This window comes from Papaver somniferum, chromosome 7 (genome assembly GCF_003573695.1).
Source record: "Papaver somniferum cultivar HN1 chromosome 7, ASM357369v1, whole genome shotgun sequence".
NCBI classification, from domain to species: domain Eukaryota; kingdom Viridiplantae; phylum Streptophyta; class Magnoliopsida; order Ranunculales; family Papaveraceae; genus Papaver; species Papaver somniferum.
Window position 1 is genome coordinate 49,322,656 of NC_039364.1, and position 72,089 is coordinate 49,394,744.

The following is a 72,089-nucleotide window of genomic DNA, read 5'->3' on the forward strand; positions in this document are numbered from 1 at the left end:
ACTAGTTTCAATCACTTTAAAAAGTCGCTTACTTTGACGAAAAATAGTTTGTGAATAACAACTGTACGATATCAACGTCCTCTAAGAATGTTTCAATGATTGAAATGAGAGTTTAGATAATATAACCATTGGAGGATATAAGCATTGCTGTGGAAACACATATATGTATAAGTCTTTATTCCTTGAGCCGAAGTTTGCGAACTTTGTTGATCAAGAGAACCGGAATGGTGGCATGAGCCAAGTCCGCAAACTGGCGGAAGTTCTTGACCCGAGAAATTCTACTAGAGTTTATGAACTCCGTCCGGGAACTTAAGTCTGCGAACCCAGTCCGCGACCTTGAGTAGGTTATATCTAAAAACGATGTTTGTGAACTTATTCTTATATAAACTAAGGAATGTGAATTGCAAACCGTGGCTATATAGTTCATGAACCGATTCGAGTGAATCAAATCGTTTTTGCTTCAATTATTTCTAGTGTAGTTACATAAGATTTCCTTGCAATTGAAAAACTCTCTAACTAGTTCATTTGAGTCACTTGAACTGGTTATGGTGAAGAAGAATATGGTTGATATGAAAGTGATCATATGGCTAACCATTTGGTTGACTATTGTTTAACCAACAAATGTACACGTTTGGGTATGGTTACACAAGCCTAGAAACGTGCATTTCATTTGTGTGTAACAAGCTAGTTTTCGATCTAACGGTTGAAAGATATTAGCTTCAATCTAATCAGGTTTTCATCTAACGGTGAATATTGAATGCTTTGTTACCAAGATAACATTGATTGCACACCCTGATTTGAAAGACTATATAAAGGAGAACTCTAGCAACTGGGAAACCTAATCCCCACACCTTTTGTGTGATACTAGTTGTGCTAAGCTAGAGTCGATTCTCCTTTAACCTTTGGTTTCTTCTTCTAAACCAGGTTAACGACTTAAAGACTTCATTGGGATTGTGAAGCCAGACCGATACTACTTTCTTGTAGTCGTGTGATCTGATCTTGTTGTTTCTATCGTACGAGTACAATTGTAATAATTGGCTTGAGATTGATATCTCCGATAGGCCAGATATAATAGAAATCACAAACACTTCTTCTCATCGTTTGTGATTCTGCAATATCTTTTTTCGCTATGTCGATTAAGATTATTGTGAGGTGATTGATAATACTAGGATGTTCTTCGGGAATATAAGTCCGGTTTATCAATTAGTTTTTATTCACCTTGATTTATCAAAAGACGGAACAAAACTCGTAGGTATATTCGTAGGAGACGGATTTATCTATTACCGTAGACTTTTCTGTGTGATACAGATTTATTTATTAAAGTCTTCGACTTTGGGTCGTAGCAACTCTTAGTTGTGGGTGAGATCAGCTACGGGAATCAAGTACGTAGCATCCTGCTGGGATCAAAGACGTAGGAGCATAACTGTACCTTAGATCAGTGTGAGATTGATTGGGATTCAACTACATTCCAGACCGAAGTTAATTTGGAGTAGGCTAGTGTCTGTAGCGGCTTAATACGGTGTGTGTTCAAACTGGACTAGGTCCCTGGGTGTTTCTGCATTTGCGGTTTCCTCGTTAACAAAATTCTGGTATCTGTGTTATTTCTTTTCCGCGTTATATTTTGTTATATAATTGAAATATCACAGTTTGTGCGTTGTTCAATCAATTAGAATATCCGACATTTTTGGTTGTTGATTTAAATTGATTGACACTTGGATATTGGTCTTTGGTACCATCCAAGTTATCTCTCTAGTATTTGATAAAGACTCGCAGATTTCTATTTTCTTGAGTATATATCAAATCGAGAGATTGAGATAAAAACTCTTTGATATACTTTTTATCTACATTGAGTCTGACTGTCTAGTTGATTCTCTAGAAAGTATATTGGAGTTTGTCCATATATATTCCTAAGCAAAATATTGGGTGTGGTTGTTGTACCCCCACTTTTTCACGGTGCCTATGGAAGTGCAGGCAAAAGAACGACTTAATCGGTATCGGGTGTGGCATGATGGAAGAGTGATGAATGATTATTTAGTTGAGGAAGTTGGTTACACTTAAAAAAAATTCAAACAAGGTCAAGGTATGAAACATGATTTGTTTTTGAAAAACGTTAGAAATATTGCTTCAAGTGGACGAAAAATGACATCAGTGATGCAACTGTTGTTATGGAGCATTCTATATATCAAATTGGTGTTGAAATGACGCGGATACCAAGTACACCACAAGCTTTTCGTATGAACCTATATAAGACACGCCTTGTGTAATCTAATTCAGACAAGTACTATCAAGGAGATTACTTTTCACTGGTTATATTGAATAGATGTTTAACCGAACCTGACTATTAGCATCAAAACCGAGTATTGGATTAACATACTTAGTGCGTTACCATAACTAAAACAATAATTATATGTGAAAGGTAAAATAAAAACACAAAACAAGGTTTTGTTAACGAGGAAACTGCAAATGCGGAAAAATCCCGGGACCTGGTCCAATTTTGAATACTCTCTGAATTAAGCTTTTATAAGACTACTACCAACTTCGTATAGTTGGTACCAAGTAAACCAACTCCAATTTACTCAGTTTCTTTAGTATTCCTACTACCAATCTGGTTTACGCACGTGAATGCTAAGATACAGTCAACTATCTTAGGTTGATTCACCCGTCGTGAAGACTTCTAGCACTCAACTCATTTGGATCGTATTCCATAACATTAAAAGACTAATTTGTATTTCATAACCACTCTACCAATCTCACAGATCAACAAGTTAATCAGAGATATTTGTTGAGTTATACAAAGGCTCTTCTTACAAAAGCGGGAGTCTAACAACCACACCCAATATTTCGTTTCGGCAATCTGTATGGACTAACTCCAATATACTTCCAAGAAAATCAACTAAACAGTCAGATTCAATGAAGGAAAGTACATCCAAGAGTTACATCCCTGTTTCTCAATGTAATCAGCAAATCAAACAGCTAGAAATCCGCGAGCCTGATTATTATGATAAACAACTTGAACGGACCAATGTTTAAGTGTCAATCAATTTATATCAACAACCAAAGGTTGGATTATCTAATTGATTGAACTACGCACAACCTGTGATATTTCAATTATATAGAAAATATAATGCGGAAAAGAAATAACACAAACACAAGAAATTTTTATTAACGAGGAAACCGCAAATGTAGAAAAACCCCGGGACCTAGTATAGATTTGAACACCTCACTGTATTAAACCGCTACAGACTCTAGCCTACCACAAGTTAACTTCGGGATGGAATGTAGTTGAGCCCTAACCAATCTCACACTGATTAAGGTACAGTCGCGTTCCTTACGCCTCTGAATCCCACCAGGACTCCACGCACTTGATTTCCTTAGCTAATCTCACCCACAACTAAGAGTTTCTACGACCCAAAGTCGAGGACTTGATAAACAAATCTGTCTCACACAGAAAAGTCTATTGGATAGATAAATCTGTCTTCCACAGAAATGCCAACGAGTTTTTGTTCCGTCTTGTTAGAGCATCGCTCGGTTGAACCCACTAGTGTTGGTATGTTAAGTTAGTTGTCAATTTTAGTTGTCAAAATGCATTCTTGATTTAGCTTACTAAAGATAGTTTCAGACTAGATTAGGTCTAAGAAGTTGAATCGAAGCTATCCTTAAAGGATGCAGATTGAAGACTACAAGAAGACATCAACAAGTACTTCATCAACAAAGGTATGTGATTGATTTTATTTGGATTCTTGTTCAATTCTACCTTTCTAATCTATCAAGATAAATGCTCACTCTATGGAACAATTCCTATGATGGTAAATGTACATTTATGTATATATACTTGAGGTTATTTGATTCATGACCTTGGTGACAATAACCTTTATCCTTATAAAGGATCTCATGATAGAGTTAATGATCTTACGAATTCAACGAGCCAAGAATCACTCAATTCCGAGTTATAACGATGAAGTTATGAGTGATCTATTAAAGTAACAATTATAAGTGTTGTTATAATTGTTACAGTTCGTTAGTAGGAAACAATCCATGGACTGTTTGTAACGGTTCACGGACTTGGGCCCAATTACGTGACTAAAAGACATTTTTGATCAAGTTGGTGATGTTTCCTTATCTAGGCAAGATGACTATTAATCCAAACATATTTGATTACCAAATTAAAGTGTTTGTGATAACTTTTAATTCCTGCCTAAGTTAAAATGTGATTTATTCACATAAATACAATATTTGCTAATTAATTAATTATTTAATTATTTTGGAAAGAGTTGTAACTTAGGAAAGACTCCCGTATTTAGGAGAGTCTTGAAAAAGGAGAATAGTCAAAACCCTAGCTTGGCTTTTAAGCTAACTTATTCATTATAAATAAAGTGTTCACGAGTCTACACGGTTTTCATCCCCTTTGGAAAATTGGTGTAAGATTCAAGGTTGTTTTCCATCTCTTTTGTTCTTCGTGAACAAGAGTGAGATAAAGGTCTTTGTATTGGGGTTCACAAAGCCGAGTTGGATTTAATCTTCGTGATTGATTATACAACTTGTAATCTAGGTTTTTCACCTCTTGTCTACTCCAAGGTTTTGTTTTCTGATATAAAACCATTCAAGAGTTGTTGATCATAAACCCTAGGTTTTGATAGATTTCAGTTTCCGATGGTATACCAACACTTGTTAGTCGAAATCGGAAGCTAGAAAGAAAACTTCGATTAAGGCATCTCGTAAAAATCCTTTTGAAGTTTTAAACAAGATATCTCTAGATTTATTCTAGTTGTTCTTGTTGTATAGTTATTAGATTTCTCTTCCTATTTTTGAAGAGTATAATAATCCCTAATCTACAAGTTTGTTTTGATATTACTTTTACTTAGTAATTGTTTTCTCAAAACAAACACAAGGTTTCCAAAACCTTGATTCACATCTAAAGGGAAATCAAACCGGTGTTTTGTGCAAACAAAATATCAAATCGTATCAATCATGTTGTTGTATCTTCTAAAGAGAGCCTTCGGTTCTGCTAGTAGATTTGCGTGAAGAATTCCTAAAGAGAATCGGTATTCTGCTAGGAGTTCTACAAGTCCTGAAGCAGGTATTACATCTAGTCCGAATAGGTAGTAGGAAATTGGTGTAACAGCTTTTAATCAGTGTGTGCTTATTCTGGACTAGGTCCCGGGGTTTTCTGCATTTGCGGTTTCCTCGTTAACAAAATTCCTGGTGTCTTTGTTATTTCTTTTGCGCATTATATTTGTTTATATAATTGAAATATCATAGGTTGTGCGTAAGTTCAATCAATTGTAAATCCGACCTTTGGTTTGTTGATTAAATTGATTGACACTTGGATATTGGTTTTTGATACCGTCCAAATTATTTCTTATATTCAATTGAGCTCGCAAATTCCTATTTATTTGATTGCAAATTGAATTGAGAAATTGAGATATAACTCTTTGATATACTTTTCTTAAGATTGAGTCTGACTGTCTAGTTGATTATCTTGAAAGTATATTGGAGTTAGTCCATTCAGATTGCCAAACGAATTATTGGGTGTGGTTGTTAGACCCCCGCTTTCTCAATTGGTATCAGAGCAGGCAAACACGATAAGAACTTATAAGTCTGTGTTTGAAGCAATCTGATTATTATGGACAAAAGTGCCATCTCTATATACGTACCGCCTGTCTTCGATGGCACGAACTATTTATGGTGGAAAATTGTTATGCGTTCTTTCATTCAAGCGCGAGATTTTAAATCATGGGTTCGTATTGTTAATGGCTATGATCCTCCATCAGTTACAGTAGATGGTGTAACTGTTGAAAAGGATATTGGTGATTATAATGATTTTGAGATTCTTGCTGCAAAGCAAAATTCTGAAGGATTAAATGCTATCATCCATGCCATTACCCCAGATCTTCAGCACCACATTACTACATGTAATAAGTCTAAAGATGCTTGGGATATCTTAGAAACCGTATTCGAAGGGAATGTCGCAGAGAAAGAAGCAAGGCTTCAAAATCTAGCTTCTGACTGGGAAAAATTCGCATGTCTGATGATGAAACCTTTGATGAGTTTAACCAAAGACTTTCTCAAATAGTTAACTCCTCATATTCATTAGGAAGAACTATTCCAGAGAAAGTTATTGTGTGTAAAATTTCTCAGGTCTTTACCATCAAGATACGAGTCTAAGAAACATGTCATTGAAGAAGCAAACGATATTTTTACACTCTCCAGAAATACTCTTGTTGGAAAGTTAAAGATCTTTGATAATGAACACGCATCTAGAAAAGAGGTGATTTCTCTAAAGCTGTTTTTAACAATTCTGAATCCTCTAAGGATAAATCTGGTTCGCCAGATACTAAGGATGTTACTCCACGACAATTTAGAAAACTCTTGAGAGATAGGAAAAAGAGTTTTTCTAAAGTTACAACATCTCCTAATGATGATGTACAATGCTATAACTGTCGTGGTTTCAGGCACCTTTCTTCAGTATGTCCTAGCTGGATCCGCAGACAATTGGCATATGCAGGTGCTTTGCCTACTCTTGATGATGGACCCGAATATTGTGAGCACCAAGAGTACGCAGGCGAGGTTGCAGTAGCTTCTGGAAAAATTCTCTCGGATACTGATTCTGATTCTGACGAAGAAGTGTTCCATGTAGATCCAGTTGCTAATAATCTTGTTAAGGAATGTCATCAGAAACTCTCGGAGGCTGAAAGCACCATTTTTAGTGAGAAAGTTAAATATGACAGACTTCGTATTCGGAATACAGACTTGCAAGACCAACTTGATTCTATTGCTGCAAGAGATTATCTCAACGAAATATGAATGCTTAAAGAAGAAATTTCCGGAAGTCGAGATCGGGAAATTACTCTTCAAGCAAAGCTAGATAACTTGGAGAACATTGAGATGAACTTATTATTTGATTCGGAACGAGAAGATCTCAAAGTTCAATGTGAATCATCCAAGAATGATCTAGTTATTGCACTTGAAAAGGTCAAAAGGTTGGAAGAAGAAAACTCGAGCTTAAAAGAGAGTTTGTCTAGAAATAGCAGCTCAGATAAATTATCCTCGATATTGGGAGCATGTAGAATTCATCGTGATACACGAGGATTGGGCTATGAAGGAATAAATGCTCCTAGTATTTGCAAAGAGGTAAAATTTGTCAAAGCTAAAGATTCTTCTCAACCAAAACCTTCCAAGGTTGATAAAAATAAAGTATCTCTACCAACTGCCGATGACGAAAAGAGGAAATTTTGTCAAGCTCCAAAGCAAGCACATACACATTCAGGTAATACTAAACATAACTTTTTCCATTCTACTAAACATTGTTTTTATTATGGAAAACCAGGTCACTTGCAAATGAATTGCAGATTTCTTAAACGAGATAGAACCATATCCGATTATGTTAAGATGACAAGATTTGATGTTCCAAACTGGAGAAAAACTGAGTCTCATAATATCAGTTCTTTCAGTATTCCCCCCAAAAAGTTTCATAATTACATTGGTAAGAAAAACAAATACGATGCTCCAAAAGTTACTCAGAAATAGATGTTAGAGCACTGCTCGGTCAAACTCGCATGCGTTGCTATCTCAAACTTGTTTGTCAATGTTAGTGATCAAAACTATAAGTCTTGATGTTCTAGTCTCTTATAACTAAGTCTCAGATTAGGATAGTAATTGTAGTTGAGCTCAAGGACTTCATGGCGATTCATCATACAAATAGAAGATCTACTCAAGGAACCGGTGGAACCTCTCGACAAAAAGGTATGTGGAGACTTGAACTTATCTATCACTCAAAATTCTATCTATTCTATCTCCTACTCTTTGAGACAAAAGTCGTATGCTATATATATAGACTAGATCATGCACATTTGGTATTTCGAGCGGAGTATACATCGCCTATCTATATCTCGAAATATGTGTTGGTAAGCTTTTCGCTTCGACCAAGTTTATCTTTACCTAGTGAAGAAAGTCATGAATGTTTCAATCACTTTGAAAATTGCTTTGACGACAAATAGTGTAACAACTATAAAACATCCTCTAAGAATGTTTCAATGATTGGAATGAGAGTTTAGATTACGTAACCAATGGATTCCTTGAACCGAAGTTTTTGAACTTTGTTGATCAAGAGAACCGGAAGTAAGGCAAGTGCCAAGTCCGCGAACTGCCAAAGTTCTCAAACCCGAGAATTTCTGCTGGAGTTGACAAACTACTTGCGTGAGCCAAGTCTGCGAACCCAGTCCGCGAACCGGCATAGTTCTCGAACCCGAGAATTTCTGCTGGAGTTTGTAAACTCTATCCGGTGTCTTAAGTCCGCGAACCTAGTCTGCGAACTTGAGAAGGTTATATATCTAAAGATGATTTCTGAACTTAATCTTAAAAGACTAAGGAATGCATTTGCAAATCATGGCTATTAAAGTTCATGAACCGATTCGAGTGAATCAAATCATCTTTGCTTCAATTGTGTCTTGTGTAGTTACATAAGATTTCCTTGCAATTGAACAACTCTTTTAACTAGTTCATTTTAGTGAAAATTGAACTAGTTATGGTGAAGAAGAACATGGTTGGTATGAAACGCTCATATGGTTAACCTCTTTGGGTAGACTATTGTTGAACCAAAAATGCACACGTTTGGGTGCGGTTAACAAACCTAGAAGCGTACAATCATTTGTGTATGACAAGCTAAGTTTTCGATCTAACGGTTGAGAAATATTAGCTTGAATCTAAATCAGGTTTTCATCTAACGGTGAATATTGATTGCTTTGTAGCTAAGGCAAAACCCTGATTTGAAAGGCTATATAAAGGAGACATCTAGTATTGTGCAAAACTAATCCCCACACCTTACATATGATACTAGTTTGCATGCTAGATTCGTTTCTCCTTTAACCTTAGGTTTTCTTCTTCTAAAACCAGGTTAACGAATTAAAGACTTCATTGGGATTGTGAAGCCAGACCGATACTACTTTTATCGTAGTTGTGTGATCTGATCTTGCATCTTCTATCGTAATAGTACAATCATATTGATTGGCTAGAGATCGTGAGAGTTCTCCGATAGGCAAGATAAAAAAAAGTAATCACAAACACCTTCGTCTCATTGTTTGTGATTCCGCAACATCTTGTTTCGCTACCAAACAATTAAGATTGTTGTGAGGTGATTGATTAATCTAGGCTGTTGTTCGGGAATATAAGACCGGATTATCAATTGGTTCATGTTCATCTTGATTATTATCAAAAGACGGAACAAAAACTTTTAGGGTTTTTGTGTGGGAGACAGATTGATCCTTTGGTAGACTTGTCTGTGTGAGACAGATTTGTTTATTGTTAAAGCCTGCGATTTTGGGTTGTAGCAACTCTTAATTGTGGGTGAGATCATCTAAGGGAATCAAGTGCGCAGTATCCTGCTGGGATCAGAGGCGTAGGGAGTACAACTATACCTTGGATCAGTGGAAGACTGATTGGGGTTCAACTATAGTCCAGTCCGAAGTTAGCTTGGAGTAGGATAGTGTCTGTAGCGGCTTAATACAGTGTGTATTCAATCTGGACTAGGTCCCGGGGTTTTTCTGCATTTTCGGTTTCCTCGTCAACAAAATTTCTGGTGTCTGTGTTATTTCTATTTCCGCATTATATTTGTTTATATAATTGAAATACAGGTTGTGTGTTTGAATCAATCAATTGGAAATACGACCTTTGGTTGTTGATTGATATTGATTGATCCTTGGACATTGGTCTTTGGTACCGTCCATGTTATTCCTTGTGTTTGATTAGAACTCGCAGGATATGCTTGATTAAATCAAATCAAGAGAGAGATATAAACTCGTTGATATACTTTTAATTGATTGAGTCTTGTTGATTCTCTTGAAAGTATATTCGAGTTTGTCCATACAGATTGGTAAGAGAAATATTGGGTGGTGTTGTTAGACCCCCGCCTTTTCAATTGATATCAGAGCAGGCAAACACGTTTAAGACCTCAAAAGTCTGTGTTTGTGGCGATCTGAGGATGGACAGTTTTATCTCTAATGACGCAACATCAGTTCAGAATTACTCTGATGGGTTTCAAAGTCCTGAAACTTCTAAGAAAACCTCTGTCTCGTGTCTTTTGTCTGAATCTGCATTCGATTGGGAAAAATCTCTTGATGAAAAATTGGATGATCTTTCAGATGATAGTGATTCAGAAGAAAGGCAAAGTGTTGATGTGGAAGTTGCTCAATATATCAAGCTATTTGATCAAGCTTTGAAAGAGAAGAAGTCAACATCTTGCTTGAGAAAATACATGGCTCCTCTTTGCCAAGAAAACAAAAAGTTGAGAAAACTCTTTAGAGGATATGATGGTGGGTATAGACTCCTAAAATCTATCGTTAAAGATCGTGATGAAGATTTACGCACAAAAAGGTCTGAATGTGATAATCTTCTCCGAAATCTCGGTTTGTTGAAAGAAAAACTTGTAGATGCTGATGCAAGATATGACTCTCAACAAAAACGTTTTAATGACAAAGAACTCAGTCTCCTTGTCAAAGAAAAATCCTTGGAAACTGATCTTGCTGCTGCTCTTGATAATGTAAAATCACTGTAAGAGAATCTGAGAAGGTTCAATTCGAGCTCTACAAAACTATCTTCTATGATTGGAGCATGTAAAGAACATCGTGATACACGTGGTCTGGGCTATAAAGGAATAAACGCTCCAAGGACTAATAAGATTAATTTTGTTAAATCTAGCGAAAATTCCTCATGTGAAAAATCACTCGCAACATGCAATAGATCTAAAGGCAAAAATTGTTCTCCCTCTAAATCGACTCGCATAAAGACAGGAAAATCCTTGAACCGCTATTACTGTGGAAACAAAGGACATCCTGAGCAGAAATGTCGTTTTCGGATTAATTAGGAATGAGAAACTTCACAACATTCTTACATGGGTGTCTAAAGAAGTTATTAAACTTGTCCCTCATTTTGTTGGGCCAAATAACAGGTTCTACAATCAAACAGGACACCGTAGTAAGTTCCTTCTTGATTGTGATGTTGGATCAAAAAAGGTCAACAAAGGTAGGAGGAAAAACAACAACAGAGCTACTGATTTCCTAAAAAACTCTGAAAAGAGAAAAAGGCATAGGAAAAGAAGGGTAAAATCCTTGTCTCGCCTTGAAGAATAATGTGGTTTCAAGACTCTTGATCCAGACTTCATGCATGTTAATAATCGGGTCACAGAACTTAAGATCAACATAAATAAACTCAAACGGGGCATCAAAAAGACTTGGATAGCAACTGGCTCAGGTATTTCGAATTCCTCTCTTGTTAAACCTTCTTCAACTATGATGTTTGGTTCTTCTCTAAATACCCTTGAAGGAGAGAAATACGAAGTCAATAATGATGGGTCAAGTTCTCATCTTAATGCACTATGACTGCATAGGGTTGCATCCATCTTTTAAACAAGAAGGATGCTCTTTGTTCTCAAGTTGCTTATCTTGAGAATGTTGGCATGAGTGGTTTGAGGTTGTGTTTCTTTTAAGAGTTATTTTTCTTCTTCTTCTTCTTCTCTCCGTTCATCCCTCTCACTGACGGTTGACCGCTTGTACACGTACTGGACCCACACGAACGCTATGGTTCCTAGGGTTTCTGAATGATTTATAAATATTGGGATCCATAAGGTTAAAATATTCAGTTGAATTCTTTTTGTACACAATGGATGAAAGCAACAAGGTTATTAAAGTCAAGCAGGACAAGATCAGTGAATTGAATGATGTCTCCATAACATGCTTCCATGTTGTTGATCATGAACACAAACTACCAGTTCAATTGTCTTCACAACTGGTAGGAAATCTTCTTCATGACTTTGAAGTTGTTCGTGAGCATTTCGGGATTGCAACAAGGAATCTTTGTGTTCTGAAAAATGAACTAAAGAAGGCAACGATGAACTCGTCCATGTTCAATCTCTCGTTGCTGACAGGGTTTAAGGTGTTTTAAATCAAGTTTCCAGTGTTAGTTTTGTTTCCTAGTATGTCTTCTTTTTGGTTTAGTTGGAAGAATAACTAGTGCTTTGAATAGCGATGATTGTGACTACACATAGCTATTGTTTTCATCTTCTTGTTTTTAGGTTTTTTGGTTTAAAATTCTAAAACTATTTGGAGGATGATGTTTTACAATATTTATGATTTGTTATGTTGCAATTTGTTATGTGATTTTGGTGTTTACGTCCGTGAACTATGTTGTCCCCTATTTTGTCAAAAGTAAAGTTGTTCACGATCGGTATTCATGTATTGGTTTAAGGATGAATAGATTTTTGACATTTACAAAATTTAAGCCTATATTGTCAATCTTTGACGGAAGATAGGTTAAAATCTTTTGTATCCAAGGATTATTGCTATTGTATATGCTTGTGCAAAAGAATGAATCCTTGTGTATTTGATGTGGTTTATAGATAGTGGTAAAAGTGGTTCGATTCTCAGACTTGCGAAGGATAAAATATAGACTTAAATTCTAAAACTAAAATAGAAAACTCACTAATAATTATTGGAAACACTGACAAAGTTGATATCAATATTAAAAGACAATTGAGGCTAAAATTCCACTATTTTTTCAAGTTCAAAGTGATTTAATCAAATCTTTATATTTATGCAATTTTCTCATTCAATTTGATTCTAAAACATTGCAACAAATAGATTTTCAAAATCAATAATTGTAAATATCAAGTATGAAGCATCAAAAGTCTATAAACTAAGCATACTTCATCAAAATAGATCACAATCACTCAAGTAAAAATCATATTCAATTATATCTCAAGGCAAATAATCATAATCATAATTGCAATAAATAGATGAAATAGAATATACCACTTCTTGTTGGAAAAATAGCTTACTATATCGCCTCAGCAATGGGGTTTAGCTCCTCATATTAATCACTTGCTCAAAATACATGTTTGTTGCTCAAAAGTTGATTGAATAGAAAAGAAGGTATGAAGCAGCGTGTTTGTAACAAATTTAATTGTTACAGAACCCACTGTTACAGAAAGCAGTGTTTCAAAGAAATACTAACAGTAATAGTTGTTGGAAAATTGTTACAGTTTGAAAGAAAAGGTGACGGTTCTCTGTTCTTCTTCTTCCTCTCGACTGTAACTCGGCTATTCTTCTCTGTGAATTTTTCTTAGCTCTGTTCTGTTTCTAAACTTCCCCAAAGTATACGTAACCCTTCTATGACCTGCAACCAACCTATATATAGGCAACAGACCCAAAAATAACTCGATCCAATCCCTCTCTTTCCTTCACAGCAAGTCTCGAATATTTCCTTTTCTGAATCTTCTCTACGCGTCTTACAAATTAAATCTGACGTCCAAGAATCTCCCAATGATGGAATTAAATATACAGAAGATCTTCTACCCTTATCTGCACGTAATCCCCATGTATAGAACCAAGAAAATTTCCGATAATAATGCTCCTCCTCTGTTTTGTTCAATCCAAGAATTCATCCCTATTCCTTCGTATTTGATAAACATACATCCCCTGTTATGCTCTAAGAAGTCCATCCCAACACGAATATGCAGTTGAATCACTCCAAATCAGATCCATAAAATCTCACAAGTCCCGTGAAACTCCAAGCCTTTGTTTTGTATAAACTCGATTTCTGACCCTGTTTTTTCGATTCTACAACTCATACCTTCCCTGTTTGACCAAAAAAGGGTAATCCCAATCCACAACAAACACGAATTCAGCCTAAAACTCGATCAGAATCTCGCCAGAATGTTCCGCTGCAAAACTGAATTTGAATTCAGTTTTTCCCGCCAAAAATCTGGAGAAGAGAAAGGTCGCCCCCTATCCAGAGTAGGGGTGCCGATAACAGGTGCCTTTGGGGTGTCCTGAGGGTTCCCCTTAGTAATTCGGGGTACCCCTTATCCATAGTGAGAGTCCTTTTTTAATAGCAAGTGTCCTCCGAGTGCGCTTTTCGACAACTTTTCGAGCCGATTTTTCCAAAAATGTTTATTGGACAAAAATGCCTACACACACATAAAACACCATAATAAGTACAAAAATGAGCACTATCAATATATAGAATCGAGACAAATTAGACACAAAAATGTGTCTATCAGTATTCCACGGTATTGATCTTCATTGATCCATATTTTTGTATTACCGTGAGGCTCCGTGATGTGTCTTATGTTGAGCACGATACAACTAAGTTGATTATTTTTGATTAGCTTGGTTGGTTGTTCCGTAAGGTATGTTATGTTAAGCATTTAGAACTAAATTAATCATCTTCTTGGTTATTTAGTTATTACTCCACAAGTTCTCTGTGTTGATTATATGAACGATTAAGCCAATCACTCTCTTGTATGGTTATCTTAGTCGTTGCTCCATAAGTTTACTTATGTTGAGCACAATGAATTAAATTGATCACTCTTATGGTTAATTTGGTTATGTATTCCGATTAAATTATTCATGGGTTTACTTGTGTATAATTTGATTGAGTTTTGGATATAAAAATCATTCTCATGGTTTTGGTGTCCAATAAAAATCCTTCGTTTCTCTTGAAAATAAGGTCGCTCGTTGTTGTTCTTTCGGGAATGACATCAAATGGGGGAGAGTTCTTTTGAACTTGTGCTTAATGGTAATATCTTGCGGGGTGTGCGGCTGTGGAATTTTAGAGGGGTTATCTTGTATCTTAAAACTCCTTGATGTATGCATTTAGCTTCGGCTTTATGATTACATCTAAATTAAGTTGGTATGTATTTTTCTTTTAGTCTATGAAATGTCTCTTGTGGAAATTTCATTATGATCCCGTTCTTGTACCTTTGCAAATTTAATTGACAAAAAGGGGGAGAAATATTGTAGTTCACACTACAAATACATATGGTTTTTGGATCATTGTGTAAGGGGGGGTGGTTTCCATGATCGAGATGGAGTATTGACTAAGGGGGAGTGATACATATCACCATAGTATTATTGTTAAAGTCGTGATACAATTGGACTTTGATGTTACATAATAATACTATGACACTGTATAAATAATGATCGAGAATCTCGATTTCTCTCATTGTTATAGCTACAGATCTTCAACAACGGTGATGCTAAACTTACAACCTTTGGGATCATTGGAGTACTTGGAAGGACGAATATTTTAGGGAACGTTGAAGATTATGGAATAGGAGCCACTAAAGTTTATCTTTTTTGCATTCCATGTGTATTAATAGTTTTGTCACTAAAATTGACAAAGGGGGAGATTGTTAGAGCATAGCTCGGTCGACCTCGCATGCGTTACTATCTCAAGCATGTTTGTCAATGTTAGTGATCAAAACTATAAGTCTTGATTTCTAGCCTACATAGCTAAGTCTCGGACTAGGATAGAAAAGTGTAGTTGGGCTCAAGGACTTCACGGCGATTCATCATACAACGACGAAGATCTACTCAAGAAACTGTGGAACTTCATCAACAAAAAGGTATGTGGAGACTTGAACTTATCTATCACTCAAAAGTCTATCTCTTTTATCTCCTATTTCTTATGAGACAAAAGTCGTATGCTATATAGACTGGATCATACACATTTGATATTTCGAGCCGAGTATATCTCGCCTATCTATATCTCGAAATCATGTGTTGGTAAATCGTTTCGCTTTGATCAAGTTTATCTTCACCTAGTGACGAAAGTCATGAAAAGTTTCAATTACTTTGAGAATTGCTCTGATGCGAAACGATCTGTGAATAACGGCTATATAACGTCCTCTGAGAATGTCTCAATGATTGGAATGAGAGTTTAGATTACATAACCATGTATTCCTTAATCCGAAGTTTTCGAACTTTGTTGATTGAGAGAAACCGGAGGAATTGGCTTTGCCAAGTCCGCGAACTCGGTCCACGAACTAACGGAAGCTCTTGTACCGAGAATTTTTGCTGGGATTTTCCAAAAACTCGTTTGCGTGTAAGTCCGCGAACTCAGTCCGCGAACTGGCGAAAGTATCTTTGCCGAGATTTTCTGCTGAGTTTGGAAAACTCCATCGGTTGTCTTAAGTCCGCGAACTTGTTTGTGAGATTAAGAGGTTATGATCTAAAGATGTGCTCTGAACATGAAACTTAAATTACTAAGAAATGCTTTATGCAAACCGTGGATATAAAGTTCATGAGCTGATTCAATCGAGTCGAATCATCTTCGTTTCAATTGTGTCTTGTGTAGTTGCATAAGATCTCATAGCAATTGAACAACTCTTTAACTAGTTCATTTGAGTCAATTGAACTAGTTATGGTGAATAAGAACAAGGTTAATATGAAATGCTCATATGGTTAACCTTTTGGGTTACTATGTTGAACCAACATACACGTACACGTTTGGGCATGGTTTTCACAAACCCAGTAAACGTCTACCCAAGTGTGTGTGACAAGCTAAGTTTTCGATTAACGGTTGAGAAATATTAGCTTGAATATAAATCAGGTTTTCATCTAACGATGAATATGGATTACTTTGTAACTAAGGAAAAACCCTGATTTGAAGGCTATATAAAGGAGACATCTAGCATTTTGCAAAACTAGTCCCCACACGTCTGTGTGATACTAGTGCGCTCGCTATATAATTGCATCTTAAGGGGTGTGCGGCTGTGGAATTTTAGAGGGGTTATCTTGTATCTTTAAACTCCTTGATGAATGATGTTAGCTTCGGCTATATGATTGCATCTAAATAAGATGATGTGTGTTTCTTTCTCTCAGTCATGAAATGTCTCTTACGGAAATTTCATTATGATCCCGTTCTTGTACCTTTGCCAATTTTATTGACAAAAAGGGGGAGAATTAATATGTAGTTCACACTACAAATACATATGGTTTTCGGATCATTGTGTAAGGGGGAGTGGTTTTCATGTGAGATGGAGTATTGACTAAGGGGGAGTGATACATATCACAGTATTATTGTTGAAGTTGTGATACAATTGGACTTTGACACTGTGTAATAATACTATGACACTGTGTAACAATGATCAAGACCGATGCTCTCATTGTTATAGCTATGGATCTTCAACAACGGTGATGTTAAACTTACAACCTTTGGGATCATTGGAGTACTTGGAAGTGACGAAGATTTCGAGGAATTTTGAAGATTAGACATGTGGAATATAAGCTACTAAAGTTTCATTATCTTTTTTGTATTCCATATGTATTAATAGTTTTGTCACTAAAATTGACAAAGGGGGAGATTGTTAGAGCATTGCTCGGTCAAACTCGCATGCGGTGCTATCTCAAGCATGTTTGTCAATGTTAGTGATCAAAACTATAAGTCTTGATTTCTAGTCTCTTATAGCTAAGTCTCGGACTAGCATAGTAAGTGTAGTTGAGCTCAAGGACTTCATGGAGATTCATCATACAAGTAGAAGATCTACTCAAGGAACCGGTGGAACTTCTCGACAAAAAGGTATGTGGAGACTTGAAATTATCTACTACTCAAAAGTATATCTATTATATCTCCTACTCTTTGAGACAAAAGTCGTATGCTATATATATAGACTAGATTATACACATTTGATATTTCGAGCCGAGTATACCTCGCCTATATATATCTCAAAATATGTGTTGGTAAGCTTTTCGCTTCGACCAAGTTTATCTTTACCTAGTGACGAAAGTCATGAATGTTTCAATCACTTTGAAAATTGCTTTGACGAGAAATAGTGTAACAACTACATAACGTCTTCTAAGAATGTTTCAATGATTGGAATGAGAGTTTAGATTACATAACCAACGGATTACTTGAACCGAAGTTTTCGAACTTTGTTGATCAAGAGAACCGGAAGTATGGCAAGTTCCAAGTCCGCGAACTCAGTTCGCGAACTTCCGAAGTTCTCAAACCCGATAATTTCTGCTAGAGTTGACAAACTACTTGCGTGAGCCAAGCCTGCGAACCCAGTCCGCGAACCGGCATAGTTCTCGAACCCGAGAATTTCTGCCAGAGTTTGTGAATTTTATCCGGTGTCTTAAGTCCGCGAACCTAGTCTGCGGACTTGAGAAGGTTATATATCTAAAGATGATTTCTGAACTTAATCTTAAAAGACTAAGGAATGCATTTGAAAACTGTGGCTATTAAAGTTCATGAACCGATTCGAGTGAATCAAATCATCTTTGCTTCAATTGTGTCTTGTGTAGTTACATAAGATTTCCTTGCAATTGAACAACTCTCTTAACTAGTTCATTTGAGTCAATTGAACTAGTTATGATGAAGAAGAACATGGTTGGTATGAAACGCTCATATGGTTAACCTGTTTGGGTAGACTATTGTTGAACCAACAATGTACACGTTTGGGTGTGGTTAACAAACCTAGAAGCGTACAATCATTTGTGTATGACAAGCTAAGTTTTCGATCTAACGGTTGAGAAATATTAGATTGAATCTAAATCAGGTTTTCATCTAACGGTGATTATTGATTGCTTTGTAACTAAGGAAAAACCCTGATTTGAAAGGCTATATAAAGGAGACATCTAGTATTGTGCCAAACTAATCCCCACACCTTACGTGTGATACTAGTTTGCGTGCTAGAGTCGTTTCTCTTTTAACCTTAGGTTTTCTTCTTCGAAAACCAGGTTAACGACTTAAAGACTTCATTGGGATTGTGAAGCCAGACCGATACTACTTTTATCGTAGTTGTGTGATGTGATCTTGCATCTTCTATCGTAATAGTACAATCATATTGATTGGCTAGAGATCGTGAGAGTTCTCTGATTGGCAAGATATAAAAAGTAATCACAAACACCTTCGTCTCATTGTTTGTGATTCCACAACATTTTGTTTCGCTACCATACGATTAAAATTGTTGTGAGGTGATTAACTAATCTAGGCTGTTCTTAGGGAATATAAGACCGGATTATCAATTGGTTCCTATTCACCTTGATTATTATCAAAAAACGGAACAAAAACTTTTAGGGTTTTTCTGTGGGAGACAGATTGATCCTTTGATAGACTTGTCTGTGTGAGACGGATTTGTTTATTTTTAAAGCCTGCGATTTTGGGTCGTAGCAACTCTTAGTTGTGGGTGAGATCAGCTAAGGGAATCAAGTGCGCAATATCCTGCTGGGATCAGAGGCGTAGGGAGTACAACTGTACCTTGGATTAGTGGGAGACTGATTGGGGTTCAACTATAGTCCTGTCCGAAGTTAGCTTGGAGTAGGCTAGTTTCTTTAGCGGCTTAATACATTGTGTATTCAATTTGGACTAGGTCCCCGGGTTTTTCTGCATTTGCGGTTTCCTCGTTAACAATGTCTGTGTTATTTCTATTTCCGCATTATGTTTGTTTATATAATTGAAATAATACATGTTGTGCGTTTGAATCAATCAATTGGAAATCCGACTCTTTGGTTGTTGATTGATCCTTGGACATTGGTCTTTGGTACCGTCCAAGTTATTCCTTGTGTTTGATTAGAACTCGCAGGATCTGCTTGAGTAAATCAAATCAAGATAGAGATATAAACTCGTTGAAATACTTTTAATTGATTGAGTCTTGTTGATTCTCTTGAAAGTATATTCGAGTTTGTCCATACAGATTGCTAAGCGAAATATTGGGTGGTGTTGTTAGACCCCCGTTTTTTTAATAGGTACCAAAGAATATCAATAAAGCAACAAGTACTATTAAGAAGGATCTCCCAGACAAGAGTTCGACAAGGGATAACATCTTAAAAAGGTATGGAACAGTTATTGAAAGTTTCAAGGAAGTTGTTAAATTCCTAGAGTCTATGCATGATTTTGTTTTGAATACCTGTCGTGAGCAAGATTTTTTTCACCTCAACACAACCTGATTGTGTTTAAAGTGCATCCTCACCAAGAATCCCTAATAAATGCGGTGAGGATTGCAAAAGAATCGGGGCACACATATTATGTTGGGTAATTTCTGAATATGTGGAACAATTTATTGTTTCGAGCTGAGTTTAACTCGCTTACATATTCCTCGAAATATGTGTTGGTAAGCTTTCGCTTTAACCAAGTTCATCTTTACTCATGACGAAAGTCATATTGATATTCCAATATCTTGAAAATTACTTTGATGACGATAGTTGTGAATAACGACTGTTATAACATTATAGAAGAATGTTTCAAAGATTGGAATGTAGAGTTGAGATTATGTAACCATCTATGGATATAAGCATATATAGTGTGTTCGCACATTAGTGTATAAATCCATGTACCGGAAACCAAGTGTGTGCATATGTGTGCATACAAAATTCGTGAAGGAGACAGGTTAGGTACGCGTACCCGTACACGTACTGGCGGAAGTCCACGTCCGTGAATTTCTGCTGAGTTTGTAGTTTACAAACTCTTAAACCATCCACCTTAGGTACGCGTACTGGCAAAACTTTTCTACCTGAAAAATTCTGCTGATTTTGGAAACCAAAAACCAACTCAATCCGGTTGCTTAGGTACGCATACCCGTACGCATACTTAAGATGGTTATTTCTCAAATCGGTATTTCATGAACTTAAAACAAATAAATAATAAGGGATGCAATCTTTGCAAACCGTGCTATATTGTTCATGAATTGATTCAAGTGAATCAAACCGATTAGTTTCAATTGTGTATATTATAAAGATCTAAGCAATTGAACAACTCTCTAAACTAGTTCCTTTGAAGTCATTAGAACTAGTTATGGTAAACATGAATATGGCTAGATACCAAATGTATGATTCTTAATTACCTAACTTGATTTGTGATTGAAATTCTTAAATATAACAGGTTAGAAGCAATTATCGAATCCATGGATGTTGTTTTATTGTCAAAGAAACCTTTTCATACTCTTATGGTAACCATTCTTGGTATAAATCCTTGTGGAAAAAGGTTATTCTTCCTTCTAAGCATATAAATTCCTATTTATACAAGTTTGTATCTTAGAAAAGATGATAACAGTATTGTGTATTGTTACCATGAGATAGGTCTAGTTTTTTAGTAACACGATCTCATGAGAGACTTTCAATGATTGGTTCTTAAATCGTATCTCCTTGTAGGATTTCTAAAATCCAATATATAAATCCTTCTCCCTGGAGAAAGGTAACTCTTGTTGTTCTTTCGGGAATGACATTTAATGTGGGGGGAGTTATTTTGAACTTGCGCTTAATTTCCATATCTTTGTGGGGAGTGCGGCTGTGGAATATTTTAGGAGTTATCTTGTATCTTTATAAACTCCTTGATGAATGCATTTAACTTCGGCTATATGATTGCATCTAAATAAAGTTGATATGTACTTTTGTTTGGTCTTGAAGCATCTCCGTGGAAATTTCATTATGATCTCGTTTTCGTACCTTTGCCAATTTTATTGACAAAAAGGGGGAGAATTAATGTGTAGTTCACACTACAAATACATATGGTTTACGGATCATTATGTAAGGGGGAGTGTTTTTCATGTTGAGATTGAGTATTGACTAAGGGGGAGTGATACATATCACCGTAGTATTATTATCAAAGTTGTGATACAATGAAACTTTGATACTCTCTAATAATACTATGATGGATCTTCAACAAGTACAGGATGAACACACGCAAAGTTGAAGAACCAAGGAAATCAAGTATGTAGGATTTTGGAGCTGTAATGTTTTTAACAAGTACAATCCATATGTAAAATGGTTTTGTCACTAAAATTGACAAAGGGGGATATTTTTAGAGCATTGCCCGGTTGAACCCACTAGCGTTGGTATGTCAAGTTAGTTGTAAAAATGCATTCTTGATTTAGCTTACTAAAGATAGTTTCAGACTAGATTAGGTTTAAGAAGTTGAATTTAAGTTATCCTTAAAGGATGCATATTGAATACTACAAGAATATATCAACAAGTACTTCATCAACAAAGGTATGTGATTGATTTCATTTGGATTCTTGTTCAATTATACCTTTCTAATCTATCAAGATAAATGCTCACTCTATGGAACAATTCCTATGACGGTAAATGTACATTTATGTATAAATACTTGAGGTTATTTGATTCATGACCTTGGTGACAATAACCTTTATCCTTATAAAGGATCTCATGTTATAGTGAATGAGCTTACGAATTCAACGAGCCAAGAATCACTCAATTCCGAGTTATAACGATGAAGTTATGAGTGATCTATTAAAGTAACAATTATAAGTGTTGTTATAATTGTTACAGTTCGTTAGTAGGAAACAATCCATGGACTGTTTGTAACGGTTCACGGACTTGGGCCCAATTACGTGACTAAAAGACATTTTTGATCAAGTTGGTGATGTTTCCTTATCTAGGCAAGATGACTATTAATCCAAACATATTTGATTACCAAATTAAAGTGTTTGTGATAACTTTTAATTCCTGCCTAAGTTAAAATGTGATTTATTCACATAAATACAATATTTGCTAATTAATTAATTATTTAATTATTTTGGAAAGAGTTGTAACTTAGGAAAGACTCCCGTATTTAGGAGAGTCTTGAAAAAGGAGAATAGTCAAAACCCTAGCTTGGCTTTTAAGCTAACTTATTCATTATAAATAAAGTGTTCACGAGTCTACACGGTTTTCATCCCCTTTGGAAAATTGGTGTAAGATTCAAGGTTGTTTTCCATCTCTTTTGTTCTTCGTGAACAAGAGTGAGATAAAGGTCTTTGTATTGGGGTTCACAAAGCCGAGTTGGATTTAATCTTCGTGATTGATTATACAACTTGTAATCTAGGTTTTTCACCTCTTGTCTACTCCAAGGTTTTGTCTTCTGATATAAAACCATTCAAGAGTTGTTGATCATAAACCCTAGGTTTTGATAGATTTCAGTTTCCGATGGTATACCAACACTTGTTAGTCGAAATCGGAAGCTAGAAAGAAAACTTCGATTAAGGCATCTCGTAAAAATCCTTTTGAAGTTTTAAACAAGATATCTCTAGATTTATTCTAGTTGTTCTTGTTGTATAGTTATTAGATTTCTCTTCCTATTTTTGAAGAGTATAATAATCCCTAATATACAAGTTTGTTTTGATATTACTTTTACTTAGTAATTGTTTTCTCAAAACAAACACAAGGTTTCCAAAACCTTGATTCACATCTAAAGGGAAATCAAACCGGTGTTTTGTGCAAACAAAATATCAAATCGTATCAATCATGTTGTTGTATCTTCTAAAGAGATCCTTGGGTTCTGCTAGAAGATTTGCGTGAATAATTCCTAAAGAGAATCGGTATTCTGCTAGGAGTTCTACAAGTGCTGAAGCAGGTATTACATCTAGTCTGAATAGGTAGTAGGAAATTGGTGTAACATCTTTTAATAAGTGTGTGTTTATTCTGGACTAGGTCCCGGGGTTTTTCTGCATTTGCGGTTTCCTCGTTAACAAAATTTCTGGTGTTTATGTTATTTCTTTTGCGCATTATACTTGTTTATATAATTGAAATATCACAGGTTGTGCGTAAGTTCAATCAATTGTGAATCCGACCTTTGGGTTGTTGATTAAATTGATTGACACTTGGATATTGGTTTTTGATACCGTCCAAGTTATTTCTTATATTCAATTGGGCTCGAAAATTCCTATTTGTTTGGTTGCAGATTGAATTGAGAAATTGAGATATAACTCTTTGATATACTTTTCTTAAGATTGAGTCTGACTATCTAGTTGATTCTCTTGAAAGTATATTGAAGTTAGTCCGTTCACATGCCAAACGAATTATTTGGTGTGGTTGTTAGACCCCCGCTTCCTCACGTCTTTTGATAAATCAAGGTGAACGGGAACCAATTAATACACCAGACTTATATTCCCGAAGAACAACCTAGTAATATCAATCACCTCACAATGATCTTAACCGTATGGAAGTGGAATAAGATATTGCGAAATCACAAACGATGAGACGAAGATGTTTGTGACTACTTTTTATCTTACCTATCGGAGATTGAATCTCGAGCAAATATTAGAGAAGTTAGTACTCAATATGATAGAACAAAGTAAGATTAAAACACTCAACTACAGAGAAATAGTTGGGTCTGGCTTCAAAATCCCAATGAAGTCTTTAAGTCGTTAACCTATAATGGGTTTAGAAAAACCTAGGTTAAAGGAGAATCGACTCTAGTCGTAACTAGTATCACACATGAGGTGTGGGGATTAGGTTTCCCATTTGCTAGAGTTCTCCCTTATATAGTCTTCAAATCAGGGTTTGCCGTCAATGTTACCTTGGTAACAAAACATTCAATATTCATCGTTTGATGAAAACCTGATTAGATTCAAGCTAATATCTTTCAACCGTTAGATCGAACTTAGCTTGTTATACACAAATGAAATGTGATTTCATTTAGATATGGGTAACCGTACCTAAACGTGTACACTTAGTTAGCTCAACAATAGTTAACCGAAGTTAGCCATATGAACACTTTCATATCAACCTTGTTCATCTTAATAACAACTAGTTCAAATGACTCAAATGAAACTAGTTATAGAGTTTTTAAATTGTTTATATTCTCATAGATGTATACAAGACACAATTGAAGAAAATCGATTTTGATTCACTCGAATCAATTCATGAACATTATAGCCACGATTTGGAAAAGATTGCATTCCGTATTATATAAAAGTATTTGTTTATGAACAAACAAATTTTAGAACTTAACCCACTCAAGTATGCAAACGGGTACGCATACCTAAGTAGCCGGACTTGGCTTGGGTTCGCCAGTATACAAACGGGTACGCATACTGTCGTTCATGACCAAACTCAGTTGAATTCCCGGACTTGAACTGTTAAGCCGGTACGCATACGGGTATGCATACTAAGTTCCCGGACTTCAACTATTAAACCATTAGGCATACGGGTATGCATACTATGGTTCCCGGACTTGGAATAACTTACAATAGTTAGCATACAAGTACGCATATTGTGCTATATCCAATCAATGGTTAATTGTTCTAGACTCCATTTTATGCAAGAGATGATCATGTGAAAATCACCTGGTAACATCTTGGAGGACGGGAATAGCTGTCTCATACAAACTATTAGCTTCAAAGTAATTTTCAAGTGACCAATAGATCAATACGAAACATTCCGAGTCTACATCAAATGACTATCTCAAACAAATCATGTAAGATGTTACCAGACGATTTTCACATGATCATCTTTTGACTTTCGTCAAGAATAAAGATGAACTTGGTTAAAGCGAAAGCTTACCAACACATATTTCGAAAAAAATATAAGCGAGTTAAACTCAACTCGAGATATCAAATGTGTATAAAGTAAAGTCTACATAGCTATATGACTTTCAATAGGAGATAGAATAAAAATAGACTTCTGAGTGATAGATGAGTTCAAGTCTCCACATATCTTTTGTTAATGAAGTTCCATAAGCTCCCCTTAGTATTTCTTCGTCTTCAATTGATGAACGCCGTGAAGTCTAAAGCTCAACTACACATTCTATCCTAATCCGAGACATAACTATAAGTAGACTAGAAATCAAGACTTATAGTTTTGACAACTAAACTTGACAAACAATTTTTAGATAGCAACGCTTGCGAGTTCGACCGAGCAGTGCTTTAACACATCCGTTCAAAGATATTAACTCCTTTGTATCAGTTTAGATACCAAAATAATAAAATCTTAGTACACAATCTATCATATTTGGATCCTGAAAAGAACCACCAAATGGTAGGTCGTTGATCTATACAACGATTTATAATAGTCTATCAAAGATAATCAAATTTGTCGGATCCCAGTCAATCAAGGTGTGCACAAAGTATAATCACAAAGATCATAATACCAATAAGAATATTTTATTGTCTTCAAATCTTCAGTCTTCAACGGACCTTCACAAATAACTTGATCCACTTGTAATCGATCACGCACAGACGGAGTCTATTAAAAATGGATAATCACAAGTCTTATCTTCATATTTTCAATCAATAAAGATCGGATTTGAAATAGTTAAACCTTGATATAGTTCGAGTGACCTTATATCAAAAAAGAAGGATCACATAATAAACAAACTAGGTGCAATCAATATTCAACTTTACCTCTAGTCAATTTAATCAATAATCGAAAACTAAATATAACAATACCATTTAGTTTCCCACCAACGTTACTACTAAAAGCTTCTTGATCCCAAAGAAGTCTTTAAATGAGGCGCACATAAGAGATTTCACCTAATTACATTACTTTCCTCTTCGAGAGAGTATTACGAGAATACTATTAGTGGGCTTTCCTCACACTAAACGCGAAGCTCTGTATGTTACGGGACTAGTTTGTAAGAAGAACAAACTTCACTATTTATAATGACCAAGGTATACCAAGGAATTTCAATAAACGTAAATATATAAAGACATGCATACCAAATTCGATTTTCACTAAATTCCAACCATTGTACAACTAATATACCGAAATCTCTCATGGATAACAACTCAATACTAGCTAGCATACAAGTGTACTTTACTAATATATATTCCACAAATATGCTTTAACTACTAGGAAACTAAAGTTAATTAAGGGCATACAAATTCTGAGTATCAAAAGAGATATTATGGAATATTTCGTTTTTAGATCTCACCTTGAGTATCAAGGAAATTACTTGAACATTAAGAAATTAAAGTGAAGATACGTCTAAATAGCCGTCGTACATACCTTCATGGTGTCATATCGCAGTCCTTAATCTCGGAATACAATCTTGATTATCACTCTGATCACTGATTTCCAGTCAGGTCTCCGGTGGTGTAAAGTTAGGGTTTTCTGATTATCTTCTATGATGGTCGGGGTTGATGGAGGTTAGAAGAGAATCAGAGAGAGAGGACAGAGAATTTTGTGAAGTATGGTTCATATTGATCAGAATAAACTTGTTTACGTCATCAGCATTTCTGGATATTTATGCATAATATATGAACATGATGATTACATGTAGATGACTAAGCATGTGACAAATAACTTAATAGTTTCCCTCCTTGCGCTTGTATCGACTTGGGACAACCCTTCGTTATGACTACCCATCTTTCCAGGCCTCCACTCAGCTGACAACATTGAGAATTTCTTAGCCTTGCACCAAGACTCAAGGCTTCCGTGTTTAACTCAGTGTCTCTGTCTTGTTTGGTTGCATGCGACTCGATTCTTGGACATCTAGTTCAGGTCTTCGACGTCTGACCTTGAGTCTTATTCCATGTCTCAGCTGTATTACTTTTCAACTATCATTTCTCGGGTAAATGCTATATTTTGCCATCTATAAAGAGTTTAGCACATGTTTAAAATATTATCATGATATTAATGCAATTTCCATGTTAACCAAAACATATTCCGACATCTATGCAAACCCTAGATTTATAGACAAATCATAAATACGTTTGTTAATTGGTTAACCTATAGGGATCGGTCCTGCAATAGATCCCCAGGTAAGGATCGACCCTGCTATAGATCCTTGGAACCAGTCCTAGTATATATCCTTACTTAAGGGATCAGTCCGGATATAAATCCCTAGGTAAGGGATCGTCCTGCTATAGATCCCTTGATTTCTTTCAACTACGAAACAAGTTTCGTAAGTCTACTTCCTTAAACTCATGTAGTTAAACATAGTTTTTTAGGCTTGCAATCGATCCAAAGTTCAACATACTAAACTAGTAACAAATTTCCAAAGAATGTTATGTCGCATTTACAAAGTTCAAAAGATGAACGTTTGATCGAATTTTGAATAGTGGTAAATAAGGTTGTCGTTCGCTCGGACTTGTTGAAATTGATTCTAGGCTTAAATATAAAAATACTAAAAATAAGAAATTATATACAAAATATGTCACGGGATGAAGAATTCACTGGGACTCAGGATTTCACTGCTTTCATATTCAAGTGGTTCAAAAATTAATCCTAGACATTTATCGCTCAAACAAAAGAAGTATCAACTCTAATATTTTACCAAGGATAGATTTCGTAAAATATCAATTGTAAATTACAAGCATAGTGTATCTAAAGAACCTAAGACTAAGCATACACTATCTAACAAGATGACAATTGATTAATAAAAATCATAAATCATTTAAAATCGATGAAAAAAGTAAATAAAAGAATTAATCAAATTACCACATTGATGAAATCCAGCTTCCTCCGTCATCCCAATGTTGGGTTTAGCTCATTAGGTTGGAAACACGCTCGAATATAATTTCATTGCTCAAAGTGTTTACAAATAACGAAAATGGGAGAAAATTATTAACGCAATGATTTTATTTTCTCTCCCCAACTCCCCCCCTCAAATGTGCTCTCTAGCTCTCTATTTATACACACAAATACACATTACTCAAATATATTCTTCCATAACTCCAAAATATTCTTCTTTTTAATTAAAAATATCTTTAGGAATTTTTCCTTCTCTTTATTCTCCATATTTCTTTAGTAAACTCATATCTTCTTTAATTCGCAGAATAAAATCCAAGATAAAATCTTCCAAGGATATATCTCTTGTTTAATACAAGATAACTTCATTTTTCGTCAAATTCTTCCTGTTTATAAGGCAATAAGATATTCTTATCTTAAAGATAATAAATCCTTTACCGGTGGAACCAAGTTCCCCCCAAATATTCTTTTTGAATGTTGAAGATGAAGGGTGTCTCTTATCCTTCTGTTGGGGTGCCGATAGTAATTTGGGTGCTGAGAACAAATTTGGGATGCACATAACCGCGGGTTCCCCTTAGCCAAATCTGAGGTCCGCTTAGCAAATGTCCTACGGGGGTGCCTTTAGCAGTTTTTCGAGCCGATTCTTCCAAAACGTTTATTTTCCAAAAATACCTACAAACACAAAAAACACCAAAATAAGTACAAAATCGAGTACCAACATAGAGAAAATTGAGGACAATTTAGACACAAAAATGTGTCTATCAACGTTATACTCCATAAACCAATATGCCAAAGTCGTATAAAACAACTAATATATACTTCTTTGATATTTTGATCATAACTTAATGATCAAGTCTCCAATATTAGAGATATATAAATACAACTTCGTATATTATGCTTCAGTATAAACAACTTGAAAGAAACGTATATAGAAGTGGAAACAAGTCCAGTAGGTATTACTAACCTCGAACAGAAGGATTATGTTTATGTTGATGTTGATACATCTTTAGGTTTTTCAGAGTAACACGAGTTTGTTTCAACATTTCTAATGTTCTAAGTCTAACCTAACGAAGTTGACTCCAGTAATCTAATCAAGCAGCTTCGAAATTTGAAACTAAAATATGACAACCAAACTTAACATATCAATGCTTGGTCGGGTCATCCGAGCAATGCTGTAATAGGTTTCCATGAGGAAATATTTGTGCAAAAGTACCCCTAATGATAGTATCAATGATTACACTCGTGTGAGAGTAACAACAACATTCTACCATATAAGTAAAGATATTTTGCCTCACATTATGCATGACTTTCGGAGAATGATACTTGCGACAACCTACTCCTGAAGATTTGAAGACAATATAAGATGAGAATGTCGTACAAGGATATTTTGGAATACTAGGTAGTTTGGATTGCATGCAATGTTCATCGAAGAATTGTCTGGTAGTTTGGAAAGGAAAATATACGGGCAAAGAATAACTGGACTAGTTCTATTGTATTAGAGGCGGTGACATCATATGATTTTTAGTTTTGGCATGATATTTTAGCAATGCCTAGGTCAAATAACGACTTGAATATGTTGGCATACTCACCTTTTTTTGATAAAATGGTCAAGGATGTACCACCTCCCTGTAATGATGCCATCAACGATTATTTATAGTATGGGTTATTTGTTAGCTGATGGTATCCATCACAAACTGATGAAACTTGTACAAGCTTATCGGGTAATATTTTACCTTCCCGATCGGATAAGGTTTAACAGGTATCAAATGACTAAGAATAAATAATACCTGAAAAATCTAAGCCTTGATTGTGCTCGTAACATCCCGAATCCCGTCATAACATGTTAAAGGGCGGTCTGACCTGTTCTGGTTAGTCTAAATAGTCGGGCCCAGGCTTTCTCTACAATTTAACTACTCAATTTGGTACTCGCCCAAACTTCCCATCCTGGTACCCGTTTGAATTGCCTATATATCCCAATAACCCGTTTGGTTAACTATCGAGCAAAGTATTTGAAATCTCTCCTATGATCTTACTCGACCAAGAGAGAGGAGTAGCGAGATCTTGAAGAAATCACCAATACTCGGCTAATACTCGACTACGCTTATTAAAAGATTTAGAATCACTCTAATAATATATATTGTTACAAACATGAGCTATACGTAATTAAAACCAAAATTTAATGGCTAAAATCGGTAACTCATCAACTCGTTATGGAGAAAAATTATTGAATCAACCTCCTCGGACGATTTAATCGCCAATACTCGGATTCAGGGAGGAATTGAAACTCGTGTCGCTTGAATAGCGAGCGAGTACTCGCACAGAAATCGACCTTGGAGACTGATTTCAGCTATATAACTATCGTGTATTGTCTAATCCCTAAAACACAGTTAGAATCACATAACATACTTGGGGAAATATCATATTATTCTTTCCATATCTTTGAAAGTTTTTTTTTTTTGATCAAATATTCTGTAATACTGCTCGAAACTTTGGGAAAGTTACAAAATTTCTATGCGATATTAACAAAGATACAACAAAAAGCAAAAATATTTGATATTGTGACTAATTTTTGTAAGTTTTTTTATTGAAACTTCCCATTTTGTTTTCTCTCTTTAAATCTGGTTTAAGTCATTCTTGTTAGGGTTTTGCTCGGTTGAATCCACAAGTGTTAGTATGTCATGTCAATATTGGATGACCAAAAATATATCTTGATTTAAGTCTATTAAATATAAGTATAATATTAGATTAGTTAGGTTTTAGAATCCTCCGGTTACCTTTGAAGGTTGAAGACTGAAAATCACACGGAGACATCGACGAGAACTTTTATCAACAAAGGAAAGTGAAGACTGACTATCCTATTTAACTATTTTATTCTACCTTTCTTCTAATACATTGTCATTGGTTATTGGTGACGTACAAATTAGACGTTTCGAGTTCAGGCTTGTTCTTGACTAATTTCGAAGCTAGAACTAAAATGGTAGAAGTTTAAAGGACTTATCGCATTTGCAATTGAAAAAAATATAGATGTTCAAAAAATTATGTTCGTGGATGAATCTCCTAAAATTTCCAATTGCATTTGAGTTCGAGAATCACTTTTGGTAGTTCGCGAACTGTGCAATTTGAGATGTTATTTGTAAGCTCTCATAATACACTTGAGTCCGAACCAGTTTTTACAGTTCGCTAAGTGTACCAATTGAGGAGTTTTTTTGTTGACTCCCGAAATTCACTTGAGTTTATGAACCACTGTTTGTTAGTTCGCGAATTGTTCAAGTTTGGGTGTTTTTTTGTTAATACGTTGAGACTTTGAGTTCACAAATCATAAACATCAATTTGCGAACAATGTCAAAGTTGAACGGTTATGTTAACTCCATATATTGCTTGATGATTTACTAACCATATTGATTAGCTCGTGAAGTGATGGTGCATGGTCCTTACTGAAAGATACATGTATGCATTATTTTTCTTTGTATTACAACGCGAACTTCTTGCACGCTTAATGGTTTTCATTCTTAGTTTCATGTTATCGCGAGTAAGTTAATTCTATCCTAAATGAGTGGAAGCTTAACTTTAGAAGTATATTTCTTTGGAAAGTACTAGCTTAACAATCATATAGATTTTATCGAAGAAAATAACTCTATTGATAGAAAGTTACAACTACGGAAACAAGATTAATTGGTACCAATACTTAGGATTGCAAATAATAGTAATTTGAACTTTAAGCAACATTGTTAGAGCATTAATGCTCGGTCGAACTCACAAGTGTTGCTATCTCAAGCTTATTATGAAATTTAGTTGTCAAAACTATATCTTGATTTCTAGTCTACAATTAGTTAAGTCTCAGATTAGGATAAAAGATGTAGTTGAGAAACATACATCACAGCAGTCATCATTGCGTTCTACCATTTGGAGGCGAAGATCAACCGAAGATTTCAGAGAACTTCATCAACAAAAGGTATGTAAATACTCAACCACCTATATCTCAAGTTATATTCATCTTTCTATGTATGAGACGGTGTCGCATAACTAATTAGACTATCTTAAGCATATTAATAATTTCGAGTCAAGTTTATCTTGGTAATTAGTTCTCGAAATATATGAATAAGATTAATGAACATTAGTTCATACTTGATGAATTTCGGTTAAAGACAATTCATTGTTCGTAATCTAAATTATGATTCAAGGATACTATTCGAAATAACATGGAACAGTGATATGTGTCACTGATGTTATTTGGGAATGTTTCGAAGTAATTTAGAGAGAAATATAGAACTACTATTATTCTTGGATACAAGACAATATACATACCAGTTTTATAAACTGGGAGAACTGCTATAAGTCTGGAACCGTAATACATGTACTCAGTATACGTAACGAAGTAGCTATATGTCGATAAACAGATTTGTGGTACGAATATTCGTATGCACACCATTTTAAGTTTGTGAACTCGTGAACCCGGATCGGTACGCAAACTAGTACGCGTACTAGAAAAGAACTATTGGTCTCAGAACCAGTTTGGTATCCATATCGGGGGTACACGTACCGGAAAGGTTCTGTATACTCCGGAACCAGTGAAATATCGTAAGGTATCCATACCAGTAAACGTACCGAAATAGTTTTGTGGACTCCAGAACTTGGTCATGTCTCAAGGTATTGATCGAATTTTATATAATGGTAAATAGAGTTGTCGTTCACTCGGACTTGATGAATTGATTTCAAGAATTAATAAACTAAAAGAAAAGAAAAAATATACACAAAATATTGTCACAGGATGAAGAGTGTTACTGGGACTAGGATTTCGTCGAATTCATAACATAGGGTTCAATTTATTTATTCTCAACAATTAAAGCTCAATGAATAAAATTAACATGGACTCTGGTTTTTCCAAGGTAGATTCTCAAAAGATTAGTTGTAAATCCTAAGCATGATGTATCAAAACATTTAAGCTAAGCATACCTCATCAAATTAAATGACAACCAATTAATTCAAATCATATTTCAATTAAAATTAATGCAAAAGTCTTAAAAAGAATTAAATAATTTTACCCATGTATGAAATTCATCTTCCTCCATCGTCCCAGTGTTGGGGTTTAGCTCATCACGTCGAAAACACACTTAAAATATTTATTCATGGCTCAAAAAGTGTTTACAAGATGATGAAATGTAATGAGAAGAATAAAACAATGACAAATCTCTCCCAAAACTCCCCTCTCTCCCTTCATCTGTTTGGTCCGACTAGCACCCTATTTATACACAATAACCCATTGCTCAAACATCTTTTCAAAATCTTCTTCCATAACTCCATCAGATCTTCTCTTTAATGAAAGATATCCCATGAATAATTTCTTTCTCCGTTATCACAAATCTTCTTTATTTGCTAGAATAAAATCCTAGGGATATTATCTTTTTTTATTTTTTAAATAAAACCCCAGATTTTCTTTCTCCTTTTCAATAAAAACCAACTCATAAATATATTATCTCTTTTATCTTCAAGATATGGAAACTTTATGTATAATAGGCAAGAAGATATCTTTGCCTCGAATCTTTAAAATATCCCATAAACTCCGTGAATTTGTTTCAAAATGAAGAATGAGAGGGTGCCTCTATCCATTTGTTGGGTGCCTTTAACAAGATTGGTGCTCTTATCTGAAATAAGGATGCCTTTAACACTTTTAAGCCAATTCTTCCAAAAATATTTATTCCCCAAAAATACCTACAAACACAAAAAAAAAACACTGTAAATAAATACGAAATCGAGTGCCAACAATATATAGTATTGAGATCAATTTAGACACAAAAATGTGTCTATCAAATACCCCCAAACTTATTATTTGCTAGTCCTCGAGCAAAACTAATCTTGAAAATAAAATCCTAACTCACTAGGTGGCCCTAGTGACCGAGTTAATCTCGGGAGGGTTTACCAGAGGCGTACCCACAAAACCTTTACTCCGGGTCCTAACTATCTACGCTGAACCTTGGAAGGCACTAAAGAATCTCCTTGGTTGGCATACTTATTGACTACAAGAGGAAGTACCCTGATGCGAAATTCCAATTGTTGTTCACGAGTTTGCACGCAAGCATACTAAAATTCATATAAAGTGACAGAGCTCTACTCAGATAGTTTCTGGACATCATAAACCGGAGTCAACCAATCACATGGATAGATTAAGAAGATGGATGTAGAGAAAAACGTAGATGATGTTAACTATGGTGAACCTATCCTAATGGACTGAGATAACGGTCTGGACTAATATCAATGCAGCGGCATATACAAGGGAACCAGTGGTTGATAATCCTAACTCTAGGTCAACTCAGCTGGCATATACAAGGGTACCAGTGGTCGACTTTATTGTATTTATTCCGGTTGGTTTGGTGGTCTGGTCTCAATTTTTTTTTTTTTTGTATCTCAGTCACTCTATTTCACCCTAGTAATGGTAAAAAGAAAAAAATAAGTGATCAGGATACTTTCGATGTTTCCATCACGAGGATATGGAGAAACTACCATGTTTTCTTTTCTAACACCTGAGCTCTGTGCTTTTATGAATAGACTCTTCTAGATGTTTCCATCTAATCATATTGGTTCCTCAACTCCTACAACCAAAATGTTCCCATCCATAATAGGCATAAATTTCTAGGCTCTGGAGTTTATTTATTGCAACTAAAAGTTTCTCCCAAACCCCCAAACTTAAATTTAACATTGTCCTCAATGTTCTAAAGATAAAATTAAAAGCATATGAACAAGGAGAAACTGTTACCATTTGAAGCAAAAGAGTTAAGGAAAGATATTACCATGTTGCATGAGATTGGGTTACCTCCCAAGAAGTGATAAGTTTAAAGTCTTCAGCCAGACTAAGAAAGGATTAGTCACCACGAAGAATCATATAGCAGCAGCCGGAATAATTGCGGGTCATCTGAATCAAAAAGTGTTACCCAAAAGAAGAGAAAATCGTATCATACCATGAAGATACCGAACATACCCTTATTTAACTTTAAGACAACAATATCTAGTTGTGGCTCAGGTTCAGGCTCTATAAAAGGGTCTAGATAAAAGGTTTTCATTGGCTGGACTTTCTCAAAGGAAGGATCCTGAAGGTCAGGTTGTAGAGTCTGAAAATACTCAACTAAGAATTTATAAGCACATAAAAGTAACCTGAATAACTGGGGATCCTCTAAGTCAATCAAATTTTACTTGCACAGCTGACCATAATGAACGTGGTGGTCTTCCTTAAACAAATGTGTCGACCCTAATCTCTTAAAGTAATTAGGTTTAGTCTCAAAACTCAATAACCGACACATCTGAAATTCAAACGTTCCCACAATTGGAATAGAAGTTTTTGGTGGGAAAACAAAATCAATCTGGGTAGCATAGCCTGGGTAAACCACATCAACCAGAGGATGGGTTTCTAACAACTGAACTTCTTCCTGGACATTATTAGGTTCGGGAGAGCTAGTATGAAGGTAATCTGGCACAATGGATGAGGCATATATATCAAGTCCCAAGTGAGGGATCTCTATAAGAGCTAAAGGTAAGGCACAAGGAGAATGATAATCACCCCCAAACTTAGAGTTTTGTGTGTCTCTAGATAGACTAGCTACAATTTCCCTAATTTCTAGATCATCGGAATCCTGAAAATGGTCAATTGCTTCGTGTAGATTATACTCAGGTGATGCATCCTCACTCATATTTAAAATCTCTATGACATCATCTTCTTCGTCTAAGACTAATGTTTCTAAATTGCTAGACTCTAAAACAATATTCTCAGAATAAACTCGTTCCTCTAAGCTATCGTTGGCTTCGTAATCATAAGGAAATACCACATCGTCTAAAACGGGAGTATCTCTAGTCAAATCCTCGTCCTTTTGAATAGGTGAATAATTATTAAAATTATTTGGATTTGAACAAGAAACATTATCATTATTAAGTTCAATTGGATTAACAAATTCCTGATCACTATGCCTACTTATTTCAAATTCTTCATCAACACTATCCTCATCATAATCATTATAATAACATGAAAATGGTTGGACCTCATCTAAACAAGTAGTGTTACCAATTTTATCCTCGTCATCTTGATTATGTGAATAACTATCTTCATTCTCAAAGGTATTATTGGATACACTATTCTCAAGTCTGTGTGCCGACTCAGCTATCCTCTCAAGGGTCTCCTCCAAAGAAAGTTCCCTTAGTGTTGGATATAAGTTTTGAGTTAATATATTGAGGATATCTTCTAAAGATTCAGTCGTTGTTGCAGTCCTTTCGTCCATAACTACGTTATTCACCTCAGCTAACTTACATGTCGATTCAGCTAACTTTCGTGTCGACTCAGCTAAACTCCTGAGAGACTCTTCTAGAGAAGGAATAGGAACTGAAGGATCATAAAAAGTACTACTTTTCAAAAGTTTTGATTGTGTCCTCTAAATACGAAGAACTAGTATTATAATCTTCTTGCTCGTAAGACTAATGCGCATGCGGATAGTAATTGGGCTCACCATGGTATGACCCAAAATCTTGAAAAGGTTGGCGTGCCCAACCACTATTCACACTATGATCATAAAAAGAGTAATGTCCATGTTTCTCGGTTGGATAATCATTGTATTGGCTATACCAGTTCGACATCCTAACTGCAAGGGGATTCTAAACAAGCACAAAGAAGGCTGACTCGACCACAACAAGCCTATTTTATCTAGCAAACAAAAAGCATGATGGCTCCACTTAGATTGTTTCTAGACCAGCTTCTAATCCTTCGAAAGGGAATTCATTACAATTTAAGCAAACCCCTCTGGAATCAATCCGAGTCAAAGTAAGTTGAATAGAGGCGAGGGAATCTGCGTGGAGCTTTGATACCCAAGGCCTCACCGCATTACAAGGAGGCGCAGTCACGCATTCAACTCACAGAAACCATCATGAACTTCGAAGTATGCTTAAAAGAGTAACCAATATTTTTCGAATGACTTTCCTATTAAGCTCGTTACCCTATCGGTCTCGTTCTAATCAAAATTTTAGGCTTAGGTTCGCGTTTGGTTTCGTTTTCCTAAGGCGGGCAAGAAGATAACGGTGATGAAATCCGAACCCTTATCTTGTATGGCCAGGCCTTGCCCTTTACTAGGAAATTAAAACAGCCGTATTCGATTCCTCAACATATATGCATACAAAATCATCCAGTAAACCCGCTGATAGGGGATTCGCGGGTGTTTAGAATTCTTACCTCCCGTTCCAGACGGGGGATGAACCGTTGGAGTCGACTCGGGCCACGACTCCTATGTCATGTACGAACCCGAGGGGCCGAGGCGATATCGTAATCGCCATCCTTCCCTGTGCAGTTTATATTTGAAACTACCCTTCCTTAGGGTTTAAAAAAAAATTAATGTCCAATGTCCAAAAATAAAGTCCAAAAAGATAAAAAAAAGGTCCAAAAATAAAAATATTACAAAAATATAACCCTAATTACAATTTCTAAAAAAAAAATAAAAAATAATATACAAAATCTTCTTCTTCTTCACTCCTTTTGGATTTCTCTTTTCTTTCCTTTTTGAAATTTTCTTTTCAGCACTTTTTTTTCTTTAGCTTAGCTCCAAATCTGAAAGCAAACAAAAATACCAAAACGCGTAAAAAAGAACAAATAAAACCTAAAAACAAATCTATAAACAAATCCGCGTCGGCGGCGCCAAAAATTGATCGAATTTTATATAGTGGTAAATAGAGTTGTCGTTCACTCGGACTTGATGAATTGATTTCAAGAATTAATAAACTAAAAGAAAAGAAAAAATATACACAAAATATTGTCACAGGATGAAGAGTGTTACTGGGACTAGGATTTCGTCGAATTCATAACATAGGGTTCAATTTATTTATTCTCAACAATTAAAGCTCAATGAATAAAATTAACATGAACTCTGGTTTTGCCAAGGTAGATTCTCAAAAGATTAGTTGTAAATCCTAAGCATGATGTATCAAAACATTTAAGCTAAGCATACCTCATCAAATTAATGACAAATTGAATACCAATTAATTCTAATCATATTTCAATTAAAATTAATGCAAAAGTCTTCAAAAGAATTAAATAATTTTACCCATGTATGAAATTCGTCTTCCTCCGTCGTCCAAGTGTTGGGGTTTAGCTCATCACGTCGAAAACACACTTAAAATATTTATTCATGGCTCAAAAAGTGTTTACAAGATGATGAAATGTAATGAGAAGAATAAAACAATGACAAAGCTCTCCCAAAACTCCCCTTTCTCTCTTCATCTGTTTGGTCCTACTAACACCCTATTTATACACAATAACCCATTACTCAAACATCTTTTCAAAATCTTCTTCCATAACTCAATCATATCTTCTCTTTAATGAAAGATATCTCATGAATAATTTCTTTCTCCGTTATCACAAATATTCTTTATTTGCTAGAATAAAATCCTAAGGATATTATCTTTTTTTTTATTTTTTAAATAAAACCCCAGATTTTCTTTCTCCTTTTCAATAAAAACCAACTCATAAATATATTATCTCTTTTACCTTCAAGATATGGAAACTTTATGTATAATAGGCAAGAAGATATCTTTGCCTCGAATCTTTAAAATATCCCATAAATTCCGTGAATTTGTTTCAAAATGAAGAAGGAGAGGGTGCCTCTATCCATTTGCTGGGTGCTTTTAACAAGATTGGTATTCTTATCTGAAATGAGGATGCCTTTAACACTTTTAAGCCAATTCTTCCAAAAATATTTATTCCCCAAAAATACCTACAACACACAAAAAAAACACTGTAAATAAATACGAAATCGAGTGCCAACAATATATAGTATTGAGATCAATTTAGACACAAAAATGTGTCTATCAGGTATACATACCGGTACACTTACCATGACATAAGTGTTCACGAATCGGTTAAGTATATGTACCTTGTACACCTACTTACCATGTCGATTAAATTCATATGCACATAATGTTAGAGCATAGCTCGGTTGAACCCACCAAGCGTTGGTATGTCAAGTTTGGTTGTCATATTTTAGTGAACCAAAACTCATTTAAAGAGTCGCTTGATTATTTACTAGAGTCAACTTCATATAGGTTAGCTTGAAAGTATTAGGATATGAGACATTACAAGTATCACGTGAAGACTTGAAGAATGTGAAGAAGTAAAGAGCTACAACGACGACATCATCCTTCCACTCGAGGTTAGTAATATTTGACTTGAACTGTTTCATTCCCTAACGTATCTTTCAAGTCGTGCATATTGAAAACATAATTGCGAAGCTGTGAATGATTATACTCTAGTTCGATATAATCGTTTGAATTCTATTGTGATTATCTATGGGTATGAGGTGAAGGTTTTGTCATAGGAAACAATGTTTTACATTCGTTTAAAGGAAGTTCATTCATGAACTTGTTTTGTGAATCGAAAGGGAAATCTCTAGGCTTATTGGTATTTGTTATTCATTGCCCTTTTGAATTACCAATATGTGTGTTTAGTATAACCGCTCATGACTTGCTTATGTTCTTGGTAAAACTATTCACAAGGCCTGACTTTTGTATTGGTATGACTTTTATTAGTGAAACCGATCTTAAGTAATAACCTGAGATGGTATGATCGATTTATTGTAATTGGTATGACCAACTCTAGTCATTGGGTAACCGATCCTAGTAAGAGGTGCAACCGATCACAAAAGGGGAATCGATCCTTGTAAGAGGTGCAACAAGTTTCTAGTTATTGGGGACCAATCTTATGAACATGTGCAACACGTTTTTAGTTATTGTGAACGGATCCTGTGGACATGTGCAACAAATACAAGTTATATACCATATATGTGTGGGAACTGATCCTAGTACCTAGTCAACCAAGTTTTGGTAACTAGCATGAATAATTCTAGTACCCACATGGAGGTAGAACCGAAACTTATTTTGGTAGAACCGTGAAACCCATGTTTGGTGATTTGATAGGATAATCAATCACATAGTTCTTGGAAGTCAGATGAACCAATTCTAAACTCGTTTTGGAAGTGTGGAAAATTGGTTCCAAGATAGTAAATATGAAAGAGGATTTACTAAGTAAAGATGTCGACATACTTTGAACATGTGCAGTAACGCTTATCTTTTATTGTTCAAAGATATTCCTTAATAGCTAAAGGAGAATCCCCGATCGAAATAAATTTAGAATCTTTTAATTAAGGTTTTTAGTTTTATATGCTTTTAATTTCCAGCAATTAAAATGCATATCTTTAGAAAATAAAAATTGGTAATGTGTATTTACTAATTAGAGATTTTCTAATGAGATTTCGGTCAATATTTGGACACAACATTTCCAGGAATTATGGAAACCGAATTTGGAAATATACTGCATATCTTGAGAATATTTTCGGTTTTGGAAATTCGTTGGTGTCCAAACTTCCTTGGTCTATAAATATTGAAGTTTGCATTTCAAGCAAACTAATCCTCCGAGCCAGCAAAACTACCTAGTTGTGTTGCTACTGGTGGACATTCGGAGAGGAAAGTAACCTAATTAGGCGAAATCTCTTACGACCGCTCGGTTTAAAGACTTCTTTGGGATTGAGAAGCTCTATTAGTACCGTTGGTGGGAAACTAGATAATTGCAGTTTATTATTAGTTTTCGATTGATCTGATTGACTGACGGTTGTTGAACTTTGATTGCACCTAGTTTGTTTATGCTTGAGAATATTCTTTTCTGATATAAGACTCACTCAAACTAGATCGAAGTTTTGAAGGGGATCTTTAGACTGTTTGTAGATCTAACGACGTCTTGTGATAATCCATTGTTAACAGACTCCGTTTTGTGTGTGATTGATCAAAATAGACTCAAGTTGATTGTATGCAGGTGTTTATTGAAGATCTAAGAAGATTTGAAGACGAATAAGATTTCTGATTTGGGTTCATAATCTTTGGTGTGCTTAATACTTGTTTCGGCTGGAAAAGGATCCAACTATAATCTGTTTATCTTTGTGATAGATTAGATTGATTAGTTGAGTAGATCGGAATCAATATAATTCTTTGTGATTAAAATTATTGATTGCAAAATCTTAAGAATTACTTTGGTAATTGTTATTGGATAGATCTAAGGACCTGATAAAGGAGTTTATTAGGATAAACGGAAGAGCCTTTTGTCGAACTCATATCACTTGATTGAAAAGAGTTGTTACCGAACAAATTTGTTGTTCCTTTACTGTTTGGAATACGAAGTTGGTTTAGATTTTGTATAGCGGCTTAATCCTGAGAGTATTCAATTCTGGACAAGGTCCCGTGGTTTTTCTGCATTTGTGATTTCCTCGTTAACAAAATCTTGTTGTGTCTTTTACTTTTCTATTTCCGCAATTATAGTTGTTTTATTATAATTAGAAGTAAAATACACAAACGTTAATTAATATTTACTTGATAGCAATCCTATTGTGTTTGGTTAACTCCGAACCTATTATCAAGTAAACATACTTCGTTGTTGTATTGTCTCAATCCTGTATCCATAGTAAATCACACAAGTTATGTTGTTGTCATATTGTCTCGATCTCGTATCCATATACGATCACAGGAAGTGTGAAAAAATTAGTTGTATTGTCTCGACTCAGTCTATAGACAATCACTTTCGAAGAAAGGACTTATAGGTGGATTTTTTTTAGATTGAGGTATATTTGGGTACCCTCGTCTTTTCAATTGGTATCAGAGCAGGCAAACACGAAAAGATCTAACAATCTGTGTTTGGTGCGATCCAACCTATAAGACATGAGACAAAGTAGAGTTAAGCGAGAGCGAAAACTAAAGAAATACTCAGTTAATGTATCGCAAGAGGTTATTGAACCACTCTCAGAATCTGTTTGTGAGCAATTGCTTACTTACAAAAAGATATTTGAGAAAAATCGGGATGATTTTAAAGCATTAACTATTGAATGTGAAAGGATGTGTCAAAATCACAAAAAAGTTTAGGTAAGATGTTTCTCAACAAATACAGGGTCTTGAGGAAAAAACAAGAGCTCGTATGTCTCAAACCGAATTGTTAAAAAGGGAGCGTGAGGCTGCTCTTAAACAAATTCACTTGTTGGAGGAGAAACTTGTTGAATCTGATGCAAGGATTAACTCTCAACAAAAGAGTTTAGAAGAGAAGGAAAGTGAATATCTCTCACGAGATAAATGCCTTAAGGTTGATTTTACTGGTGCTCTTGATAAAATCAAGATGTTGGAAGAAGAAAATTTGAACCTGAAAAAGTTCAACGATAGCTCAAACAATTTAACCTCAATGTTAGAAGTAAGTAGAAATCATCGTGATACACGAGGATTGGGCTATAAGGGAATATATGCTTCAAATATTAGCGAAGAGGTAAAATTTGTTAAAGTTACTAATTCTTCTCAACCAGAGGCTTCCACTGATGTAAAAGATGCTCATATTTCTTGTAAAGAAGTGAAACCAGTCAAGCCTAAGAATCATATTCAACCAGACTCTTCAAGTGCGGCAACTAAAGAAGCACTTATGCTAATATTAAGAAAGCAACAATGTTGAACAAAAAGAAGAATAATAAGAAGAAGAAGAAGAAGAAGAAGAAGAAGAAGAAGAAAAAAAAAATCGTCAAGCTCCAAAGCAAGTGGATCCGCAAAAAGGTAACATTAAAACTCATACTTCATATGTTACTAAGCATTGTTATTATTGTGGTAATAAAGGGAATGTGGAATGGGGATGCAATATTCGTAAGATAAAAGATATACTTTCTTTTGTATCAAACGAATTGGCTATGATTGCTCCCCAAAGGAACTCAGCTCGATATTGTCCTAAGTTTAGGCAAAAGAATTATTATAATGATAGTTCAAATTTTGCGTATCGCTCGACAAGGTCATCTCATAAAAGACCCGTATATCGAAAGAGAGATAACTTTGTAAATGTAAAGACAAGATCTGATGTTCCAAATTGGAGAAAGGGTGTTTCGCAAAATATTCAAAAGGACAATGATCCTAATGGTATGAAGGAGAAAGATTCTCCTGCGAAACCCAACTCTAAATGGGTCCCGAAGTCCTCTATAGCCAAGAAGGGACCAAAAGTTAGTCACAAGAATGACTCTCAGCTTTTAATTGTTGGTGACAATAGTTACAAGAGTTTTCTTGAAAGACTAAAGAGAGACATCATGTATGAAATCTCTTGTACTAGTGAATGTTGTGATAATGACACTCTTCATCACAAGTCAAAGAAGAAAAACAAGAGATGAAACAAGAGAGAACAAACCAAGCAAGAGGTCAAGAATGATGATTCTGTCTTAGTCACTCGTGACGAACAAGACAAGGATCAATTCAACACAATCTATTTATGTTGAATTGTGCATGCTCACCTTTGTGTTCAATCTTATGAAGGGTGAGCAAGCATGTCAAACTGAGCACATGATATCTCGATTATTATATGACTAATTAACATCTTTAAGGAGATTTATTTTCTTCTATACTCATACTTTCTTTATCTATATTTTAGCTTTTGATAGAAACGGTAATTTTGAGTTTATGATGTTGATATGTACTGATCACATATGTGTAGCTCTTGTTTTTACGGTTAAAACGAGCCAAAAAACACTGAATTCGGACATCGTATGCAAAAGTTATGCCAAAAAGAAAAAAACAGTTTAGTATTGTGATCCTTCACTAGTAACATATGGTAACCGATCCTAGTGAGAGGTGCAATACGAAGGAGTGTAAAACTGTTTTGCCTATAACTTCTTCGTCTGAACTCGGAATGACCTCATTCTTTTTGCGTTGGTTTCGCAATTAAATTCTCTACAAGATTGAGGTAATTGGAATACTAGATTATTTGTTGAATATTTATGGTGTATTGCATTTGGATTTATGTGATGTCTGATTTCGGTTTTCATAACTTTAATATTCGATCTCATATGATGATGTGAACCCTTATGGTTTGGGTGACTTTTTGGTTTAGCAGGATTAAGTTCTATCCCATGTTGGCAGGCTTTATCAAAGGATCATGAGGGGTTCTGATTGAAACAACATGTGAAAAAGTCACAATATGTTGAATCGTTTGGTTTAGCATAAAAGCATATGTTTTTCGGGGTTTCAACTTTTGCATTGCATAAGTTAAAACCGGTTTTCAACCTTTCTCTGGTAAAGGTTGGTTGTTTTTTTCTTTTGTCTTGCAAGAGGATGACAACATAGTGATATTTTGGTATCAATTCTCCCTGGGAAGATGCAAACATTATTGGAGAAGATGATGCAAAATTTGAGGTAACGACTTTGTTAGTTAATCGTTTTCCTGTTTAAGAAAAGCCTGATTTTATTGCATATATTTATTTCTTTTGCTTAACAAAATTTCGGTACAATTGATGTTTTATTCCATTATTTGTGTATGGATGTGTGGGTGATTCAATTGTTTCCGGTTAAAAAAAACTATTGTTATCTTGATTTATTGTTTGGTATCAATCGTTTAGGCTTACAAAATTTCGGTGCAATTGCGGTGCTTTAATGTCTATGTTGTTTCAATTGCTTCCGGTTGAGGTAAATAATTATGCAAGTTTATTTATTTGGTTTGTATGAATTGTATATGGCTTAACAAAAGACAAGGTTTTCGGGATGAATTGTTTAGTCCAATTTGATTCCGGATAAGACAAACTAAGTTAATTCTGATCTTAGTTAGATTTATCAAAGTGGAGGTTTCGGTTATTCAAGTCTAATCGAATGCCTTAACAAGAAATGCTAGTTAATTAACCTAGTACTTGTCTTGTTTAAAAGTGAAAGGTCTAAGTTATATAGGTAATTAGAGCTTGATGAGAAAAATAGAGTTAACTCTGATCTTTATTTTGGTCTTATCGAACAAGCGATTGTACTTGTGCAATCGGTTTAGCAAAGGAACTAAGGTGCTTAGTCTATTTTTGGTTTGCTAAACTATTAGGGAAAATTGCTTCGGACAATTGTTTCCTTGGTAACATATCAAAAGAAAATTACTTTGTAGTTTCGGTTTTGATATTGGTTATCAAAAATGGTGTGTGGAACCTTCGTGCTTAACTCTTATAGGTTGCAAGTCCTTTGAGATTTGTAAGATCCTTTCGGTTTGTCTTTTATTTGCTCGTACATTTGTCATTTTGTGACAAAAAGGGGGAGAAATATATGGAGTAAACAAGTGATATTGATATTGGTTTATATTGATTTGGTATCACTAAGGGAAAGGACATTGGTGCTTAAACATTATATCTATCGAAAGAGTAAAGCATAGGCTAAGGGGGAGTAGCATATCATATTGATAAGGGAATAACAAAGACGTGCAAATTGAAAATCTACCTAGCTTACCTTTATGGGGAGTATTAGGTTTGTTATTATAATGTCAAGAAAGGCATTTATGAATTGAATGTATACAGGTTATTGTGTTGTTGAATTTGGGAATCAAGCGTATGTGTAATGAATTCTTGTAATTTGTTTATCTGTATGATTTAAGAGTTTTGTCACTAAAATTGACAAAGGGGGAGATTGTTAGAGCATAGCTCGGTTGAACCCACCAAGCATTGGTATGTCAAGTTTGGTTGTCATATTTTAGTGAACCAAAACTGATTTAAAGAGTCGCTTGATTATTTATTAGAGTCAACTTCGTATAGTTTAGCTTGAAAGCATTAGGATATGAGACATTACAAGTATTACGTGAAGACTTGAATAATGTGAAGAAGTAAGGAGCTACAACGACGACATCATCCTTCCACTTGAGGTTAGTAATATTTGACTTGAAATGTTTCATTCCCTAACGTATCTTTTAAGTCGTGCATATTGAAAACATAACTGCGAAGCTGTGAATGATTATACTCTGTTAGACATAGTATTAAGGAATACAATACGAAGTATAACGCTTATCTTTTGAACTTCGTATATAAGACATCAACATAATCGTTTGAATGCTATTATGATTATGTATGGGTATGAGGTGAATATTTCGTCCTAGGAAACAATGTTTTACAAAGGAAGTACATTCATGAACTTGTTTTATGAATCGAAAGAGAAATCGCTAGGCTTATTGGTATTTGTTATTCATTGCAAATCTTTTGAATTACCAATATGTGTGTTTAGTATAACCGCTCATGACTTGCTTATGTTCTTGGTAAAACTATTCACAAGGTCTGACTTTTGTATTGGTATGACTTTTATTAGTGAAACCAATCTTAAGTAATCACCTGAGATGGTATGATCGATTTATTATAATTGGTATGACCAACTCTAGTCATTGGGGAACCGATCCTAGTAAGAGGTGCAACCAATCACAAAAGGGGAATTAATCCTTGTAAGAGGTGCAAAAAGTTTCTAGTTATTGGGAACCGATCCTATGAACATGTGCAACATGTTTTTAGTTATAGGGAACCGGTCCTATGGACATGTGCAATAAATACAAGTTAGATAGCATATATATGTGGGAACCGATCCTAGTACCTAGTCAACCAAGTTTTGATAACTAGCGTGACTAATTCTAGTACCCACATGGAGGTAGAACCGAAACTTGTTTTGGTAGAACCGTGAAACCCATGTTTGGAGATTTGATAAGATAATCAATTACATAGTTCTTGGAAGTCTGACCAATTTTAAACTCGTTTTGGAAGTGTGGCAAATTGGTTCCAAGATAGTAAATATGAAAGAGGATTTACTAAGTAAAGATGTCGACATACTTTGAACATGTGCAGTACGCTTATCTTTTATTGTTCAAAGATATTCCTAAATAGCTAAAGGAGAATCCCTGATCGAAATAAATAGAGAATCTTTTAATTAAGGTTTTTAGTTTTATATGCTTTTAATTTCATTTCCAGCAATTAAAATGCATATTTGTAGAAAATAAAAATTCGTAATGTGCATTTACTAATTGGAGATTTTCTAATGAGATTTCGGTCAATATTTGGACAAAGCATTTCCAGGAATTATGGAAACCGAATTTGGAAATATATTGCATATCTTGAGAATATTTACGGTTTTGGAAATTCCTTGGTTTTAGAGCATTGCTCGGTCGAACTCGCAACCGTTGTTATCTCAAGCTTGTTTGTCAAATTTAGTTGTCAAAACTATATGTCTTGATTTCTAGTCTACTTATAGTTAAAGTCTCGGACTAGGATAGTTAAGTGTAGTTGACCTCCAGACTCCACCGCGATCATCATATGAATACGAAGAACTACTCAAGGAACCAGTGGAACTTCATCGACTAAAAGGTATGTGGAGACTTGAACTTATATATCTCTCAAAAGTATATCTACTCTATCTCCTACTCTTGAGACAAAAGTCGTATAAGTATATAGGTTTCAATTATACACATTTGCTATTTCGAGCCAAGTTTAACTCACCTATCTATTTCTCGAAATATGTGTTGGTAAGCTTTCGCTTTAGCCAAGCTCATCTTTACTCGTGACGAAAGTCATGTTGACATTTCAATATCTTGAAAATCGCTTTGATGAAAAATAGTTTGTGAATAACAACTACTCCGTCTGTCCCACTATTAAGTGACCTAGTTTAAGTTTGCATAATTTTTAAGGCAAGTAAGGGAAAAGAGTATTTTTTAAGCATATTTTACAAGTATACCCTTATGGATAATAATTAGTGAAATTTTGAAATGATTTATCTCTCAAACTACACCACGGATGTTCGCAAACTACACTTCGTAACGAATATAAACATGCCTATCAAATTATGCATATTTCTTATATTTCTTATAATCAATTAAAAGGACAATTTTAGAAATATTCCTTGTTTAGTGATATAGGTCACTTAATAGTGGGACGGAGGGAGTATATAACATCCTCTAAGAATGTTTCAATGATTGAAGTGTAGAGTTGAGATTATGTAACCATCTTTGAATATAAGCATATATAGTGTGTTCGCACATTAGTGTATAAATCCATGAACCGGGAACCAAGTGTATGCATATGTGTGTGTACGAAATTGGTGAAGGAGACAGGTTAAGTATGCGTACCCGTACGCATACTGGCGGAAGTTGACGTCCGTGAATATCTACTGAGTTTGGGAATTAACAAACTCTTAACAGTCACCTTAAGTATGCGTACCCGTACGCATACTGGCGGAAGTTTTCTACCCGAGAATTTCTGCTGAGGTTGGAAACCAAAACCAACTCAAATCGGGTTGCTTAGGTACGCATACCCGTACGCATACTTAAGCTAGTTACTTTATCAAATCGGTCAGTTCATGAACTTAAACATTTAAATTATAAGGAATGCAATCTTTGCAAACCGTGGCTATAATGTTCATGAATCGATTCAAGTGAATCAAACCGATTTTGTTTCAATTGTGTCTTCCAAAAGATCTAAGAAATTGAACAACTCTTTAACTAGTTCATTTGAGTCATTTGAACTAGTTGCGCTAAAGAAGAATATGGATGATATGAAAGTGCTCATATGACTAAACATTTAGTTAACTGTTGTGAACCAACTAAGTGTACACGTTTAGGCACGGTTACTCAAACCTTAATGAAATACATTTCATTTATGTATAAAAAGCTAAGATTCGATCTAACAGTTGAAAGATATTAGCTTGAATCTAATCAGGTTTTCATCTAACGGTGGATATTGAATGCTTTGTTACTAAGCTAACATTGATTGCAAACCTTGATTTGAAAACTATATAAAGGAGAACTCTAGCAACTGGGAAAACTAATCCCCACACCTCTTGTGTGATACTAGTTGTGTTACCTATAGTCGATTCTCCTTTAACCTTAGATTCTTCTCGAGACCCTGTAGGTTAACGACTGAAAGACTTCATTGGGATTGTGAAGCCAGACCGAACTACTTTTCTTGTAGTTGTGTGATGCAATCTTGTTGTATCTATCGTACAAGTACAATCGTAAGATTGGCTTGAGATTGATATCTCCAATAGGCAAGATAGAAAAGAAGTCACAAACATCTTCGTCTCATCGTTTGTGATTCCACAATATCTTGTTTCGCTAGTCGATTAAAATTATTGTGAGGTGATTGATATTTATAGGTTGTTCTTCGGGAATATAAGTCTGGTATATCAATTGGTTCCTATTCACCTCGATTTATCAAAAGACGAAACAAAACTCGTAGGTATTTCAATGGGAGACAGATTTATCTATTATCGTAGACTTTTCTGTGTGATACAGATTTGTTTATTAAAGTCTCCGACTTTGGGTCGTAACAACTCTTAGTTGTGGGTGAGATCAGCTAAGGGAATCAAGTGCGTAATATCCTGCTAGGATCAGAGACGTAAGGAGCGCAACTGTACCTTGGATCAGTGTGAGATTGATTGGGGTTCAACTACAGTTCAGGCCGAAGTTAGTTTGTAGTATGCTAGTGTCTGTAGCAGCTTAATACAGTGTGAGTTCAATCTGGACTAGGTCCCAGGGTTTTTCTGCATTTGCGGTTTCCTCGTTAACAAAACTTCTGGTGTCTGTCTAATTTCTTTTCCGCATTATATTTTGCTATATAATAGAAATATCACAGGTTGTGCATTGAATCAATCAATTGGGAAATCCGACCTTTGGTTGTTGATTGAAATTGATTGATCCTTGAACATTGGTCTTTGGTACCGTTCAAGTTAATTTCTCTCGTATTCAATTAGACTCGCAGTTTTCTATTTGCTTGAGTAAGTATTGAATCGAGAAAATGAGATATAACTCTTTGATATATCTTTCTTAAGATTGAGTCTAACTGTCTAGTTGATTCTCTTGAAAGTATATTGGAGTTAGTCCATACAGATTGCTAATCGAAATATTGGGTGAGGTTGTTAGACTCCCGTTTTTTCAATTGGTATCAGAGCAGGCAAACACGTTTAAGACCTTAAAAGTTTGTGTTTGTAAGCTATCTGACTTTATGGACGGCAATACTATCTCTGATAAACGCGTCACCAGAAATAAAAATTTTGTTTCTAATATATCTATCAAATAGAAAGATCCTTCAATCTCAGATAGAGATGAACATGGTGTTCAAACGAAACAGAAAAACACTGACATGCGTTATCCCGATGAGTCTGACTCTGTTGTTCAAGAGAAAAAAACTAAAGAGAGTAAACTGGTTCTAAATCTTGTTAGAATCCAAGCTGATAGATTCAAACGGTTGAAAAACCATGTCAATATTCTTCTCGGTGTAGTAAGAGATTGTGGCTCCAGTGAAAAAGCTTCTTATAAGGAAAACTCTGAAGTTCGATCAACTCGTATCTTACTTAATGCAAACCTTAAAAAGGATGCTTTGGAAATTGAACATCTCTTGAGTAAACTCTCCATTCAAGGATGTTCAGAAAAGTCTGCTATATCATCTACTTCTGTCCCAACTGAAAGAGCTCCAGCTTCAGAAGTAATTTCAGAATCTCTTCCGACTCTTAATGATGTGCAGGGCATTTACACATCAGATGGAAGAAAGAGATCTCCAAACGATAAATTTAGGTTTGCATCCTCTAATCACTCTTGTGATCAGAAAGTGTGTCTATTTTGTGATTCAAAAGAGCATGTAGTGCAAAAGAGAAACTCCAGGTTGAAAAACAAGTCTGTTGTTCGACTTCAACACACCTTAAATTCTCAAAAGTGTAACTGACATTCGTATGTGTAAACCAATTGGTTTCAGTACACACCCTATGTTCCTCACCGGGAAAGTCAGTTCAATGAGTTCCTCAAATGCTCAGCATAATAGACCTCTTAACAAATATCGTTCAAGAAAAGTTCAAGGATTCTCTTCTTTCAAAAAGGGAGATAATGTTGTTCATGATGTGAATAAAGTATCAAGTGAAGGGAGCAAAAATGAAAAGATGGATGACAATCTGAAATTGATAATTGAAGGACATAAAGAGATCATCAACAGGCTGTCAATTCCCTCTAGGCAATACTCTTCAGGTAAGAATCCTTGCTATGCGCCGTATTATGATGATAGTAATACGGAAAGTCAAACCGACCGCCGGTCTGTCGAGTCAATTCGGTCAGAGTTAAGCCAGGTCAATGTGTGAGTCACTGAGTCAAGTTAAAGTCAGATGAGCTGACTAGGCTAACTGGTATGAGTTGCCATGGCCTAAGCCAGTTGCTCAGGCTATACTTCAGTGTTGCACCATCATTGTGCATTATAGCTTCTTCCCTGCTCCAGCTGCAACTTCTCTTGCAATTCCAACATACCATCTCAAGCCATCCAACCCTCGCTTCTGCAACATAAACATTGTGCCAACATCCCACAGCATCAGTTGCACTAATATCACTGACACTTTCCATATCCATTTCAATTTCTAATCCAAATGTTGTAGCTTCATGCCAGACCATCTCAGTTCCGCACTTCGGTTAAATCTCTGGCCAATCACCATCCCATGACCTGCAATTCCACCAGCAGCATCATTTCTTCTGGGTTCTTCTCCGTCTTGACTGCAACTTCTAGTTTTGCATCACCAGGTCCACTTCTTCTCTGCAGCGCCGTCTATTCTACCAACCAATTGTAGCAGCTTCATAACCTATCCTTGCAACTCCTGCTAAGCCAACAACAACATCACAGTTCCATTTATTCATTTCAGCTCAGTCGCAGCTGCACTACCTGTGTACATCATGCAACCTGAACTTCAGCATCAGTTCACTTAGCAGGTACCACCATTTATCACCTGCTGCAATTCAGCCTCATGCACCATTCCCATTGTAAACAACAAATCAGTTTATTCTCCATTTGAACTGCAGATTTCAATCACTCTTATCATTTCAGTTCCCTGCAACCACCAACAAACTTCCACCTGCAAACTCAGCCCTGAAATTTCATTGTCTTCCCTGCAGCTACATCAACAAACTTCTCATACACACAATCTCCCTGAGTTTCTCTGCCTGCCTCCAACTCATACAAACAATATCAAGCAACAATAACTATCTTCAGAGCCATGTAACCACCATTATCACCAGTACCATCTGAGCTGCAAAAACTAACTCCAATTGCAACTCAAACACCATCCAGTTGCAGCACCACACAGATTCTTACAACAACATCTCTACCCCATTACTCACTTCACAGCTCAACCACCATTTGTAGATCCCTCTTCAGTTTCATTACCATCTGCATCTGACCTTCACCAATGGCACCAGGTCTAAATCCTCAACATCAGTTTCTTCCTTTCCCCCATTTCTGCAACAATCCTTAACACAGATTCGAACCAATTCACTGCCAACTTCCTCTTCGAGTCAAACCCAAATTTCAGTTAATTCTCAGCTTCAGATCCATGTCCTTCTTAATCTGCAGAAACCCATGTAATGATCCTTCTTCGTCTCTCGATTTGCAGCTCAGAGAACCCTAATTTCTCAATTTTTGTTCTTGCTTCTTCACCCATCAAACCCATCTCAGATCTCAAATCAAACCTATTTCTTCATCCGTTCTTACCCAAATCAACAGTGCAACCCATTTCAGTAGAAATCAAGCCTTCGTGATCTTCTCATGTCTAACTCCCTTTTTAACATAGTTAAATCTGCTCTCTCTCTCTCTCTCCAGTGCCATGAACAGCCGCAACCATTCTCTCTTCTATCGGTTTCACGTAACGAAGGTAATGATGAGAAAAATTATCTTATCTGAATTTTAGGGTATGTGTAGGAAAGGGAATAGCTATACCCAGCTAAGTGAAGAAGATATGGGACATCCAGAATGACTCTAGGCACCCCAAAATAGATACAGGCCACCAAAGTCATATATGACTTGTCAGTTTCGCAGAACTGACAAGCTACTTCCTTTCTCTACTCAATTGTCACTTTCGAATAATTAACAGTTCATTCGTCACATCCTTCTCGCGCACCTTAGCCCGCTCCAAGTATGGCTTGCTTGTGAATTGATGTGTTTGCCTTTTTCGCTGCAATTGAGTACTTTCTTCTTCTTTCGCTCCAAAAGACTCAAAAGTACCTAATAACTCAAATTCAAACATAAAATACATAATTTACAAGAAAATTCGCAAAGAAAGCATAAATACTATACATAAAGTAGGTGTTTACAACACTTATCAAATTCCCCCACACTTAGACTTTGCTAGTCCTCGAGCAAATCAAACAAAACTTATTCTAAGAGATACATACAACTCCATCTCATGAGGGTTTACTAGAAATATACCCACAAAACCTACTTTTCAAACTTACTAGTTCTCCGTAATGATAGTATCCAACGCGCTAAGAAGACACAGAAATTATGCACACTAGTCATAAGAAGTTAGACACATAAATGAACACAATCTCATCCTTAAAAGTTGAGAGAGAAATAATCATCCCTTCTCGAAAGAAATTCGGGTTCGGAGTGATCGAAAGTCTCGACTCTGCCTCACAAGAAAGGGTTTTATGATATATCTCTCAATAATAAATAGCTTTTTATGTGTCACACATGTGTCGAGGTAGGAATGAAGAGAGAATCCTGCGACTAGAGCTGTCAACGGGGCAAGCTAAGGTCAACCCGGCCCTAGCTTGAAAAGCCATGGACGGGTTAGGGTCAACCCTAGCCCTAGTACTGTTCATGTACAAGCCCAAAACCCCAACCCAAGCCCTAGACGGGTTGGCTCTGACGGGTTGCAGGTTAGCTTGTCAAATGGGGTGGCTGAAACGTAAAATCACTTAAACGTATAAAAAACTCAGTGGGCAGAGGGATTCGAACTCATCCCATCTTGGTTCATATCTTAAAACTATAGCCACTCTTCCATTTCGTGGTTGTTGATTACTTTTGCTTGTTATCTTATATATAATGATATATTTATGTTGGTCAATGTTTTCCAAAACGCTAAGAAAACACCCACTACTCCGTAGCCCTAAATCAAATGAAATTTGGATTGTATTAAATCATTTAAGGAATACATGAACTTTGATTTCTAGAAAAAAAAAAACTAAAATCATCCTAAAATTCCTAAATTAGTAACTTAAAATTCCTAAATTAGTAACTCACACGAAATTGACGGGTTGGCGGGTAACCCGCGGGTTGACCCTAGCCCGACTTTTTTTTACTAGGTCTAGGTATGACAACCCTAACCCGGATTGTTTAGACAACGGGTCAAGCCGATACGGGTTGAAACAAGCCAAGCTAGGTCCAACCCGCAAGCCGGGTTAGAAATTGACAGCTCTACCTGCGACACGTTGAATGGTAGGAAGGCAAAAACCCTCCGAATTGTTTTGAAAACCCACATCTTTTATTCATTTTTGAAAACCCTTTTTTTCTGACGATATCTAAGAACGGAAATCAACCACTTAACGAAGGTGGGAATATGCTTATGTACCTCGTTATCCGTCCGGCTTGCAGTTAGCACCATTCTCACAGCATCCATAGAAACGTCTTCGGTCTTCAAATCCTTGTCTTCATCTTCGTCTTCGGTCTTCAACTCTTGATGATAACTCTTGAACTTCGTAGAATCTTGACAATGTGATTCTTTCCTCTAAGTCCTTGTTGCTTGAATCTTCATTACGGATATTTCTTCTTCCATTGGCTTTATTGAATAAATACAAAACCAAAAACGAACTAAACAAACCAAAATATGATGCAATGATTTTTTTTTAATGCAAGATAAAGTAAATACAAAATGAAACAAAACAAAACTAATAATGTACCTAACAAAATAAAATACAAAAAAAGATAAAATAACAATGCAAGTACAAAGGCCATGGTGTAAGTACTTTACTGCTCAATTCTTCACAACTTGTATGTTTCAATATCACAAACTTCTTGAATTCTCATCTTGATAATCTTCATTCTTGTACAATAGTCTTCAACTTGTAAAAATTCTGCTCCTTGTCTTGTTGCTATACTTAAATCTGAAATCTGCTCATTTCTGTACCGTTGCTTGTAAACTTAAAACATCTTCAACTTTCCTTCGAATTTGTGATGCTCCTCTTGTTGATGATGATGGTGTTTCTATGGACCTGTTGGTGTAGAGAGAGATAAAGTGGATGGTGCTAACTGCGAACAAGATTACAAGTGGTATGTAAGTTAGCAATTCGATGTCACCATTCATGATTGATAAAATAACAATCAAGAGATCAAATAGTGCTTCTATTGGTGGGAGGTTTGGTAGCTCACCATTCTACCCGGAGTTTACGTACGGTGACACACACTCTAAAAGCACAATTAAAAATGAAGGTCGGTGCCTTTCATGATGTAACATGGGTAGTCTCCACTATAGGGGATCACAAATCTAATACCGAATTCAGTCTGTACCTCATTTGCCACTGGGATGGTTAAATACAACTTTAACTCTCATACAAGTAAGAAACCCGATCATGTTCTCTGTCATCTCTAAGTTCAGTCACTCTTATGAGAATCTCGATGTAATCTTAGCGACATGTATACTCTGTGACTCTAAACTAACCGCAAGTTGGAGTTTTCTTATTCACTATTTTACACAAAAGTCGAAAAAAATTGAAAATTTTACAATGCAAATGCTTAACCACTCCCCGACACTTAAACTTTTACATTGTCCTCAATGTAAATTGAGTCATCCAAAGTAAGTCAAGGTGGGAAATTCTAACATGATAATGACAAGAAATCAGAACAAATAAATGCAAAACAAGACAAGAAAAACTAAAAACAAAACAAGAAATAAATAAATACAAGACAAGAAATACTTATCATATGGGTTGCCTCCCATTTAGCGCTTGGTTTAAAGTCGTCAGCCCGACTATCTCCTTGCTTTCTATGCCTCCTCCAGAGGGAGTGCATCCACAAAAAAAGCACTTTCTGCCCAATGCAAAATTGTTTCCTAAAAATCATGTTATCATGAAATGCTTTCGTCTTTTCCTTGTAAATGCGCGAGCTTTCAAATGCATCATTTCGAAGCTCCTCTAACTCTTGGAGTTGTAACTTCCTTTGCTTTCCAGCCCCATCCATCTCCATATTGCATTGCTTAATATCCCAAAACGCCTTATGCTCAATTTCAACGGGTAAGTGACAAGGTTTACCATACACAAGCCTAAAGGGAGACATCCCGATAGGTGTCTTTTATGCGGTTCTATAAGCCCACAAAGCATCATTAAGTCGCATGCTCCAATCTTTCCTTGTTGGATTCACCGTCTTTTCTAGAATGGGTTTCACCTCCCGGTTTGAAACCTCGGCTTGTCCATTTGTTTGGGGATGATAAGGTGTTGACACATTGTACTTCTTCAACAAGGTTTGTAAGATCCTGCTTTTGAAGTGAGAACCCCCATCGCTAATTATGGCTCTTGGAATTCCAAACCTTGCAAGATATTATCTTGCACAAAATCTGAAACCACTTTAGAATCATTAGTCGGGGTGGCCTTAGCTTCCACCCATTTCGAGACATAATCAACAACAAGTAAGATATAAAAATTCCCATGAGAGTTGACAAAAGGACCTATAAAATCAATACCCCATACATCAAAAACTTCAATAAATTGAATAAAAGTTTGTGGCATTTGATTTCGGGCACCTAGATTGCATGTCCTTTGGCACCTATCACAAGTTTTACAAAATGTATATGCATCTTTAAACAAGGTTGGCCAATAGAAACCGCTTTCAAGTGTTAAGCCTCGGTTTCGCTTCTTTCTTCATTAGCAAATACCTAAGTGTTGCATGATCAGAAAAGACAACAACTTTTGTACCAATTAGATAAGAGCGAAACTTTTTCAAAGCAAAAACAATAGCTAACAACTCTTTTTCAGTGGTTGTGTAGTTTTGTTGGGCCTCATTTAACGTTATAGAAGCATAATAAATAGCATGAGGTATCTTCCCCACGCGTTGCCCAAGCACCGCACCAACCGCATAGTCACTTGCATCACACATGAGCTCAAAAGGCTTGCTCCAATCCGGTGGTTTAATGATAGGGGCTGAAATAAAAAGTTCTTTCAAACGATTGAATGCCGCCATACACTTTTCATCAAAGTTAAAAACCACATATTTTTGCAATAAGTTGCAAAGTGGTGATGCTATCTTGGAAAAATCCTTGATAAATCTACGATAAAAACCTGCATGACCAAGAAAAGAGCGTATCTCCCTCACCGTAGTGGGAGGGGTTAAAGCACGAATAAGGTCTATTTTAGATTTATCGACTTCCAAGCCTTTAGAAGATATTATATGGCCTAAAACTATGCCATGAGTTACCATGAAATGGCACTTCTCCCAATTTAGCACAAGATTTGTTTCAACACATCGTTCAAGGATTAGTGACAAGTTGTGCAAACAAAGGTCAAATGAATCACCAAAGACACTAAAGTCATCCATAAACACTTCGATTATGTTTTCAACATATTCTGAGAAAATACTTACCATACACCTTTGAAAGGTAGCTGGAGCATTGCATAAGCCAAAAGGCATCCTTCTATAAGCAAAAGTACCGAAAGGACAAGTGAAAGTAGTTTTCTCTTGATCCTCCGGTGCTATCACAATCTGATTGTAACCTGAATAGCCATTAAGGAAGCAATAGTAAGAGTGTCCAGCTAAACGTTCAAGCATTTGATCAATAAAAGGCAATGGAAAATGATCCTTCCTAATGGTGGCATTCAATTTCCTGTAATCAATACAAACCCTCCAACCGGTTTGCACACGAGTTGGGACAAGTTCGTTCTTATCATTCTCCACCACTGTCACACCTGATTTCTTTGGTACTACTTGTATCGGGCTCACCCACTTGCTATCGGATATGGGGTAGATAACACCCACGTCCAAAAGCTTGAGTATCTCCTTTTTCACAACTTCCATCATGGGAGGGTTCAAACAACGTTGTGCTTCCCTTGTAGGCTTTGCATCGTCCTCCAAACGGATTTTGTGCATACACACGGCAGGGCTTATACCCTTGATGTCGGAAATTGTCCATCCTATGGCCGTATTGTACTTCCTTAGCACCCTTAGAAGTTTTTGCTCATGTAATTCACTAAGCTTGTTAGAAACAATCACAGGTAAGTCTTCCTTGTCACCCAAGTACAAGTACTTTAGGTAATCGGGAAGAGGTTTCAATTCTAATTTTGGAGATTTAACAATGGAAGGTACAAGCTTTTCATCACTACATGGTAAAGAAATGAAAGAGATATTATGAGTTTCCGGACATCCTTGTAGTGAATTAAGATCACCAAGGGCTTCCTTGACTTCATTACCACACTCTACACCATTATCCATGGATGTAGTTAAAACGGTTTCCAAAGCATCATCACCATTCAATGCAAATATTTGTTGTGCCAATGTATCCATAACATCAATGGAGAAACAAGAGTGGACATCACTAGGATATCTCATCGTCTCGAAAATGTTGAAACGTATTGTTTCTCCATCAAACTCCATAGTTAGCGTTCCCTTGTCCACATCAATAATGGTTTTCGCCGTTTTCATGAAGGGACGCCCAAGTAGCAATGGAAGAGACGAATCTGGTGAACCTTCATTCATCTCTAACACGCAAAAATCAGCTGAAAATACTAATTGATTAACCTACACAAGAACATCCTCAACAATACCCATTGGGTAAACATTAGAACGATTGGCTAATTGCAATACAATTCCAGCCTTTTTAAGAGGACCCGACTGAAGTGAATTGTACATAGATGCATGCATAACATTAACGGATGCACCTAAATCCTACATAGCTTTGTTAAATGTGGTGTTACCAATTGTGACTGGAATGTCAAAGCTACCGGGATCCTTACATTTCAGTGGGAGTTTGTGTTGTAAGATTGCTGAAGCATTCTCCCCCACAGTTAGCACTTCATTACCTTTGAGCCTTTGCTTATTGGTACACAAGTCCTTCAACACTTTCGCATACTTGGGAACTTGCTTGATAGCATCAATGAGTGGTATGTTCACATGAATCTTCTTTAGAACGTCTAAAATCTCCTTTTCTAGTTCCGCCTTCTTAGAACTTGCAAATCTGCGAGGAAAAGGTAAAGGAGGAACATAAGTAGAAACCGGAGTTTTAGAGTTAGGAATAAGTACCTCAGAAGTTTGGGGAGAATCATCACTCTTCTCCTCCAAAACAGGTTCCTTTGGTGTTTCCACCTTGCCCGAATCAGTAACTTCGGGTTGCACAAGTTGTGTACCACTTCTCAACGTAATAGCATTGACGGCCTATTTTGGGTTAATAGGTTGAGAAGGGAGTTTCCCACTATTTTGTGCCTTCAATTTGTTTATATCAACCGCCATGGAGCCCATTTGTGTCTGCAACTCCTTGATAGCACTCTTAGTTTCTTGCTGACTTTCTTTAAACATGGTAGAAATGTCTTGCATAAACGTTTGAAGCTTTGCATCGATATCGGAACCTTGATTTTGCATCGATTGTTGTGGTTGCTGAAATAGTTGTTGTTGCGGCTGGAATTGTTGTTGTTGTGGTTGAAATCCACCCGAACGGTTGAATGTAGGTTGTTGAACCGCGCCTTGTTTGTTTGCATAGCTAAAGTTGGGGTGATCTCTCCATCCCGGATTGTAAGTGTTGGAGTAGGGATCATACCGTCTTTGTTGATTTGGAAAGACCGCACTAGCTTGCTCCAACTCTTCACCATATGAAGGTAAAATAACCGCAGCCATCTTTTGCATCATTTGCTCCATGTTATCCATCCTTTGATCACGGTGTGATGATGACTCCGTAACTTCATGCCCTCGCCTAACCATTGGTTCACCTCTTGTGTAGAATTGTTGCGAGTTCGCAGCCATACTTTCAATCAACTCGGTAGCTTGGGCCACCGTCTTGTTCACTAGATCTCCACCACCCGCTGCATCAAGAAGATATCTATCACTTGGTTGGAGACCTTCGTAGAAGTATTGTATTATCATAGCGTCACTGAATTGGTGGTGTGGACAGCTTGCCACCAATCTCTTGTATCGCTCCCAACATTGATACAAACATTCTCCTACGTGTTGATTTATCCCACAAATGTCTTTGCGAATTTGAGTAGCCTTTGACGCAGGAAAATACCTCTCTAGAAAGAGTTTCTTCAACCCGTTTCATGTAGTGACACTTTCAGATGGTAAATAATACAACCACTCCTTAGCATTGTCCGCCAAAGAAATGGAAAAGCTTTCCACATTTCTCCATCCGCATTAGTCTCCGGTGGAAGCATAGCCATGATAACGTTGTGGAAATCCATGAGATGCTTGTTTGGATCTTCATTCGCCATGCCATGAAACTTCGGTAACTCTCTAATCAACCCCGGCTTGATCTCGAAGGTTGTCTCAATACACCACCGTTGTGCATCAAGCCTATGAGAAGCCAAGTCCTTGAGTGTACGATTTGCATCACCTATTGCTGCTTCTTCTTCTTCTTCTTCTTCTTCTTCAACTAGTGGTTCTTCTACAAATGGAACCTCTTGTTCATCTTCTAGTTGTAATTCTTCTTCCACTTCTAACTCTTGTTCTTCCGTCGTGTCTTGACTTGGTTGGAGTATGGTGCCTCTTCGAGTAGCTATCCCGCACCTTGGATAGTTCCAATCTTTAGAAGTCAGGGATTAGGTACCTGAAAACAATTCTCGCAAACAAGTGAGAAACAAGACAAGAAAACAAAAAACAAATATGAAAGCAGAAATGATGATAAGAAACTAAAAACTTAATAACAAGCCGTATGCCTCCCTGGCAGCGGCGCCAAAATTTGATCGTTGTCGTATGCGTCAAAAATAATCCACTTTCTCACTCAACTAAATTCAAATGAAGTATGTGGTAAGAAAGAGTTCGTTCCCACAGAAAGACTTTTATTGTTATAAAATTTCAGTTTCTTAGTAACCAATGGGGGATTTTTGTTTTTATCTAAGCAATAAAATAAATTGAAAGCAATAAAATAACTTGAATAATCAATAAGGAGAAGACATTGGTCACGGGATAGTATCATTCACAAACATGTATTTTCATCAATGACTAGAATTGATATTTTAATCTCTTATTTATTAAAAGTCCTAGGAAATCTTGATCGCAAGAGTATCCCGTTTATTTCCCGATTTTATCACAAACAACATTAAAAGATGCTATTGTGAAATCTACCTAGAAAGCAACCTAAAGTGTAAAAGCACAATTAAGTTTAACTCCCTAAGAGCAATAAGTTCTATGAAATAATACTAATCAATGCAAACAAACGTGTAAAAGCACTAATTCGTTTTAACAAAGGTTATGATTCATATGTGACTAGTAGGATATATCACTACAAGCACTACTCACATTTATGCTACTTGTAATCAGGAATTTATCACTTTTTCGTATAATAAAACCTAATCTAGCAAAAGATATGAAAACCAATCTAATTGATTCCGGACTCAATCAAACTAGCACCCAAATCATGCAACAATATTAACAATGAAACATAAACAATAAAGTTGAGACAAAACTAATCCATTGATTTAAATATCATGCTTGAGAAATCAACTTTTATCGCATAACCAATAATAGTATTTAGCTACTCATAGCTTTTGAGTTCATCATAATCATAAAATAATGAAATGAAAAATATGCGAAAAGCAAACCCTACTAGAATCGGCACTCTCCTCCAAACTCAAAGTAGAATATACGTGATCCTCCAAGTTGTAGAAGACTTTTTCTTTTGTAGCTTTTCTCCAACTTCTAAAATTAGGTTCAATTTCCAAAGTCCAACACAAAGATGTCCACCAAGCCCATATGTGAGGAATACCCATGTGAAAATATGTCCCAAAAGTGTGTCGCCGGAAACTTGTACAATGGTCGGAACTTTGCCGGAAAAGTAACCGGAAACTATCTCAGGTGACTGGAAAGTCAAACCGACCACCGGTCTGTCGAGTCAACTCGGTCAGAGTTAAGCCAGGTCAGTGTGTGAGTCACTGAGTCAAGTTAAAGTCAGACGAGCTGACTAGGCTAACTGGTCTGAGTTGCCATGGTCTAAGCCAGTTGCTCAGGCTATACTTCAGTGTTGCACCATCATTGTGCATTATAGCTTCTTCCCTGCTCCAGCTGCAACTTCTCTTGCAATTCCAACATACCAGCTCAAGCCATCCAACCTTCACTTCTGCAACATAAACATTGCAGCAACATCCCACAGCATCAGTTGCACTAATATCACTGACACTTTCCATATCCATTTCAATTTCTAATCCAAATGTTCTAGCTTCATGCCAGACCAGCTCAGTTCCGCACTTCGGTTAAATCTCTGGCCAATCACCAGCCCATGACCTGCAATTCCACTAGCAGCATCATTTCTTCTGGGTTCTTCTCCGTCTTGACTACAACTTCTAGTTTTGCATCACCAGGTCCACTTCTTCTCTGCAAGGCCGTCTATTCTACCAACCAATTGTAGCAGCTTCATAACCTATCCTTGCAACTCCTGCTAAGCCAACAACAACAGCACAGTTCCATTTATTCATTTCAGCTCAGTCGCAGCTGCACTACCTGCAATTGCCTGTGTACATCATGCAACCTGAACTTCAGCATCAGTTCACTTAGCAGGTACCACCATTTATCACCTGCTGCAATTCAGCCTCATGCACCATTCCCATTGTAAACAAAAAATCAGTTTATTCTCCATTTGAACTGCAGATTTCAATCACTCTTATCATTTCAGTTCCCTGCAACCACCAACAAACTTCCACCTGCAAACTCAACCCTGAAATTTCATTGACTTCCCTGCAGCTACATCAACAAACTTCTCATACACACAATCTCCCTGAGTTTCTCTGCCTGCCTCCATCTCATACAAACAATATCAAGCAACAATAACTATCTTCAGAGCCATGTAACCACCATTATCACCAGTACCATCTGAGCTGCAAAAACTCAAACACCATCCAGTTGCAGCACCACACAGATTCTTACAACAACATCTCTACCCCATTACTCACTTCACAGCTCAACCACCATTTGTAGCTCCCTCTTCAGTTTCATTACCATCTGCATCTGACCTTCACCAATGGCACCAGGTCTAAATCCTCAGCATCAGTTTCTTCCTTTCCCCCATTTCTGCAACAATCCTTAACACAGATTCGAACCAATTCACTGTCAACTTCCTCTTCGAGTCAAACCCAAATTTCAGTTAATTCTCAGCTTCAGATCCATGTCCTTCTTAATCTGCAGAAACCCATGTAATGATCCTTCTTCGTCTCTCGATTTGCACTCAGAGAACCCTAATTTCTCAATTTTTGTTCTTGCTTCTTCACCCATCAAACCCATCTCAGATCTCAAATCAAACCTATTTCTTCATCTGTTCTTACCCAAGTCAACAGTGCAACCCATTTCAGTAGAAATCAAGCCTTCATGATCTTCTCAGTGTCTAACTCCCTTTTTAACATAGTTAAATCTGCTCTCTCTCTCTCTCTCTCAAGTGCCATGAACAGCCGCAGCCATTCTCTCTTCTATGGGTTTCACGTAACGAAGGTAATGATGAGAAGAATTATCTTATCTGAATTTTAGGGTATGTGTAGGAAAGGGAATAGCTATACCCAGCCAAGTGAAGAAGATATGAGACATCCAGAATGACTCTAGGTACCCCGAAATAAATACAGGCCATCAAAGTAGGGGTGTAAATAATACCCGAAAATACTCGGCCTGCCTGTATCCGCCCGAGCCCGCCTGTACCCGAAGTAGCCCAAAGCCTGTTATGGCCCGTCATGGACCACCCGGCCCGGCCTGGATTAAATTATTGGGCGGTCTCGGGCTTTGCGATTAATTATGATGCCCGGCCTGATACCCGGCCTGGTGCCCGGCCTGAAAGCCTTCTATGTGCCATTAATCATTTAATATCCTCTTAAAAAGACTTAAAAGTTACAATTTTATAATTGTCAATTTTGTGTCAAGAAAAATAAAATATATAATTGTTTTTACTTATAATTAACCTTTTCAAAACATTAATGGTAATATATTTTCTTATTAGAAAGTTTATTGTACTCTAATTAATTATTTAGTATAGGCTAAAATTAAAAATTTGTCAGTGTAATTTAAATATAAAATAATACTATCACTTACGATATGCGATGTTGGAAAGGAAAGGATATTGTATTTAATACCGTTCATTTGAAAATTTAAACTTAAAAAAAAAAAATAGTGGCTTGTCCGGCCCGATCTGGCCTGCCCGTATAAAAAGCGGGCTTTGGGCGGTCTTTGGGTAGCAAATTATCTACTTGTGCCCGGCCTGTCCGGCCTGAATTTGTTTACGGGCTCACAAATATTAAGCATGGCCTGCCCGACCTGTCTTGGTTTTTGGGTCGGGCGGCCTGGCCTGCCCGGCCTGTCTTGGTTTTTGGGTCGGGCGGCCCGGCCTGCCCGAATTTACACCCCTACATCAAAGTCATATATGACTTGTCAGTTTCGCAGAACTGACAAGCTACTTCCTTTCTCTACTCAATTGTCACTTTCGAAAAATTGACAGTTCATTCTTCACATCCTTCTCGCGCACCTTAGCCCGCTCCAAGTATGGCTCGCCTGTGAATTGATGTATTTATCTTTTTCGCTGCAATTGAGTACTTTCTTCTTCTTTCTCTCCAAAAGACTCAAAAGTACCTAATAACTCAAATTCAAACATAAAATACATAATTTACAAAAAAACTCGCAAAGAAAGCATAAATACTAGACATAAAAGTAGGTGTTTACAACACCTATCATCGTGCAGAATGCATGTGTAACTGTCACGAATCAATTTTGGAAACCCTAAAAATACCTACCCTTAGAAACCTTTAAATACCAAACCTATTGAGTCATGTAAGTCACGTACGCATACTCTAGGTTATTTTGTGGATTGTCAAGAATGTCTTCTTCTTCATCTCGCTATGGTGATTTTGCAAGAGGATTTCTTGAGAAAGGTATTAGTTTCGAATCAAAAGGGAGGAAGAAAAGAACGCTTGTAGAAGATGCTGCTCCTAATGCCTCATGCTACTATGCCTACTCACATCAGGATGTTGAGAATGAGGATATGGTTTCTGCTGAAGTGGTTCATGACTTTCTTAAATACTTTGAGGAAGCAAAACTGCAACTTGTTGATACTACGAAGGATCTTGATGTGTTAAGAACTGAGTTGAAAAAGGTTACTTCTGACCTTGGTCTCATAAAGACACATGTTAAAGATCTTCTCAATGAGGATATCTTCTCTGAAGAAGCAGTAAATGATGTCAATCACAAGCTCAAAGACCTCAAGGCTCATAAGGATTCCGCAACGTCTATTTGATTTCAGTTCGTGTTCGTTTTGATGGTTTAATAGTCTGTTCATGTTCTTTAGCTTGTTGATTTCATTGTGCCTAGGAAATCTTCTTATGAGAATTTTATTTTTGTGTTTTTAGGAAGAATAACTAGAGTTTGGAATAGCCATTATTGTGATTACTCATAGCTATGTCCAACGTTTTTCATCTTCAATGTTTTTAGATTTATTTATTTAAATCCTAAAGTTTGTTTGGAAGATGATTTTTGCAGTATTAATCGTTATGGTTTTATATGTTGCAATTTGCTATGGGATATGTGTTTGCGTCCGCGAACTTTGATTGTCCCATACTTTGTCAAAAGTTATCTCTTTCATATGTCGATATGCATGTATTGATAAAAGATTGACGAACTTTTGACAAGCAAAAATTGAACCTATTGTGTCGTTATGCAAATAATTGATGGAAGATAGGATGAATTTTTGTTTACAAAGATTATGTCTATTATATGTCGTTATGCAAATAGTGATAAAAATAGAATGAATCTTTGTCTATTCCGCAGTATTTATCTTTCCTAATCCACATTTTATGTAAATACTGTATGGCTCAGTAAGTTCTCTTATGCGAGCATTTCCAACTAGATCAATCATGGATTCTTTTGTGGTTAATTTGGTTGAGTATTCCGATTAAATTAATCATCGGTTTTCTTGTGGTTAGTTTAGTTGAGATTTTTGGATACAAAATCATTTCCTTTGTGATTTTTGGTGTCCAAAGAAATCCTTCTTTTCTCGTAAAAAGTAAGGTCGCTCTTGTTGTTCTTTCGGGAATGACATTTTATGGGAAGAGTTCATTTTGAACGTGCGCTTAATTTCTATATCTTTTTGGGGAGTGCGGCTGTAGAATATTATAGGGGTTATCTTGTATCTTTATAAACTCGTTGATGAATGCATTTAGCTTCGGCTTTATGATTGCATCTAAACAAGTTGATATGTGCTTTTCTTTGGTCTTGAAGCATCTCCATGGAAATTTTATTAGGATCCCACTAGTTTTCGTACCTTTGCCAATTTTATTGACAAAAAGGGGGAGAATTAATGTGTAGTTCACACTACAAATACATATGGTTTTCGGATTATTATGTAAGGGGGAGTGTTTTTCATGTTGAGATGAAAGTATTGACTAAGGAGGAGCGATACATATCACCATAGTATTTTTGTTGAAGTTGTGATACATATCACTATAGTATTGTTGTCGAAGTTGTGATACAATTGAACTTTGATGTTGTGTAATAATACTATGACACTGTGTAAAAATGATTGAGAGCTTGTGTTTTCTCATTGTTATGGATAAGGATTTTCAACAACGATGATGCTGAACTTACAACCTTTGGAATCATTGGAGTACTTGGAAGTGACGAAGATTTTGAGTAATGTTGAAGAACCAATGAGATCATGCATGTAGACGAGAAGCTACAAAGTTTTAGTTATTTTTTAATCCATATGTATTGATAGTTTTGTCACTAAAATTGACAAGGGGGAGATTGTTAGAGCATTGCTCGATCGAACTCGCAAACGTTGCTATCTCAATCTTGTTTGTAAAATTTAGTTGTCAAAACTATATGTCTTGATTTCTAGTCTACTTATAGCTAAAGTCTCGGACTATGATAGTTAAGTGTAGTTGAGCTCCAGACTCCACCGCGATCATCATATGAAGACGAAGAACTACTCAAGGAACCAGTGTAACTTCATCGACTAAAATGTATGTGGAGACTTGAACTTATCTATCACTCAAAAGTCTATCTACTTTATCTCATACTCTTGAGACAAAAGTCGTATAAGTATATAGGTTTCAATTATACACATTTGTTATTTCGAGCCGAGTTTAACTCGCCTATCTATTTCTCGAAATATGTGTTGGTAAGCTTTCGCTTTAGCCAAATTCATCTTTACACGTGACGAAAGTCATGTTGACATTTCAATATCTTGAAAATCGCTTTGATGATAAATAGTTTGTGAATAACAACCATATAACATCCTCTAAGAATGTTTCAATGATTGAAGTGTAGAGTTGAGATTATGTAACCATCTTTGGATATAAGCATATATAGCGTGTTCGCACATGAGTGTATCAATCCATGAACCGGGAACCAAGTGTATGCATATGTGTGTGTACGAAATTGGTGAAGGAGACAGGTTAAGTATGCGTACCCGTACGCATACTGGCGGAAGTTCACGTCCGTGAATATCTGCTGAGTTTGGGAATTAACAAACTCTTAACAGTCACCTTAAGTATGCGTACCCGTACGCACACTGACGGAAGTTTTCTTCCCGATAATTTCTGATGAGGTTGGAAACCAAAACCAACTCACATCTGGTTGCTTAGGTATGCATATCCGTACGCATACTTAAACTGGTTACTTTATCAAATCGGTCAGTTAATGAACTTAAACATTTAAATTATAAGGAATGCAATATTTGCAAACCGTGTCTATAATGTTCATGAATATTCAAGTGAATCAAACCAATTTTGTTTCAATTATGTCTTCCAAAAGATCTAAGCAATTTAACAACTCTTTAACTAGTTCATTTGAGTCATTTGAACTAGTTGTGGTAAAGAAGAATATGGTTGATTTGAAAGTACTCATATGGCTAACTATTTGGTTAACTGTTGTGAACCAACTAAGTGTACACGTTTAGGTACGGTTACTCAAACCTTAATGAAATATATTTCATTTGTGAATAACAAGCTAATATTTGATCTAACGGTTGAAAGATATTAGCTTGAATCTAATCAGGTTTTCGTCTAATGGTGGATATTGAATGCTTTGTTACTAAGCTAACATTGATTGCAAACCTTGATTTGAAAACTATATAAAGGAGAACTCTAGCAACTGGGAAAACTAATCCCCACACCTCCTGTGTGATACTAGTTGTGTTAGCTAGAGTCGATTCTCCTTTAACCTTAGGTTTCTTCTCGAGACCCTGTAGGTTAACGACTGAAAGACTTCATTGGGATTGTGAAGCCAGACCGGACTACTTTTCTTGTAGTTGTGTGATCTGATCTTGTTGTATCTATCGTACAAGTACAATCGTAAGATTGGATTGAGATTGATATCTCCGATAGGCAAGATAGAAAAGAAGTCACAAACATCTTTGTCTCATCGTTTGTGATTCCACAATATCTTGTTTCGCTAGTTGATTAAGATTATTATGAGGTGATTGATATTTCTAGGTGTTCTTCGGGAATATAAGCCCGGTATATCAATTGGTTCTTGTTCACCTTGATTTATCAAAAGACGGAACAAAACTCGTAGGTATTTCTGTGGGAGACAGATTTATCTATTATCGTAGAATTTTCTGTGTGATGCAGATTTGTTTATTAAAGTCTTCGACTTTGGGTCGTAGAAACTCTTAGTTGTGGGTGAGATCAGCTAAGGGAATCAAGTGCGTAGTATCCTGCTGGGATAAGAGATGTAAGGAGTGCAACTGTACCTTGGATCAGTGCGAGATTGTTTGGGATTCAACTACAGTGCAGACGAAAGTTAGTTTGTAGTAGGCTAGTGTCTCTAGCGGCTTAATACATTGTGTGTTCAATTGGGATTAGGTCCCGGGGTTTTTCTGCATTTGCGGTTTCCTCGTAAACAAAACTTCTGGTGTTTGTCTAATTTCTTTTCTACATTATATTTTGTTATATAATAGAAATATCACAGGTTGTGCGTTGAATCAATCAATTGGGAAATCCGACCTTTGGTTGTTGATTGAAATTTATTGATCCTTGAACATTGGTCTTTGGTACCGTTCAAGTTAATTTCTCTTGTATTGAATTAGACTCGCATATTTCTATTTTTTCCCGAGTAAGTATTGAATCGAGAAACTGAGATATAACTCTTTGATATATCTTTCTTAAGATTGAGTCTAACTGTCTAGTTGATTCTCTTGAAAGTATATTGGATTTAGTCCATACAGATTGCTAATAGAAATATTGGGTGAGGTTGTTAGACCCCCGTTTTTCACTTGGTGTCCAAACTTCCTTGGTCTATAAATATTGAAGTTTGCGTTTCAAGCGAACTAATCCTCAAAGCCAGTAAAACTACCTAGTTGTGTTGTTACTGGTGGAACCGCCTATTCGGAAAGGAAATTAACCTAATTAGGCGAAATCTCTTACGAACGCTCGGTTTAAAGACTTCTTTGGGATTGAGAAGCTCTATTAGTACCATTGGTGGGAAACTAGATAATTGCAGTTTATTATTAGTTTCTGATTGATTTGATTGACTAACGGTTGTTGAACTTTGATTGCACCTAGTTTGTTTATACTTGAGAATCTTCTCTTCTGATATAAGATTCACTAAAACTAGATCGAAGTTTCGACAAGGATCTATAGACTATTTGTAGATCTAAATACGTCTTGTGATAATCCATTGTTAACAGACTCCGTTCTGTGTGTGATTGATCACAAGAGATTTAAGTTGATTGTGTGCAGGTGTTTATTGAAGACCTAAGAAGATTTGAAGACGAAGAAGATTTCTGATTTGGGTTCATAACCTTTGGTGTGCACAATACTTTTTTCGGCTGGAAAAGGATCCAACTATAATCTGTTTATATTTGTGATAGATTGGATTGATTAATTGAGTAGATCGGCATCAATACAATTCTTTGTGATTAAAAGTATTGATTGCAAAATCTTAACAATTACTTTGGTAATTGTTATTGGATATATCTAAGGACCTGACAAAGGAGTTTATTGGGATAAACAGAAGAGCTTTTTGTCTAACTCATATCACTTGATTGAAAAGAGTTGTTACCGAACAGATTTGTTGTTCCTTTACTGTTTGGAATATGAACCAAAGGAATTGTTCCAAGTGCGTGACTTGTTAACAAGTTGGAGGCGCAGGGATACATACAAAACTAGGTGAACTATAGGTTTAGTTGCTTGGTATCAACTATACGAAGTTGGTTTAGATTTTGTAAAGCGGCTTAATCCTGAGAGTATTCAATTCTGGACAAGGTCCCGGGGTTTTTCTGCATTTGCGGTTTCCTCGTTAACATAATCTTGCTGCGTCTTTTACTTTTCTATTTCCGCAATTATAATTGTTTTATTATAATTAGAAGTAAAATATACAAACATTAATTCCTATTTACTTGATAGCAATCCTATTGTGTTTGGTTAAGTCCGAACCTATTATCAAGTAAACATACTTCGTTGTCGTATTGTCTCGATCTTGTATTCATAGTCAATCACACAAGTTATCTTGTTGTCGTATTGTCTCGATATCGTATCCATAGACAATCACACGAAGTGTGAACCGATTAGTTGTATTGTCTCGACTTAGTGCGTAGACAATCACTTTCGGAGAAAGGACTTATAGGTGGAAAAGTTTTAGATTGAGGCATATTTGGGTACCCTCGTCTTTTCACATAAAATTATTTCTTCGAGATAATTAACATTTGAATAATCTCTAATGTCACTGTAAGACTTAATTGATCACATGATTGTGACTCAAGGTTAATGTCTTGAGTGGTATATGAAAATGGTCAAGCTTATAGTTTAGTTTGGTAGCTTCGGTTAACCATTCATGAGTGTGGTCTTTATACGCGGTTCGGTTACGGTTCATCCTAACCAGAGTGTATATCTTGGATATGTTAATCAGATTTCAAAGATTCATCTAACGATGGATATTGTTTGCTTGGTTCCAAAGTTATCTTAGCTTAAACCTAAAGCAACCTATGATTCCTGACACTAGTTGTAAACTAGAGTCATCCTCTCCAAAAACCCTTCTAGTTTTTAGCGACTACAAAGACTTCATAGGAATTCGTGAAGCCATGTCCAGTTATATTTTATCTTTTGTAACTCGAGTATCATGATCTTATTCGATTGTTGAGTTTGTCACTTGAACAAGATATATATAAATCATCAAAATTCTCTTCATCTAAGACTTTGACCGAATCCATAATATTAATACTTGTGAGGTGAATAATAATCTAGGATGCACTTGGGGTAGCATAAGTCCAAATTTTGAGGTTAGATAGACTTTGTCTATTACTATGGATTTCCAGTCTCACCTTGATCTACGATCAAAAAGGAAATTATACATATATGGTTATCTGTGGGAGGAAGATTGGTTTAAAGTCTTCAATTGAGTTGAAGAAACTCTTAGTTGGTGTGACGTCATCTAAGGAAATCAGTTGCGCAGAGTCCTGCTGGGATTCAAGATGCGTAAGGAGCGCGACTGTAAATGAATTGTTGTGAGGGTTTAATTCGGTCTCATCTACATTCCAATCTGAAGTTAATTAGTAGTTAGCTAGTGTCTGTAGCGGCTTAATACAGTTTGGTGTTCAACATGGACTAAGTCTCGAGGTTTTTCTGCATTTGCGGTCTCCTCTTTAACAAAACTTCTGGTGTCTTATTTCTTTTTCGCATTATATTGTTTTATCTTTATAATTGAAATATCACAGGTTGTACGTAGATCAATCAAAGTAGATATACATCCATCCTTGTTTGTTGGATATGACTTGATTGATTCTTGTATATGGGTCTTTGGTACTATCCAAGTAATCTCACAATAATTAGGTTCACGGACTTGGTTCTGTTAACATTTTAATCGTGTGAGTAAAGAGATATAAGTTCGCTATATAATTCCTTGATTGAAATTCATTAAGTTGATCTCTCAGAATTGTATTGAGTTTAGTCCATACAGATTGCCTAAGAAAAAGTTGGTGGTGTATTTTGGTACCCTTAGTGTTTTCAAATATAACCTTATTCATCATTGTAAATATAGAACTCTCTGCAACAATAATTCTCAATCCTTACGTGTTGTGTATCTTTGTTTATACAAAGAGTAGTCTTCCATAAACCTACGTCTCCTAAAGAAACGTAATTAGGTTGGGACTTTAAGTTTTTACTTGGGATTTGTGAAGCATTGGTCAGACTATTTTTTACTTGATAGACCTTTGGCATCTGGTATCTTATCTTGATCATCATAATGCTTGTCTATTCTAAGGTCCTTCTCTTCAGATATAAAGGTATTCAAGAACTATAGATTGAGGAATAAGATTTATAGAAACTATAAGGAGTTCTTCATCTCAGATCTTGTTAGTTCCACAAGATTACGATCTAAGTTTGTTTTTAGATAGATCTTTTGAGGTAGAATCAATTAGGTTTTATGACCTGTATATCCTAATTGTTGAAGT